Raw genomic sequence first — 72,089 nt, forward strand, 5'->3', positions numbered from 1 at the left:
ATCCAAATTTTGAATTTCCCATCAATTTATATGTCTGAGGGTTAGGAGGGGGATATCTAGCAACAGTGCATAACGTCATAGGGGGGAGTGGGGAAAATTGGCAACAATGCAGAGCATGCATGAACTGCCACTGTCTACCTACTAGTTCTTACCTTGATATATTGCAGTTGTGATTGTTTCCACAACTGACTGCTGATTCCGAGAGTTTCATCTTCCAACTAGATGGAGCACATCCTCACTAGAGCATCAATGTTCATCATTAAGTAAACTGCATACTTCAACATTGCTGGATTGTGCATAGTGGTGAATTAGCGTTCACTAAGGTCAGTACTTACTTACCCCCTGCTAAGAGCACTGGAACAGCTCAGAGAATGCATCAGTGCTGCAGTGATGGACATACAATGTATGTAGCTAACTTGACTACCATTTGGGCATGTTTCGTGTGACCAGCAATGTTAACGATCGAATAATTATGTTAAAGCAGAACTTTTAGCTTTGAAACCAAATAATATCTTATTTGCCTCTTTGTTCATCTTACGTTTTTGCAAAAAATGAAATATGGTAAGCCTTCTTGTTGCTACCTTTCGTATCCAGACCACTACGCTGTAGTGTTGTATGTCTTTCATTACTTGTAACTTGATTTGAATAATAAGAATAACCAAGCTTAACTATGTCTTCATTTAATAATACAGTTGTTAATTCCATCTACTAATAATATTTAAAGTTTGTATCTATGTTTCAGCTAGGTAAATAAGTTGGAAGTGGTTGGTTTTGTGCCACAACGATCGCACGCCATCAGTTCACTTTTACAAGACAAGCCTGCAATCAAAGTCCGATTATCATCGTTATTATCATCAAATTATTTGTTTTATTGTAACTTAACATTATCACTGTTCAGTGTAACCAAGCTTCCCCACTTTGAAACAATGACTTTTGTCAGTCATGAAAATCATATATAGTTACAGATGTATTTATTGATCTACAGACAGTTCGACGAAGCAGGAGAAGTTTGATTACATCAGTTAATTTCAAAGCCTATGATCTTTTCCTCGATTATATTGTTCTCTTGCTGTTGTCAATGTGATGCGGCCTTCTTTTCGCAAACATTCTACTTTCTCTTCTCAACATTTATAAAATCCTCATATGTACAAGTATAAGGTAGCATTACGATTTGCAGAGTGAAAATGTAAGCTTAGTGAGTTAATGATGAGGTATCCATCATGTACATAATATAACACTAAGAAAATTATAGAGATTTTAAAACGATTGAATCATTTATTGTAGCTCTGCACAATACGCTACGTGATGAGCAAAGTTGTGAGGGATGAAAAAGACCTGGTGTGGTTCTACTACAGTGTTAGAAAGCTGCTAGCAAAAGAAAGAAAGCTTCATCTCCAATTTAAACGCAACCAAAGCCTCGCAGATAAACAAACCTAAACGAAGCCAAAATTGGCGTAAGCAGGAACATCCGTGAAGGGTTCAACGAATTCAAGAGTAAAATTCTGTCTGCCGACTTGACAGAAAATCCTAACGAGTTTTGGTCCTATGTTAAGTCAGTAACGAATTGAAGCCATCTGTACAGGCACTCGACGAGCATAATGATACTGTAACGGAACTGAAAAAATCGAAATGCTAAACGTCTTTTTCCAAAACTGTTTCACTGAGGAGATTGCATTGTAGAACCTTCTTTAAAGCGTGATACTAACAACAAAATCACTGAGATCGAAATAAGTGATGTGATGCAACGGAAATTAGGGGCAGTTACACAAGTATTCTTACTGCTTTAGTGTGTGCAGGTGAGAAGACATGTTAATGGTAGAATAACTATTAAGTTACTGGATTCCGAATATGTTTTCTCATTTAAATATGTTGGTCTGATAATTTTTCTACATCAATCTTTGTTTCTGTCATTTCACTCCGCGAGGAAGAGTGTCGCAATGCACCAATGGCAGCATCTTCTTCGCTGCCATCAGATATAATAAGCTCACCACTGCCACGCAACAACCGGTGGCCAGCACAGGAGCAAATCCTACCGGCGACTGTTGATGATTCTGCCATCAATAACATTACTTATGGAAAATATCGTAATTCAAAAATAAGGAAATATCATTGTGTGAACTGGCTAACATGTAATGAGGTTACGGATCAGTATGCTGGGTAAGGTCTTACTGTCAGGAACTGTTACGCATTCGTGTGTAATAATGCCCTCAAGATGTGAAAGTTTGTTGTTCGACTTATCAGTCAAGAAGCATACAGTGGTTAATCACTTACAGTATCAGGTATAAGTTGTTTTAACCGTTATTTTATCCATGTTTGATTGTGTTAACGATAATTGATGAATGACATAACAAGACATACACTTTTTAAATGTTTTGTTTTAGAACCATAACTGGCCTCTGGCTACCATTCACTTCTTCAGTTGGCTAATATTTTCAGTTAAATGGATCTTTTGATCAGCAGTATGTCATCTGCTCCCACACTGCACAAGAATATTTTGAGTATTTAGTGCCACTTTATAAGTTGTTTCATTAACAAAAATACGCGTAAGTGCTTGCATTTCTCTAGGTATGATGTGAAATAGTTGTGTTCTCTTAGATATGTTCCAATAGATATCGACTTGTTTTCTTGTGGGCCAAGTGGTTTTCCAAGTCGATACATGTGTTGTTAAATTTAACAAAGCACGAATATTGTAAATAAATTACTGTGGCACACTTCTTAACATTCTTAACATCTGGGTTGAGCATCACACGTGTGCTAGGCAGATGATATTTTTGTTTACAAATCACAGATATCACTAAGCAAAGATATAAAGATATTATTCATTTTCTATTGATCAAGGATGTAAACAGTGCAAACCTGATGTGTGGGATGTGCAAAATGCAGCATGTTAATAATAGAAATATTTTGAATTCCAGGAGTAAATTTATTTTCTAAAAACAATCGGACAAATTGCTTTAGTGTGTTTTTTAATGGAACTGTCAGTGCAAATTGTGATGAAATACTTCAGAGCCAATTGATTACATACAATAAATTAGCCATATATGAAACACATTTATGTATACAAACATTTAATTATAACTACAGTTTATAAGTTAGTTGAAAGAAACCCAAAATTAAAAAGTAGGAGGGTGGGATGAGAGCAACGCATTTGTTCATACTGATAGTTAATTTTATACTGATATCTTAAACAGAATTTTTTTCAGTGGTGTGGCCGGTGGGGGATACAGCTTGTGTTTCATTTCTGTAAACAGCCCAATAAAATTGTTTATTGGCTCCTTCCAACTGCTCTTTTAGAGTTTATTGGGGTGAACTGAGAGTGTGGATATATATTCCTAGTTCCTCCAAGAGGTCCATTTGTTGCTTTTGTTAGTGCTATGTGATGTCAGTAACATGTCTTTAATGTTAGAAACAGAGCGACCATATTGAGTCAGAGTATAGATTTATTTAATTCAGATTTTTTACTGATTTATTTATTTATTTTAGTCTAGAGCTACTGCAGGTGGTTTATTATCTTTATTTTATTGTAGAGACAGTCAATTATTTGATAATATTCATTTCTTTCCCCTTGGGAGATGAAATGAGGGGAAATTTACGTATACAGTTTAACATTTATCTGAAATAACCCGTTTTGTTCTGTGTAGGATGCCATGAAGAATTATTTATAATTACATCTTTTTTGTTCTAATTGTAAGATGAAGAAAATTGGTACCCTCTTCTGTCTGATGTTCAACAATGAATTTGATATTGGGATGCATGTTGCTCATGACATTTGCAAATGATTCTATTTAATCCACTGTACTACTGAACAAGATGATTGTGTCATCAACATACGATTTGTAATAAATCAGTTTATCTTTTAAATGGATACTGACCCTGAAAAATTTATTTTACAAACAGGCAATGTAACTATCAGCTAAAAGACCTGTGAGGCTGCTTCCCATTGCTAACATGTAAACCATCTAGCTGCATTTAGATTTTCAAATGAGAAGTAGTTACGTGCTAGACTTAATTCCAACATCTGCATGAGTTTGTATATCTCTGCTTTGCAAAGTTGTACATAATTAATTCAATACTTTCATGGACATGCATATTTCTGTATGGGTTCACAATGTCCAGGAATGCAAATATGGCACTGTCTGCCATGTAAACATCACTTACATCATTAATAAATTGTGGGGGATTTCTGATAGAGAAGTTGTCTTCAAATGCATAAAAGGTGCCAAGGAAATCATTAAGCTTTTCAGCTTCTTAGAAATGACATTTAAAAAGTATTTGTGGCTGGTTTCATCATTCACCAACCATTTTGTAACATTGTTGACTGCTAATACTACGGGACAGGACAGATGGTATAAATTGTGGAAAGAATCCAAAATAAGGCTGTCAGCTACATTTTACATACAACTTGATTTTTTGATCAAACATTGCAGAATCACAAAAAAATTTTAAAAACACAGCTTTAATTCTTGGGACTTAATTACCAGCTGCAAGCCACTTTAATTTTAAAATGGCTGAAGGCCAATAACTTAAAACGCAAGCATAATCAGAAATTTAACAGGCTAACCTTATGTTAAAACTTCTTTAGTTGGGCTGAAGTAAACAAGTAAAATTCAAATCGGTTGAAGGTCTAATACTAAAAACTCCATAACATTATTTTTTTTAAATACCAAAGGCCTTATGTGAAACAGTTCTTTATTTAGGCTGAAAGCCTTAAGAGCAAAAGAAATGAAACTTAAAATCGGCTGAAGGCCCAAGACTAAAAACTCAACAACATTAAAAGTTTTAAAATGCCAAAGGGCTTACACGAAACAGTACTTTAAACTAGGCTAAAGGTCGTAAAAGCACAGCAACTCAAACTCAAAATCGGCTGAAGGCCCAAGACTTAAAAAATTCAAGAACATTAAAATTTTTTAAATGCCACTGGAGGGTGGCTAGAATTTTTCAACTTAAAACCATGTTATTGCTAGCGGGAATATTCCAACTGCAGACAATGAACTCCAAATGACACAATGTCAACAGTCTTGACTTGCTGGTAAGTTAAATCAAAACTAAGCTTTCGTGTCCAGGGTCGGTAAGCCACCGGTCCTCGTAGCAATGGGAACAGCGCCACACACTCCTACACTGCGTAGAGACTGCCAGCGGGCCCAGTCAAACTATGCCCTGCCGAGAATTCCTCGCTGCTCCACACCAACCGACCGACTGCTTGCACACCGCCCAGTTGGAAACTATAAGCGCCAGGTCAAAGATAGTCCAAGGTGCACATAGCAATACACACCGCTGCTTCCACCCGTGGAAGGAGAGGATAAGAGCATAATGACGATAACTGGGAGACTAAACGCAGAATCACAACGAAGGTTTAATCCAGCGCATAGCATGAGCTAGCTACGGCACATTACTTATTGAATGCCTCTCGTATTGATGGCGCTGTCCGTTCCAGAAAAAGCATTATCGTTTGCAATTTTCAGTGAAATTAATATTTTTCACAATGACAGTTGAAAGTGCTTTTGCTAAAGACAGAGTCTTTTGAAGTTTGGGTCTGGTGATTGATGATCAGAAAACTTAAAAAATTTAGTTCTGTCTTACACCCTGGAGTAACAGAAATGCCAACACGGTCAAGCGATATTAAATCAAATGTTTAGTTGAGGGCAAGGCTGATCAGCTGAAAATCGAACTTCTCCTATACTTATACATCAGAACCAGAAGCAGAAACATCGCAGTGGACTTGGCAAATAAAAGCAACTGAAATCACTCAACATAGGAAAGGGATATGAATACAGTTCTATATAGAGCATGTGCAAGCACTTGCCCCTCTTATAGCAGCAGCGTGTCGTAGGCCTCTGGAGGACGGAAGTGTTCATGTTCCTTATGATAGGAAAAAAGTTCAGATTGCTCCCGTTTCCAGGAAGGGTCATCGAAGAGACGCATAAAACTATGTACCCATTTCACTGACTTCAGTCTGTTGTAGAATTTTGGAACATGTTTTGTGCTAGCTTTTTTATGACCTTCTGCAGACCGAAAACCTCCACTGTAGGAATCAACTTAGGTTCCGAAAACAGAAGCAGTAGACACAGGCTCACAGGTAGCTGCCATATTTCTTGACTTCAGAAGGTGTCCGGTACAGTTCCGCACTGCTGCATAGTGAAAAAAAAAAATGAGAATGCGGAATATTGGACAAACATTGTGATTTTATCGAAGAGTTTGTAGCAAACAGAACACAGGATGTCATACCGAAGGATGAGAAATCTGCAGACGTACACGTAACTTCGGACGTGCTATAGAACGATTAGTTTTCTCAATATATATAAACGACCTAGCAGATAACGTTTGAAGTTCCATGAGACTTTTTGCGGATTATGCTGTTGTATACAGAGAAGTCGCGAAGCTAGGAAATTGTAGCGAAATGCCCGATGATCTGCAGAGAGTCGACACTTGGTGCAGGGAGTGTGAATTGATCCTCAACACATAAAATGTAACGTATTGTGAAAGCATAGGCAGAAAGACCCATTATTGTATGATTACACGATTACAGAACATCACCGGAAGCAGTTTCTTCCATAAAATATGTAGGAGTATGTGTATGGAGTGCTTTGAAGTGGAACGACCATATAAAACTAGTTGCTGTAAAGGCTAGTGCCAGATAGATTCATCGGAAGTATGTGTTCTGTCAACAAATAAGTTAGCCTAAAAAAACTCTCGTTCGACCAATACTTGAGATTACTCGGCAGTATGGGATCTGTACCAGATTGGATTGGGACTGATGACCTCAGAAGTTAAGTCCCATAGTGCTCAGAGCCATTTGAACCAGGCAGGATTGATAGAGGAAATAGAGAAGATCCAAAGGAGAGCTGACTGGTTTATTTAGGAAGCATGGAAGCGTCACAGAGATGGTCAACCAACTACAGTGGCAGACGCTGCAAGAGAGCCATTCTGAATCACGACATGGTCTAGTGTTACAATTCACAAAGCGTAATTTCCTAGAAGAGTCAACGAATACATTGCTTGCTCCAACGTATATCTCGTGTAGAGACTGAGAAGATAAACATAAAAAGATTCAAGCCCACATGGAAGCTTACTGGAACAGGAAAAGGGAGAAATGTCAATGGTACACAGAATACCCTTCCCCATACAACATGTCTTGCAGAGTATGGATACAAATGTAAATATAGTGTGTGGCCAAATGTCTGAGATTTTACAACATACATTTATTGATCGGATAACAGTGATTTAATATAAGTACTTAAAATAGTTAGCGGAAGGTTGGAATCTATTGACTCGTTGACGATGTGGTCGTAACACATGGTGCACTAGTTCAATGTTGGCTAGGATGGAATGAGGAAGCTGTCAGGGACAATACATATCGTTACCAAGGAAAATTTGTACTAGACAGGGACTCGAAAACGGATTTCTTGCTTATCACATGAGGATGCCTTAACCATTATGTTAACCGAGCACACCTCAGGCCTGACTCAAATTTTCGTTATCAGTGACGTTTCCACTTGTGACTTGCAGACACTACTGCTAACTACGAGATGAGTGGTGCCGCGTTATGGCGCCTGTTTCCGATGTGTAACTACAAGAAAAGCTCGATTCTCAGTTGACCATACTTGCACTCAACTAAATATTTGATTTAATCTTTTTTGACCGAGTTGGGTTTTCTGTTACCCCAGGGTGTAAGACACAGCTCAGTTTTCGGAGCTTCCTGATAAACAATTCACCAGATTCGAACTTCGAAAGACTATCTTGAGAAAAAGCACTTTCAACTGTCCTGGTGAAAAAATGTTAACTTCGCCGAAAATTGTCAATGATAAAGCCTATCTCTGGAATCTCAGTGCCGGCCGGAGTGGCCGTGCGGTTCTAGGCGCTACAGTCTGGAACCGAGCTACCGCTACGGTCGCAGGTTCAAATCCTGCCTTGGGCATAGATGTGTGTGATGTCCTTAGGTCAGTTGGGTTTAATTAGTTCTAAGTTCTAGGCGACTGATGACCTCAGAAGTTAAGTCGCATAGTGCTCAGAGCCATTTGAACCATTTTTGAATTTGAATTTCAGTGCTGTAAATAATCTCTGGCTGAACTGTCATATTTACGTAAATATAAACCTCAACCTATTTTCAGTTTTTCGTAGTTCTTCTGAATCAGTATAGTTAAGACAACTTTCTGTCTAATATTATAAGTGATTAACCGCTGTACTCTTCTTGGATGATAAGTCGAGCAACTAATGTTCACGTCTTGAGGGACTTTATTTACACACAAATTCATAACAGTTCTTGACAGCAAGACCTCAGTCAGCTTACTGATACATAGTCTCATTACACGTTGGTCAGTTAACGCAACGACATTCGTTTATTTTTCAGTTACAGTTATTTTTCGTAAGTAGTTCAACTGAGGGCAGAGATCGGCAACAGTCGATTTTCTTCTCCGTGCTGGCTGTCGGTTATTGTGTGGCAGTGGTCGGTGTATTATTATCTCTGGCGCCAGCCACGAAGATGCCGCATTGAGACACTCGTCCTCACGGCATGAAACAAACAGAAACACACATTTATGTATAAAAACTATCAAAACAACATATTTACATAAGAAAACAAATTGAGCTTAAAGTACACCATAGTGGTTTGGTTAGTTGTGGGTGAGCATATTTTCACTGTAGTATTACAGTGACTTTGCAGCTGACGCGAAAGAACAACGTGTCTGTACAGTATAAAATTTTGTTTTAAACTTGGGAAAACCGCTGCGGAAACGTATCTCATGTTGAAGCAAGCTTTCAGAGCAGACTTAACGACTACTGTAAGCGTTCCAAAAACAGGCGAATATCGATCGATAATGCCGATCGTTCCTGTCGGCACTCGGCTGGGATCACACAAGCAAATGTTCAGAAACTGATAGATCTGATTCTGCACACGCCTAGAAATCCACCCAAGGCCTATGAAACACCTTATTAATGAGTAATGGTACAGTGAACGTATTCTGTCAGCACAATTGAAGATAAAAAGGAATGTAGCGAAATTTCCCACGACTGCTTCAAGGCGATTGGGAGCAATATCGCTTGGAAGTCTGCAGAGGACGATCCAAAATCCGGTGAGAAAAGTTAGTTTTATAGTACGACTCACAACCCGTCCTCATAGCTTTTCTTTTCTGTTAGCATTTGTAACAGATTCAACATAACAGGTATAATTTACTGACATTTATCACCTCCAATTTTGATTTTCCGGCAAACAAATGGTAATTTTATCAAGGAATTCTTGGAGTTCTAAGAATGACCTTACTAACTACAGACGTTGATTCTTCGTGGCAACTGGGTAAGGCTTTCTGTGACGTCGGATCTGTCGAAGAGACCGAATGCGAAACATAATACTTTAAATAAATCCAAATGTTATCTTCCTGGTAAAGGATATACTATTTGACTGGAGTATGTATTATTCAGTAAATGATGTTGGTATACTAGATGACACTCTTATGTCATGACATTGTCATGCCCACGTGTGATTAAAACATTATCGGTGTCCAAAGATATAGCTGCTTTATTTGCTTTTTCCACGGAGGTCAACTGATACTTCCTACCGCATATATTCGGTGATGTACTGTTCAATTTGGAGACACTTACCTCCTGGGGTGTATTATTCATGTTATGAACGTATGATGGGACTGTATATGTCCGTGCCAAGTTAACACTTTCAAATTGGCCGTTAGGGTTTCAGCTTTGACAGGCAGTAATGTGGCATGTCGGAAGGAACGAAATTAAATCATGGTCAAGAAGTATAGGGAGATTTTTGGTGGAGGAGTACACCTCTTGCTGTACACTCCGCTAGATCTTATACAACAGAAGCAGTTCAGATGTGAATAACGCGGGACATTAGCTATATGGGAATCGTATGGCATCAGAAAGAGGAGGGCAAGCAAAAATAAGAATTAGGAAGAGGAACGGGGAGATTGACAAGTAGAAGAACGGAAACAAGAGCGAGAAGAAGACTGAGAAACTTTCTTAATAAACTGTATTCATAAGAGGAGAGAATATCCACGTATCACGATTGGAGGATGAAGATCACACGAAGACTGTGAGAAACCAGTGGAAACTTTGAGAAGTAGTACACTGACGGAAGAAAAACGCAACACCAAGAAGGAGTTGTGCGACATAAACGAAGGTTGGTAGGCGTGTTTCTACATCTGAGATATGATGTCTATTCAAATTTCAGGCCAGTCGCACAGACATGATCGCTGGCAGCGGTGGCCACGCGAATTTGCGGTCACCACAGTGGCCACATGGCACTACGGAAAGGGAAGACCATCGTGTTTGGCGTATGTCTCTGGCGCATCGTTCTGCATCTGCGGTAGCAATTTGAGGAGCATTTGGCCCACAGAACCCAATGAAATGTTAAAAATCGGTTAGATAAGAGTTCTGAGCGGCCATACTGCGTCCCAGATTTGTGCCGTATTTCACAGTTTGTGCACTACCACGACTTGGTAATACATTTTGCTGTTCCCAAGCACTCATTAACTAGAAATACCCACGAACCTGCGTGTTTTAGGTCGTAATGTGTGGTCTTGGCATGTTTCGAAACTAAGAACTCACCCGTTTTACCTTCTACGTGAACAGCACGAACAGTTAGCAAATTTCAAAAGTTATAAGACTTAAACAGTGTTACGCAGCAAATAACATATAAAAACACCACAGATGTATTGCATAGAATTAACAAACGACAGTTGTTACTGAAGAGACTCGATCCAAAATTAACACGAAAACATGAATGTGACACTAGCACGCTGCCAACAGCACCACATCCATCAAGCGGCTTTACAGACCTGGAATAGTACCGTCAGGACATTTTAGACAATTATGGTGTTGGAAATGCATTATGACTACGAAAACGGAAACGACAGTTTTTTGCGCTGTACTCACCACGTCGTCCCAGTCCTACCCAGGTGACCAATAAGAAGCCAGTACTGGAAGGCAAGTTGGCAAGCGCAATGTTCCACCCGCGGGCAGGTTTATTTTCGTTTTCTTATAAAATTTGTTTTTACCGCATAGAAGATTTATCACAGACATCTCACCCAATTATCAATTAACGATGCATCGACGGAAAAATAACTTTGTTTATCGTATTCAACGTTTGCTTTGGTTGTATGGTTTGAGGCATCGTATTGCCGTGACAAAGGTCTCAGGTTCGCTGCTTGTTCTATGGAAAGATTTTTTTTTTTTTTTCTTCGCGTTTGTGTTGAATTCTGAGATCAGCAATGATATTTGCATTCTTACTTGTCAGACATATTTGGCTGTTTTTTTTCGACTACGTTGCTATTTCCATGAACGTCGTTAGGCAGAAAACTAAGACTGCAGCTTAATCTGTCGTGAGTAAACGAGCAACAATGATATTTAGACAGGAAAATCCCTAAAAGCTGACCCCATTTAGTTTATTTTAAAAAAACTGTAAATAGTAACAATAGTTTTAAAAGGATGTAATATAACTTTATAATGTTATGCACCATTTACATTTTAATAAACGAAAAGTTATTATGAAAAAAATATTGTTAAAAGCTTTAAATTTAGCGAGTCTCAAAAATAGCTATCAAAATCGGACTCCCCATACAAATAATCAAAATAAGACTAAACAACATTAGTAGGTATTAAACCGGAGAAAAAAACCTAGTTTCAAAGCAAGAACAACCATAATATGTTCTAGAAAGCTATAGAATTTATGTGTGTTTTCCTGACTTAACCCAGGAGCCCTATTATAGGATGTTCCTATAGGATTTGTTTCTGACAATTTGGCTTTGTCTCGTTTAAAAACTACCCCACATTTTCCCGGCAATTTCGTCTATGAATGAGTGTTCAGTGTTATTTCTCTTTGCCAGTTGTGTGGCAGTTCTTCACAAGTCATTGCGAGTAAGCATGGAGAAAGAAGTTTCCATGGCAAGACAACACTAAACCAGTTTTCTTTATTATCTTTATGCAAAAGTGTTGGTTTGCCTCTTTTCGTTTTTGCTGCTTCGTCAGGTATACTGTACTTCTTGTTAGGCATCCCATTAAAAGTTTTTTTTGCAACATTAAACGGTTCACTGGTCTTCTTCCTGTTCACCTGTTTCTGAACTATATCAGCAGCTTTAGTCATGTGAGACAGACTCCACTTTCTTTGATCAATCCTCCCTATTTCCCTGTTGGAATAAGTAAGAGAATTCCAAGAGAGTAAGAGGATGTTCTAATACCTGAAGACCTTAAACGTAAAATGTAAGGGATCCAGTTGAAACAACATCAGGAGATCTAGTTTTCGTAACTAAAGCCTACATTTTGTAACAGAATAATTTTTTTTACCAAATATCTACATCAAAATGTAAAAGTATTTGATACAACAAATGTGTCAAATTACAATATATATGCTGTTCTAGGCACTTCAGTCTGGAACCGCGCGACCGCTACGGTCGCAGGTTCGAATCCTGCCCTCGGGCATGGATGTGTGTGATGTCCTTAGGTTAGTTATGTTTAAGTAGTTCTAAGTTCTAGGGGACTGATGACCTCAGATGTTAAGTCCCATAGTGCTCAGAGCCATTTGAACCATTTGATTTATATGCTGTGTTGAATACAGTATCAGACATTATTATGAGAAATACCAGTTTTCTATATAATGCTATGCGTTTACACACTGTGTAAATGACTGCATTTCAAATAATTTATATGGCGCCCATTTGATAGCATTCACGATACAGTGCTTGTTTTTACCACTGCGCTAACAAACATTCAGCTGTAAAGTACACCAAACATTTGTGGTAGAAACTATTCTAAAAAGTGCAGATTTCACTTCATACACAAATAGTTCATCTGATTTCATTGCGTAAAACAGTAATACGAAAAAAACACTAAACATAATTTTCACAAGTAAGTACAGTTATCGCAAATAAATAAAGTTTCCAGGGGAAACATTTTTCTCACAGAAATATGCAAATTTTCAAAGAAGCGGCGGTGCTTTAGATGGACAACAACAATTACTGTTTCCAATCACGAAGTTATCTCAGTTTAAATGCACGCGCATGAAACACAGCGCTTTCCCATTGGCCTTCCAGTTCTGGTTTTTTGTAGGTCGCTTGATTAGAGCTGGGACGACGTGATGGCAAAACCCTGTGCCAGGAAATTGGCTTAGGATGAAGTTGTGCGTTTAATTAGTTTATTCAAGGAAAGGCAGCGTTATGGAATGTGCAGTTACTGGACTACAGAAACTGAGATGAGAAGCGAAGTTTGCTGGCTGAAATAGCTACCGCTTTTAACATCTCCACGGAAGGAATTTATCAGAATACCCATAATTCAAGGAATCAGGTAAAGTTAATTCAATCAGTTGTTTCAGTTGTTCTAATGATTTAATTAACATTAATCATCATTATATCAAACAATTATCCATGCTTGTTATTACAGCTTTAGATTTCCTGTGGGACTGCCGCTGGATAGCAATAACAAAGAGATGCATTTGGCCAGTAGAAATTGTCAATGCTGTTAGTGCAAATTTCACAGCCAAGGTATCTGAGAGCCACGTCTTCTCAAACCTTAGTTTGTGGATTACAAAGTCCGATGCCTTCAAATTATTCTGTCATTGTATCAGTTTCAAATAACATGGTCATGGCATCCCTTTGTTAAACAAGCAATGGCACAACAGCTAATATTTTCGCTATAAGATTATAGGTTTTCCATTCAGTACCATGCACTTAAGCCATTGCATTAGTAAGGTGCTTCTTTGTATTTGATCCTCCCATTTGAGCTAAATTTTATTACAATCACTAATTCAGAAATCCAATATCCAACTACTACACCTTTCATGGGATCGTCTGGTAAAAATCATTGGCCTCTTTTCATAACATCCCTTCTTAGAAAAAGAACAGATGTAAACTGAAGAAATACGCGACGAGGAAGAAACAGATACATATAGATCAATTAAGATAGGGAAACAAGTGAAGTTCTACTTGAAAGTAATATTTTTGGAACTCACAAAATTCCCATTTAACTTCAAGTTATGCTATTGTATCTATAATTTTATATGTTGTGGTATTTATTAATTATATTACTATATTGTGTGTTGAAACACAGACTTTCAGGACTGGGAATTTATGAGTGGTTCCTTAAGTTAATATCAGTAGGAAAGTTCAAATAATGTATGTCCACAAATGGTTCAAGCCATCTGTCATAAATGGCCTTTGAACGTATTTGGGTGCCATGATAAAATAAATGTAATGTTATTTCATAGTAATTACTGTAACTTTATCAAATATTAAATAGAATAAACTTAGCTGGTGTTGGAAATGTTAGTGCCATGGGCAGTCTGTCTTTAAGAGTACCTAGATTGGCAGTTTTTGGCCCAGTTATAAAGACTATTTCTGCTATCTTCATCGCTGTCATTCTCGTAAAATTTGATACTGTTGTTGATTTTCCACCACAAGCTCTGCATGAGATTCTTGCACGCCTACACCGCGTGGCTCCTAGTAAGAATTTCCATTCACGCACCCTTAAAAAAATGTGGTCTGAAAAGGTATAGTGATGATAACCTGGCCCATACCGTAATATGGAATGTGTTCCAACTCTTGCACATAATGGGGATTTTCCCTCAAGCAGAAAACCACATTCCTCCTGTGTCAACTGTGATACGCCATTCATTCATCAGAAAATATCAATCTTAAGCGAGTTAAAGCATTTGCAAATTATGCCAATAAAAATCACAACACGTTGCTCCATACCGTTGTCAGATAATTTATACATAGTCTCCTACCAAATTCCTTTCATTTTGCAATCTTTTTTTAATGTGGTCAAGCTCCATTGACCTCAGTACACAAAGTTCAGCTGCTGTTATGCGAATGGATATCATTAGAGAGATATCACTGGAAGTGACTGAGTTGATTGAATGCCAGTGGCACAGGTCTCCTCTCACATTTTTGTAAATCCAATATGCGGCTTGCCTCGACACTGCTTGAAACGATAGTACTTTTCTCTCAATCAAGTAAAGTTGCTTTATGAGGTGGTGCCAATTTGAAAAGCATTTGTCCGAAAATTTGAGAAGTACAGGGAGTCCAAGAAGTCCCCACATTCCTATTGAATTTGTACTATCGGGGAAATAGATCGTTATCTGTTGGTATCAATGCTCTGAAGCTGACAGACAATCTTGTTATTCTTGTATTCTTTTGTTTAAGTTGTGAAGCCATGGCTACTGTTGCGCTGTTAAGGGGCGATTAGTGGTGCTCATATCCGTGTGTGTGTGTGTGTGTGTGTGTGTGTGTGTGTGTCCACGAGCGTCTATGGGCAGGGAAAGCAAAAGCAATGACCGAGATAATGAGTGTGTTTAGATATGTAGATTTGGCAATCTATATATCTAAACACACTCATTATCTCGGTCATTGCTTTTGCTTTCCCTGCCCATAGACGCTCGTGGACACACACACACACACACACACACACACACACACACACACACACACACGGATATGATCACCACTAATCGCCCCTTAACAGTGCAACAGCAGCCATGGCTTCACAACTTAAACAAAAGAATACAAGAATAACAAGATTTTCTGTCAGCTTCAGAGCATTGATACCAACAGATAACGATCTATTTCCACGACAGTGCAAATTCAAGAGGAATGTGGGGACTTCTTGGGCTCCCTGTACTTCTCAAATTTTCGGACAAATGCTTTTCAAATTATATATATCTGTGGACTGTAATTTTTTGGAAGTTATGATAAACTGAAGTACTAAGCACTGCTGTAACCAATTTATCGTTATACTATGAAGTTATGTTATGTCTTCTTCTTCTATCTTCTTCAACACATACGTAATAATAGTCCCCTTGCCAAAGTTTCAGTCTTTATGTTCAGACTAGTCTTGGGAACTACTGTAGGAGTTTTGATACGGTTTTCACTAATAGATAGACTGATCTGAAGTTTGTGTGTATATGGCCTCTGCCATTCTGAAAATGATGTCATTCCCTCTAGTGGTGAATGGCAGAACTCATTCTCCCATCGTATTTTTCTGCCTGTATGTGAAGACTAATCTCAGAAACTACTGTAGGGCTTTTGGTACAGTTTTCACTTATAGATAGACCGATACACAAGGAAGGTTTTTTGGGCACGGGAGACAGACATAAGGCCACCTCACTGCAACCTAAACGAACTGCAGTGCCGGATATATCGGATATTAAGCTGATAAGAACAGATATTTTAACACAGATTTAATGTTTCAGTTTGTTGTTGTTGTGGTCTTCAGTCCTATCTATGCTACTCTATCCTGTGCAAGCTTCTTCATCTCCCAGTACTTACTGCAACCTACATCCTTCTGAATCTGCTTAGTGTGTTCATCTCTTGGTCTCCTTCTACGCTGCCCTCCAATGCTAAATTAGTGATCCCTTGATGCCTCAAAACATGTCCTACCAACCGATCACTTCTTTTTGTCAAGTTGTGCCACAAACTTCTCTTCTCCCCAATTCTATTCAATACCTCCTCATTAGTTATGTGATCTACCCATCTAATCTTCAGCATTCTTCTGTAGCACCACATTTCGAAAACTTCTATTCTCTTCTTGTCCAAACTATTTATCGTCCATGTTTCACTTCCATACATGGCTACACTCCATACAAATACTTTCAGAAACGACTTCCTGACACTTAAATCTATACTCGATGTTAACAAATATCTCTTCTTCAGAAATGATTTCCTTGCCATTGCCAGTCTACATTTTATATCCTCTCTACTTCGACCATCATCAGTTATTTTACTCCCTAAATAGCAAAACTCCTGTACTACTTTAAGTGTGTCATTTCCTAATCTAATTCCCTCAGCGTCGCCCGATTTAATTTGACTACATTCCATCATCCTCGTTTTGCTTTTGTTGATGTTCATCTTATATCCTCCTTTCAAGACACTATCCATTCCGTTCAACTCCTCTTCCAAGTCCTTTGCTGTCTCTGACAGAATTACAATGTCATCGGCGAACCTCAAAGTTTTTATTTCTTCTCCATGGATTTTAATACCTACTCCGAATTTTTCTTTTGTTTCCATCACTGCTTGCTCAATATACAGATTGAATAACATCAGGGAGAGGCTGCAACCCTGTCTCACTCCGTTCCCAACCACTGCTTCCCTTTCGTGTCCCTCGACTCTTATAACTGCCATCTGGTTTCTGTACAAATTGTAAATAGCCTTTCGCTCCCTGTATTTTACCCCACCCTCCTTCAGAATTTGAAAGAGAGTATTCCAGTCAACATTGTCAAAAGCTTTCTCTCAGTCTACAAATGCTAGAAACGTAGGTTTGCCTTTTCTTAATCTTTCTTCTAAGATAAGTCGTAATGTTAGTATTGCCCCACGTTTTCCAACATTTCTATGCTGATCTTTCCCGAGGTCCGCTTCTACCAGTTTTTCCACTCTTCTGTACAGAATTCACGTTAGTATTTTGCAGCTGTGCCTTATTAAACTGATAGTTCAGGTATTTTCACATCTGTCAACACCTGCTTTCTTTGGGATTGAAATTATCATATTCTTCTTCAAGTCTGAGGGTATTTCGCCTGTCTCATATATCTTGCTCATCAGATGGTAGAGTTTTGTCGTGACTGGCTCTCCCAAGGCCGTCAGTAGTTCTAATGGAATGTTGTCTACTCCCGGGGCCTTGTTTTGACTCAGGTCTTTCAGTGCTCTGTCAAACTCTTCACGCAGTATCATATCTCCCATTTCATCTTCATCTACATCCTCTTCCATTTCCATAATATTGTCCTCAAGTACATCGCCCTTGTATAAACCCTCTATATACTCCTTCCACCTTTCTGCCTTCCATTCTTTGCTTAGAACTGGGTTTCCATCTGAGCTCTTGATATTCATACAAGTGGTTCTCTTTTCTCCAAAGGTCTCTTAATTTTCCTGTAGGCAGTATCTATCTTACCCCTAATGAGATAAGCCTTTACATCCTTACATTTGTCCTTTAGCCATCCCTGCTTAGTCATTTTGAACTTGCTGCCGATCTCATTTTTGAGACGTTTGTGTTCCTTTTTGCCTGCTTCATTTACTGCGTTTTTATATATTCTCCTTTCATCAATTAAATTCAATATTTCTTCTGTTACCCAAGGATTTCTATTAGACCTCGTCTTTTTATCTACTTGATCTTCTGCTGCCTTCACTACTGCATCCCTCAGAGCTACCCATTCTTCTTCTACTGTATTTTTTCCCCCATTACTGTCAATTGTTCCCTTATGCTCTTCCTGAAACTCGCTACAACCTCTGATTTAGTCAGTTTATCCTGGTCCCATCTCCTTAAATTAGCACCTTTTTGTAGTTTCTTCAGTTTTAATCTACAGTTCATAACCAATAGATTGTGGTCAGAGTCCATATCTGCCCCTGGAAATGTCTTACAATTTAAAACCTGCTTCCTAAACCCCTATCTTACTATTATATAATCTATCTGATACCTTTCAGTATCTCCAGGATTCTTCCATGTATACAACCTTCTTTTATGACTCTTGAACGGAGTGTTAGCTATGATTAAGTTATGCTCTGTGCAAAATTCTACCAGACGGCTTCCTCTTTCATTTCTTCCCCCCCCCCCCCCCCCAGTCCATATTCACCTACTATGTTTCCTTCTCTCCCTTTTCCTACTGACGAATTCCAGTCACCCATGACTATTAAATTTTCGTCTCCCTTGAAACACGTATGTAACATAGCAGCGATGGTGAGGCATGATAAAATCTTTGACCAGAGAGCCTTTTATCGTGGTTAGTCTGCGCTTGACTGCGCAAGAGTTGCGAGCAGCACTCTGTCGGTAGCAGTAGCTCAGTTCAGTTGCGTCCAGTAGTCGGTCGGTAGTAGTCGTGCAGTACAGTTGCGAGCAGTCTGTCAGTGGGCAGTCTGTGAGCAGTGCAGTATGTCGGTAGTAGCAGTCGAGTGCAGTTGTGTGTGAGGAGTCGGCGGGCGTTGACACGGCATTCTGGTCAAGATACAGGACGAGGTATATTATTTTTAAATGCGCTCAGCTAATAATCTAAATTAACTGTAACTAATTTGTGCAATAATCGCCCCAATAATAATTTTGATTTCAAAGCAATTTTTTTACAAAAAAACCATTTAATTGAACCAATGATTTCCTTCCATTTCCCTTAAAGTAAAGTTTCAGTTAAATTTCAAAAAAAAAAATATTATTTGCAATGCATTTCCTCCAAGCCGTGGCCAACAATAAGAGCAGAAACTTGACATGCAGTTATACTGAGGTAAGAAATTAATTCTGATTTTTGCACAGGGCCAAAGACCGATATTTCGGTTTAATTGTGTTATCATTATCACTGAAGTTTCATTAGCATTAAATTGTCTCTCATTATTTTCGTGAGAGTTTACACCTTGAGTCAGATTGCGATTCTCATTTTTTTTTTGTCATTAAATTTAATTTCTAGGGAGGCTATGTTTGGCTCCCATTTCTATTAAAATAATATCTTTTATTATGTTTTTTGTGGGAGCTTACACCAGAGTCAGATTGCGAATTTCACATTTTTATTGCCTTTGTCAGTACTTTTAATTGCTAGGGAGGTTACACTTGGCTCTCATTTCTATTAAATATTGTCTTATAGAATTTTTGTGGAGAGGTTACACTTGGCTCCCATTTATTATTTCTGTCATGTAAAATTACGGTGGGGAGGTTACACTTGGCGACACCCAGTCCCGGATCGAATTTCGTTGAGAGTCTTTTGAAAAACAGTCAGATATCTGCTCTTATTGCTTAGATATAATTAGGATTTGGCGCAACGCTTTTACTAATATTGTGACTTGCTTTCTACAGGTCAACAGCAATTCGTTGCTCTGTTGTATTTGTGTGTTGCTTTTGCATTTGTGATTATTTGTTTTGTGAATAATTGTGACTTTAGTAAAAATGCCGCGAAAGACTGTGAATAGTGTATCGCGAGGTATTATGAATGAAACTACCGACTCAAACAACTTTACCGATAGGACATGTGACACGCAGTGTAATGATGACAATCCTGCGTTCACTAACAATCAGTGCATTCCAACCACTAATGATGACTTTTATCTTAATGATGAACAAACGAACTCAATTGTCTCCTCTGTTAATTTGACGACAATTGATGACGCGGGGCGCACTATTGTAATGAGCGCTACCGAGCTTAACACACCCGATTTAGAAAATTCAAGTAACGTACAGACAAATTTTTCGAATGAAAATGGTCAGTGTACTGAAAATACGACGGATTCATTTGATTCCGAAGTAGTGACTGACAATGTACGTTCGAGTGACAGATCTTTTTGTAAATTACAGAATGACCAAATGGTCGCACAAAACGCGACAATTGCAGGTACGCAATCAAACAGCACAGATAACAGAGTAGATAATTTTGGCCGGGATCACATTATAGCAATTTTACGACTAATGAATGAAAGACTGGAAAACGGTTTCAAACGAAGTGAATTAATTAATGAAAGGTATAAACAATCGAATGAAGAACAAGACAACATTAATAAAAAAGTCAAACAACTTAGTGAACGGAATGAACAGCTTAATGAACAGATTGAAGCCATTGCCGCGCATTATTATAATAATAGAGGACAATTACGTGTGGATACTAAGACTTGTGCTAATAACAGTAATGAAGAAGTTGGCACTGTTGCACAAGAATTAAGTAGCACACGTGTAGGCACAACAGAATCACATAAAGACGAAATTAATGCAGTCACTGAACAATGCCTTAAAAACGCAGTACAGATACGCGACGAGTTTAATTTAAAGTCACTGGAAGTTTCACACACTCTGTATACGGAAATTGTTAATAAAAGTGAACGACACAACAACCAAATTGACGAAAGTATTAAAGTAACAGAATTAACAATTATTTCAGTCACCAATACGTCACAGAACCCACCACGTTGCGAGCATTTGTCAGAATCACGCAGCGTGTATAATGTGAACAATTTACAGAGACTACGCGAATTAAAATCCGAAAAGCTACGCGACTTAAAATCTGAAAAGCTACGCAACTTGAAGTACGAAATGACACAAACAGATTCACATACAAACCCGAACGTGTTTACAAATTCGATGACGAGAACGTAGATTATGAGCAATTTTTATCCGCAAGAAAATGTAAAGAATTTAATAATGACAGAACACAGATACACGCTTTGAGCTGTATACGACAATTTGTTTTTATGCTTTCACCGCTATTGCCTGTAATGCAGAAGCTAGCTTTGAACCAGATGCGACAATTTATTTTTGCATTTTCATCAGCATTGCCTGTAATGAGGAAACTTGAATTAACATGGTTACAACAATTTGGTTTTGGAATTTTACCGCCATTGCCTGTAACGCAAAAGCTAAAATTTATTTGCAGTGCGTAATAGACCTCAGGGGATTCATTACGCTTTAATGAATATGTGCCGTAGCGAGCATAGGGCCCCGAGCTGTAGTAGTGCTGTTTCATCTTTAGTTTTCTGCACTGCTGCCTTCTCTTCTACTATCCTTTATATCTATCAAAACTGCTCTTTAACTATTGCCCTATCTAGGATTAAGAATATGTAATGAAAACCGGATATGACAAATCTTTACCGAATGTGACAATTTTATTAAGCACTCCCGTAGTGACAACTACCGCCGTAATTTTGATAACAGATAAAATCATAATCATCAGTATGTATAAAATTTTGAGCAATCGGAACCACATTTTTAGTAACAACAGACGTTTTTCACCACAACAGCATGAAAGTCAGCCGCTTAGCATACCTAACCAACAATGCAGTCTACAAGGTCAACCAAACTTTAATGTTTCGCCGCGTGCACGTATAGTCTAAGCTACAACAAATAGTAACGCACAGCAGCAAGGAAATAACTACGTATAGAAAACACAGTATTTGAATTCCTACCGCGATACACCATATAGAAGTGACTATCATGACCAACGTAAAAATAATGAGCACAATTTTCAGCGTACATTTAATAACGGTCGATCTTTTCAGCAGCGAGAACATCAGCAACAACACATTATCATGAATGAACCAGACAATAGGTGTTATACATAGCGTAATACGTCAGGAAGAGTTAACAGAACAGTTCAAATAGTCGAAATGCCACAGCATCCTCCCGTAAATAATAGCACGTACGACAGAATTTGACCAGACGCAGTACAGATTGCATCTTCCAATAACACAAGCACTACCTTTGACACGCAAAATGTTGTTCACGAAAATGTAATTACTTTTGACGACATACGAGACACTCTTTTACAGGAAAGACCAATTGTTCAGAAAACCGTTTCACATCCTGTCATCGAAATTAAAATTGATTCATCGAAATTCTCAGCAGTAATTGATTCCGGATCACCGATATCAGTAATAAATGAAGAAACTTTTAACGAGTGTAACAAAGAGAATACTTATCCGACATTACCTTTAGGCAAAACCAAAGTGAAGGGAGCAGTATCGAGTAAAGGAGTAGACGTTAAATTACAGACGCATTTATCATTTTGTATCGCTGGTCACACATTTCACTCAAATTTTTGGATTGTTCCTTTATTGACAACAGACGTTATTTTAGGTACAAATTTTTTGGTACAACACGACGCGGTTATTGATTTTCAAAATTCTTATTTAATGCTAAAGGATGAAAATGTACAACTTGCTTTAGAATTTCAGCACTCACTATCTGCGGAAGAACAAACAATTAACCGCACAGAGGTCATTTCCGCAACACGCAACATAGACTGTAATTCTGCATTGTTCACGGATACGTACGTACACAACTATAATACTCCTGACGAAGCTGACTACGACGTAATGCAAATGATTTCTGATAAGGTTAATGAGAGCAGTGCAAATACAGACGACGAACGCACGCAGCTACACGAAATTCTTTTACAGCAAGCTCCAGTTTTTGACAACATTCCTGGTACTATGTCCGGTTTTATGTATGAATTTCAAGTGAAACAGCACGACACATTTAAAGCAAAGCATTATCCCATTCCATACATTCACAGAGAACAAGTTAAAAAAGAGTTGCAGGATATGCTTGACCAAGGAATTATTGAACCGGCAGTTAATCCGTACATACACATACTCTCATTCCAAGATGTAATTAATTCCATTCCAAATGAATCCACTATGCTATCTCCGTCTGTTATACTGAAAAACGTTGAACCACCAAACAAAATTAAAGAATTAGTAAACTTCCCTACCTGTCGTCGACTAAGACACCGCGAAATAATTGACATTGCGCTGAACAACATCAAACGTGCCGCAGAGCGCCGGAGAAGACAGCAAAAACAGGTTTGTACACGTCGCGACTTTCACGTTGGACAGAAGATATTAGTGCGTACACACTATTTATCCAGCAAATTAAAAGGTAAGTGCAGTAAATTTGAACTTCTATACGCAGGTCCATATCGGATTCGCAGCATTCCTCATCCCAATGTTGTACACGTCGAAACTTTGAGAACCAGAAAATCGAAAGGCAACCACCATTGGTCAAATATTAAACCCTTTATTGAATGAAGACACTTTATGATTCGACACACTATGATGCCATTTACTAATTTTTTATGACCACTTATGCAATTATATTCACATGACTAATTACTGATGATTATCGTATTTTTTCTTGGCAAGTGCCCGACAAGGTAAGGTTAGCAGGTCGCTTTTCTTGTCGTTACACATCAGACCGTGCACATTTTCCATTTTTTTGTGTGTATGATTGTATTCCAGTTTTGTTTGTATGCACTGTGAAATACACTCCTGGAAATTGAAATAAGAACACCGTGAATTCATTGTCCCAGGAAGGGGAAACTTTATTGACACATTCCTGGGGTCAGATACATCACATGATCACACTGACAGAACCACAGGCACATAGACACAGGCAACAGAGCATGCACAATGTCGGCATTAGTACAGTGTATATCCACCTTTCGCAGCAATGCAGGCTGCTATTCTCCCATGGAGACGATCGTAGAGATGCTGGATGTAGTCCTGTGGAACGGCTTGCCATGCCATTTCCACCTGGCGCCTCAGTTGGACCAGCGTTCGTGCTGGACGTGCAGACCGCGTGAGACGACGCTTCATCCAGTCCCAAACATGCTCAATGGGGTACAGATCCGGAGATCTTGCTGGCCAGGGTAGTTGTCTTACACCTTCTAGAGCACGTTGGGTGGTACGGGATACATGCGGACGTGCATTGTCCTGTTGGAACAGCAAGTTCCCTTGCCGGTCTAGGATTGGTAGAACGATGGGTTCGATGACGGTTTGGATGTACCATGCACTATTCAGTGTCCCCTCGACGATCACCAGTGGTATACGGCCAGTGTAGGAGATCGCTCCCCACACCATGATGCCGGGTGTTGGCCCTGTGTGCCTCGGTCGTATGCAGTCCTGATTGTGGCGCTCACCTGCACGGCGCCAAACACGCATACGACCATCATTGGCACCAAGGCAGAAGCGACTCTCATCACTGAAGACGACACGTCTCCATTCGTCCCTCCATTCACGCCTGTCGCGACACCACTGGAGGCGGGCTGCACGATGTTGGGGCGTGAGCGGAAGACGGCCTAACGGTGTGCGGGACCGTAGCCCAGCTTCATGGAGACGGTTGCGAATGGTCCTCGCCGATACCCCAGGAGCAACAGTGTCCCTAATTTGCTGGGAAGTGGCGGTGCGGTCCCCTACGGCACTGCGTAGGATCCTACGGTCTTGGCGTGCATCCGTGCGTCGCTGCGGTTCGGTCCCAGGTCGACGGGCACGTGCACCTTCCGCCGACCACTGGCGACAACATCGATGTACTGTGGAGACCTCACGCCCCACGTGTTGAGCAATTCGGCGGTGCGTCCACCCGGCCTCCCGCATGCCCACTATACGCCCTCACTCAAAGTCCGTCAACTGCACATACGGTTCACGTCCACGCTGTCCCGGCATGCTACCAGTGTTAAAGACTGCGATGGAGCACCGTATGCCACGGCAAACTGGCTGACACTGACGGCGGCGGTGCACAAATGCTGCGCAGCTAGCGCCATTCGACGGCCAACACCGCGGTTCCTGGCGTGTCCGCTGTGCCGTGCGTGTGATCATTGCTTGTACAGCCCTCTCGCAGTGTCCGGAGCAAGTATGGTGGGTCTGACACACCGGTGTCAATGTGTTCTTTTTTCCATTTCCAGGAGTGTAGTTAAGGTATAACACACCAGTTGTTTTTGACATTTTTTTTTTTTTGCCCTATGATATCTCAACATCGTGACTGTTTTATATTTTTTTTTGCTGCTGCATTGTATTATTCTGTGTACATTTTTGCATCTGAACACTGTCAATGTCTTTGACACATTACGTTTTCTGTCATGTTATGCTGTATGGTTAATTATGTCACCATAAACCAGTCATTATGTAGTGGGTATATGATTTAAATGCAAGGCATTAATCTCTCTTCATCAATTTCAGAAAGAAATGATGCGTGTAAGAAATAAATTCAACAGAAATGGGAATTTCACCTACGGAATAAACGAAAGAAGATGCATTAACTTTATGAGGAAGAGTAAATGGATCAGGATTAACAAGCATTAACAAGAATATACTATACTCATCGTAGAATAGCAGTCTTAACTAATTTTTTCTTTCAGAATACAAGGTGATTGATACAGGCTGTCAGACAGAGCTACACATCTTAGTTTTAGTGATGAAATATGCTAGAGATAAGGAATAGTTGTATAATGAGTAATGAAGTGATTTTTTTTTGCAGATGATAATGAATGCTGATGAATAATGATGAAGGATATGCTACTATGAATAATGAAGTTTTTCTTTACAGGTGATGATAATAATGAAGTTATGATAATATGGATAATGAAGTGATTGATAATGAAGTTTTTTCTTTACAGATGAGGATAATGTTGAAGTTATGTATTTATGCTATGTAGTTATTTAAGTATTTGTTGCAGTTTGCTTTGACAGCAGGTGTTATATTGCATAGTAGGATGACGGAAAGTTTTCGAAAGGACAGCTATGGAACACATTTTTATACACATTTCACTACCTGTTAATTCTAAGTTCACTACTTTTCAGCATAGTATGCGTTTCTTCTTTCAGGTCAATAATCCATTTTGTATTTTTTTTCCAGGAGAAGCTTTTCATGATACTTACTAAACCTGTTACTTATTATACCTGTTCTAGTACTTGCATTTTTATTTTTTACCCATTTGTGTCTATCATTTATAAATGTAATCACATATACTGCCTTGTTACATAACCTTGCTACAGCTGACTCATGACGAATGACATTACCTATCTTCATTTGCAGCAATAGGTCAAAAGCAAATATTGTTATGCCTCAGCAATTAATTATCGATCCCAACGCAATGCATTGCTAACAAAAAAAAATGTATTACCAGTCCCACATAATGTCACTAGTTTATGATAATTCTGAATAATACTGATTAGCTCTGAATAGTATGTCACTTGAGTAATGACTTCTTAATGAGACAAAAAAAAACAAATAAACAAATATATATATATATATATATATATATATATATATATATATATATAATACTGAATGATGAACAATGTTTTATTCTATTCAATACTTGCTGGCCACTGAGTGCCAATAATTAATGTCACTAAATGAATTACATTATTAATTATGCCATTAATTAGCTCCTGTTTTCAATGATGATTTTTCATGTTCTATTACTGGCCACTGAGTGCCAATAATTAATGTCATTAAATGAATTATGTTATTAGTTATGCCATTAGTTAGCTCTTGTTTTCAATGTTGACTCTTTATGTTTTGGTAAATGGCCAATGAGTGCCAATAATTTGTATCATTCAATGTATTATGTTAATGTTAGGCCAATAATTGACTCTCCTTTTCAATTAAGACTTCTGATGAACATTACTCTGTCATACTAAATATGCTTTGTAACTGGCCAAGGACTGCCACTGTTTATGGTAATACGATTACCCATGATGCCAATAATTTAATTTTATGAACATTATTCTGTAATACTAAATACATGGTAAAGAAATGTTCAATAACTAGGCTATGAATGCCGCAAACTACTACTGTAATTCTCAATATTATGTGACTTAATGTCCTTCACCTTATGAGCTAACTACCCTGGATTACTGCAATGTCCATTTGTCCTGTCCATCCTCATGATCATGGAGCACTATATTTGGTTTTTGCACTAATTCTACGTTGGTGTGCCTTGTAAGAGCGTGGTGTTGACACGACATGCTGTCCACCACCGTGAGCGATGAAGACGTTATTATGGTCCCACTGTTTGGTGTACCTAGTGTACTGCCAAAATGAAAACATGGAACATTACTACGACAGTTCAGTGTCTTGGCTACGCTGATAAATTCTGATGGGAAAAGAACTTCAAATTGTGTCACTTGGTGTTGTACTTCTGTGGAAAGATATGGACTTTCCGAACAGCTGTGTGCTATCTAAAGTGCTACAACCATGATGCAATCCTTCCCTTTCCTATCCTAATAGTGAAAATCATTTTTGCTAACATCATTTATGTTCATGGGTTATACATTTTTTTTCGATTCGCTGAACTCCAGTGCGAGTACACTTATGTCACTTGTTGACATGATTTTTTTTGCCATTATGTTTATTTGTTGTGAAAATGCTAAAGACATTTTTTTCGATTTGTTCTGAAGTACAGTATATGTGCACTCTTGTCTTTTATATTCTATATACATTTTTATTTTGATGATATGTTCTGAACTACAGTGCATGTGCACTTATGTTATGTGTTAATATGTTTTCTACTGAACTTCATGCCTGTGCACTTTTCTCATTTTTAATATGATTTGTACTCATTCTGTATACCTTTTATGATTTCCTGATATGTTCATTAAGTACACTCATGTCACTTGTCAACATGATTTTTTGCCATTCTGTTTATTTGTTCTGAAAATGCTACAGAATTTTTTCAGTGTGTATGCACTCTGTTATCTGTCAAATAATTTGTATATACAGTTTTCTGATTTGCTACTATGTTTTGTACTCATATTTTGTCTTTGTCTGAAATGTTTTGTACTCGGTGTGTGTGCACCACTTTTAATTCATGTATCTAAATATTCTGTAAATTGTAAAAGTTCATTAATTAAAGAAAAAATTTTGCCGCACTTGGCAAGTCCAAATGACTCACCATCGCTGCCAAATTTTTGCCCCCCCCCCCAGTGGAGGGTTATGAAACACGTATGTAACGTAGCAGCGATGGTGAGGCATGATAAAATCTTTGACCAGAGAGCCTTTTATCGTGGTTAGTCTGCGCTTGACCGTGCGAGAGTTGCGAGCAGCACTCTGTCGGTAGCAGTAGCTCAGTTCAGTTGCGTCCAGTAGTCGGTCGGTAGTAGTCGTGCAGTACAGTTGCGAGCAGTCTGTCAGTGGGCAGTCTGTGAGCAGTGGAGTATGTCGGTAGTAGCAGTCGAGTGCAGTTGTGTGTGAGGAGTCGGCGGGCGTCGACACGGCATTCTGGTCAAGATACAGGACGAGGTATATTATTTTTAAATGCGCTCAGCTAATAATGTAAATTAACTGTAACTAATTTGTGCAATAATCGCCCCAATAATAGTTTTGATTTCAAAGCAATTTTTTTACAAAAAAAAAACCATTTAATTGAACCAATGATTTCCTTCCATTTCCCTTAAAGTAAAGTTTCAGTTAAATTAAAAAAAAAAAATATTAGCAATGCATTTCCTCCAAGCCGTGGCCAACAATAAGAGCAGAAACTTGACATGCAGTTATACTGAGGTAAGAAATTAATTCTGATTTTTGCACAGGGCCAAAGACCGATATTTCGGTTTAATTGTGTTATCATTATCACTGAAGTTTCATTAGCATTAAATTGTCTCTCATTATTTTCGTGAGAGTTTACACCTTGAGTCAGATTGCGATTCTCATTTTTTTTTTTTGTCATTAAATTTAATTTCTAGGGAGGTTATGTTTGGCTCCCATTTCTATTAAAATAATATCTTTTATTATATTTTTTGTGGGAGCTTACACCAGAGTCAGATTGCGAATTTCACATTTTTATTGCCTTTGTCAGTACTTTTAATTGCTAGGGAGGTTACACTTGGCTCTCATTTCTATTAAATATTGTCTTATAGAATTTTTGTGGAGAGGTTACACCCTTCACTACCTGAATAATTTCTTTTATCTCATCATACATTTCATCAATTTCTTCATCATTTGCAGAGCTAGTTGGCATATAAACTTGTACTACTGTAGTAGGCGTGGGCTTTGTGTCTAGCTTGGCCACAATAATGCGTTCACTATGCTGTTTGTAGTATCTTACTTGCACTCCTATTTTTTTATTCATTATTAAACCTACTCCTGCATTACCCCTATTTGATTTTGTATTTATAACCCTGTAATCACCTAACCAAAAGTCTTGTTCCTCCTGCCACCGAACTACACTAATTCCCACTATATCTAACCTTAACCTATCCATTTCCCTTTTTAAATTTTCTAACCTACCTGCCCAATTAAGGGATCTGACATTCCATGCTCCGATCCATAGAACGCCAGTTTTCTTTTTCCTGATAACGACGTCCTCTTGAGTAGTCCCCACCCGGAGATCCGAATGGGGTACTATTTTACCTCCGGAATATTTTACCCAGGAGGACACCATCATCATTTAACCATACAGTAAAGCTGCATGCCCTCGGGAAAAATTAGGGCTGTAGTTTCCCCTCACTTTCAGCCGTTCACAGTACCAGCACAGCAAGGCCGTTTTGGTTAATGTTACAAGGCCAGATCAGTTAATCATCCAGACTGTTGCCCCTGCAACTACTGAAAAGGCTGCTGCCCCTCTTCAGGAACCACACGTTTGTCTGGCCTCTCAACAGATACCCCTCCGTTGTGGTTGCACCTACGGTACGGGGCCATTTGTATCGCTGAGGCACGCAAGCCTCCCCACCAACGGCAAGGTCCATGGTTCATGGGGGTGGGGGGTTATGTGAAGAGAAATGTGGTCATGCAGAAAATGTACCTCATGCCAGACAGGCGCTTCAATTGTACAGCTGGAAAATGGCTGTAGCTTGCACTGAACTCCGTTATGGTTGCGCTGTACTGGCACTGCACTCGGGAGACCGGCAAAAAGCCATACCTTGCACTGAATTCTGGCGGACCGCATTTTCCATCATTATATAAGATGCCACTCCAAACGCCAATTAAGTGTGGAACACATAACATTCGTGACTCCTGAGAACTTTCCTGGTGTGCACTGCTTTAACTGTATTTCCTCTTTTTTTTTTTTTAGTTGAATGAAAATTGTACTACTCAGTTACGTAACGCTTCCTGAATTTTAATCGCAACTCCACACAGTGGCCTTAAACCAGATTGCTGCTATGTCAGACAAGTCATTCACCTGTGCTATCTGCGCGAAACTGGAGCAGGTCACTGGTCTTATATAATTTATTGTTATTATTATTAAAATCCTGCCACACACCGTTGGGTGGCTTGTGGAGTATAAATGTAGATGTGTAGTATATGTGGCACTTTAGAAGTGAGAGTAACTGCAAGTTGCATTTGGCATAAGGGAGGTGTAATAGACAGTAATAAACTGTGACTTCACCCCACCCCATGAGAACTCAAGCATCAATCTGCATTTGGGATAAACCTTACGTAACGAGTCTTATGCCGTCCATGTTGGACTGTGGTTTAAAAACTGTGACTGTTTATGACATAAAAGATAAATGAAAACAATTACCTGCGCGAGTCACTTTTATTTTCTCCTATGCCACATTTCGAGTGTTTAACACACACATTCAAGTGAATCAATGGAGTACGTTATATTTTTCTTTGATGGATGTAGCCAGTAGTCTCTGACACTCAAAACAGACAAATGGCTATAACCTGCAAACAAAAATATGTTGATTCGCCTGAAGATGAGAGATGGGAGAAGGTAAAAGCGACTGACACTTATAATTGTTTTACTTTATCTTTTAAATCCTACAAAACAATGTACAACTACAATACCAATGTGGTAAATCTACAAGATGAGCAAAGTCGAAAACTTTCCTCATGGAGAAGATGCAGCACCCTATCTGCACAGCTAGGAATCGCATAACAGAGAGCATTTCTTGTCATTTTTAAGTCTGCCACTTGTGTATGTTAAATTTTTCACTATATTCTATTTCCCACAATTTTAAACTTATTTTATCTTTTCAAAAAATTTGAATCTGGCTACAGTGGATACCATTTGGTTGTCAGAATTCACAATATTTATTCAGTTTCCAGACATATCTAAGTTATCATCGAAATCGGAAAATGTCTGTGCTGCATTTACTTCTCAAATATCTGTAATTTTGTAATAAATAACAAAAATTAAAATATTAGTTGGTTGGGTCTCCTACATATTGAGAAACTGTTCAATGCTATGTGTTCTAAATTATTAGATCTATGAATATTATTTATCTGTAAAATAGTAGTTCAAAGCGGAGACTTGCTTTAATAGATGATGAGGAGTGTTGTCAATTATTTGGAATTAAAAGAAGCGGAAAGACTTGCATGGCTATTCACTTCTTCTTCTTGCAGTGTTCAAAATGATCTTTTAATTTCTGGACTGGATTTGTGTCTGCACTGCAGCTGCAGTAAAGGTGTTAAAATCTAGAGTGGAATGATACAAAACTCCTCTTTGAACAACAAAGCTACAAAGTCAGGATGGCAATTTGTGTCTTGCTTACAAGCCCTACTGTTCTGCTCAGGTCTATATGACCTTGTACAAGTATCTCTTTGTTGAAATCATTTTTTATATACAATGAGAAATTTGGAAGACCTACAGACTTACAAAGAACTGTTGGTAATTCTTTTCTGATGGTAAAAAAGTTTTACCCCAAATGGTAATATTAATGCACATTGTGTTCATATCAGTGTGACACAACAATAAATCTTTTCAATTGACTGTCAGACGTTAGGGTCTTTTTGCAGGACAGAGTTTTGTACTTTGGTATACTTTTCAGACTTCTGCCTCCATCAAACCAGAAACAGGCATTATTTCCATAGGAACATACATTCAAAAGCCCTGTACCAAAATAGTGTGATGTATCTACCCAAAATAATGTTCAAAACCTCACCAAAAAAGACACAAAACTCACATATATTTAAAATAGAATTAAAGAGGCTACTATTAAGTCAGAGTTTCTATAATGTTGATGATTTCTTTGCTATCCAAACAGATAGTGTTCATATTTTGATTTTTTGTGTAAACCTCCATTTTTGATCTTGCATGTAAAAAGAAGACAAAATATGTAAAGAGTAATTATGAAAATGTTAAAGTGTAATTAAGAAAATGTTATTTCCCATAAAGGATTTTTTAATAAACCTTTGTGTAAACCTAGATTTTTTCATATTTCATGTGAAAAGAAGACAAAATATGTAACGTGTAATTAAGAAAATGTTAAAGTGTAGTTACGAAAATGTTATTTCCCTTTATTGTTAAAAATGTAAATTGTGCTCTCTCTCTCTCTCTCTCTCTCTCTCTCTCTCTCTCTCTCTCTCTCTCTCTCTTTCTGAAATTACAAAAATTACTCCAGATAATTAAGATTTTTCCAAATGTGAAAACATGTTCCAAGGTACAACTTGGTTGTGTACCTAGAAACAAGTATTCAATTGAAATTTAAAAGCCTTGCAGTCGAGCAAATTTTGTCAGTATTGTATGTAATAGTCAACCTTTTGCACTATTAGTCTACTTCACATCATTAATCAGTAAGTGAACTCAAATTAAACAGAAGTATTATCAAAAACTAGTAACTAGTTAACAATATTTTGAAGTAGAAGCTATTGGAAACTAACATAAATTTCCATTTTCAGGATAGGTAAAATTGTTAATACATTAAAGAAATTAGGTTCGTTTGCAAGTATCACATGTTTCATAGTAAAACATCTTCTTCTGTTTCAAGGTACAATATGGTTTATGACAGATGAAGTATGACTTAGCTATCCTCTTGTTACATAAATAGTTTTAAAAATATATAACGTTTTACTCAACATAAAATTCTGTACCTAGAGAGTTAGCAACATATTCCTAATAGCTTTAATATATTATACAAGATTTACATGTGTAGAATGGAAAATCGTTTACAAATGTGCACAAAACACATTATCATGTCTAACAACAACAAAAACTGTAGAAAACGGCAGAAACTGTGTATGGCAGACTCTAGTGCGGATTCCTTTATGTGATTCTAAAATCAGACACTAAGCTTAAGTAGCACTCAAACACATCATGTGTTCCTAGGTATACTATCTTCTAGGTCCAACTCCCTCCAATATTGTTATTTTGCCAAAGATTTTATTACATACAGTAATGTAAGTATTATGAACAATGACTTGTATTGAGGACTCCACAGACAGGGGCTTCTATAACTTACTTGAATGCTATACTGTTAACACACAGTTTGTGATTAATCACCATCACAAACAGCTATTTAAGTTCTTGCGAGACAGAAGAGATTGTAAAGGCTTCTGATAGTCGAAATGCAGTCTCTCAATATTAAAATCATGTAAGTAATGGTTCTAAGAGTGAGGATTCTGATGAACCCTATAGCCAATGCAACACAAACTTGTCATTTGCGAAATCATGATTTTGAATTATATGTCCATTTCTACAGCTCAGACAGCTTTATAGGCTCAACATCATGAAGACCACACTTTGAATTAAATTGCCTGCAACTACCAAAATAACTGAAATATTATTTAGATTCAATATCCTATACTGCACTTTAAAATGAATTTATTGATGTGACAAACATCGAGTACAAGCATTGTTATGGCCAACACTGGATGACTCTTCTCAGTTTTCTCTACTAAGTATATCTCAGGTTGTTGTTCATTGCTGTTGCATATCGATTTCATAGCCAGTCTACAAAACACTTGTGGGATTAGGAAATGCACTTGAATATATTTCTGACAACAATATCACTGGAAATATTTTGTAAAATACCACATTTTGTGTATTGATAAAAAAAGTTACCACAGAAAAAAGCAGCACTCTAACAATCTTTGGGCATTTTTCAGTATTTGAGTAAAATGGTCAAACGTTATTCCCAAATTGTTCAGACAGTATATTCGAAGTAAGTCAGTAAAATACAGGATAAAAGCATGAGCACTCTGTGACGATTCCTCTCCCCAGTTCGATATAAAAGTGTATCTAGCAAAACCAAGTCCTGCCAATATGTTTAGTAGAAATATGTATTAAGAAACGAGGTTCTGGCAACGTTATAACTGCGTGCAGTGTGGTCAAGAACAGGTAGCATAAACTGTACATTGTGCCAGAGCTGTCCCATTAGCGCCGGCCGGCACGGTAGCTCAGCCCGTGTTCGGTCAGAAGGTTAGCTGCCCTCTGTAATAAAAAACAAACTAAGTGAATGGATCAATGATGAACTTGAACAAGCATCATGGGACGTCCATCCTGAACAGATACGACGACCAATACAAAAATTTTAAAAACTCAGTGATATGAGGCAATCAATGTCGCGGGAACGATATGTAGACTCGCTGATGTTCGACTGGTGTGTGCGACAAACATCCTTTTTTCAGTTAAAGCATCAATTTGTATTCAATTTACATTTCCACGATGTTGTGTCTTTGAATTTCCTTCTGTTGCTGTTACCTTTATTTAAACATTAAGACATAGCACGAACATCTTAAATACGTAAACTACCACTTCATTTTGTTCAAACAATCGAAAATCCAGGATGGAATGTAACAATATTATGAAAAGGAAAGTTGCTACTCACCGTATAGCGGAGATGCTGAGTCGCAGATAGGCACAACAAAAAGACTGTCACAAATAAAGCTTTTGCCCGATAAGGCCTTCGTCAAAAATAGACACACACACTGACGACTGCAATCTCAGGCAAGTGAAGGCTGGCTTCAGTTACCTGAGATTTTGTTTTGTTCATGGCACAAATAAAGCCAGCAGAAATTAGCTGTGGGTACAGTAACATCGTCTGTAACCTACGAGGTACAAAAAACACAATAGGTAGGCTACACTAGACTGCACATTATGCTACATACAAATAATTCCATTCTGTATGTTTGAGTTCAGGATTATCTTCACAGAGCCGGTATGTAAACGCATGAGCAATGTTCACTTTGGAGATGATGTTCAAAGCAACCACCTTGCATTTGCAAACACTTCACCACTCGTTGGATCATACTTTGCTGGACCTTACACAACACACCTGCATCCCCATTGCTGAACTGGCTGGTACATCCATGGCTGGGTACTATAAAATTGTTCCTTTAAGTGTTCCCAAAAATAAAGTTCTAGTGAATTAAAGTCCTGAGAACGAGAAGACCAGAGCTTTGGACGTCCGCGACCAGTACATTTCCCTGGAAATTGTTCATTTAAATATTTGTCACGCACATTCATTCCGAAGTGTGGCAATGCACCATCATGCTAAAACTATAGATGTCACTGAACACCCAGTGGAGCACTTTCTAATGTGTCGAAGTATTGCAAAAAAATGTAGGATATGGAGGCGCATTCAACTTGTCTGGCAATAGGTAAGGGCCCAAAATCACTCCACCCACAATTACAGCCCACAGGTTTATGCCAAAGCGTGCCTGAAAGCCACGTTTATGGACGACATGTGGGCGGTGTTCCGACCAATAATGTCTGTTGTGGAGGTCGAAAATACCTTCACGAGTGAAGTTAGATTCGTCAGTCCACATTATGTTTTACATAAAATGTTCGTTAGCTTCCACTTGGTGCAAAAGCCATTCACGAAACTGTACTCGTCGAGTGCAGTCTTCTGGCCACTGTTGTTGAGTTCATGTGTAATGATATAGATGCTGTTCTTCATCGTGTAACACTTCAGCAACTTGGTTTTTTTTTTTTTTTTTTTTTTTTTTTTTAATTTGTGGTAAGGCTTATCGAACCAAACTGCTAAGGTCATTGGTCCCTAAGGTTACACACTATTTTAATCTAACTTAAGCTATTTATGCTAAGGACGACACACACACCCAAGCCAGAGGAAGGACTCGAACCTCCGCCGGGGGCAGCCGGGCGGACCGTGCAAGACGCCCTAGACCGCGCGGCTCAGCAACCGATCTTTGAAGTATCTGGAACTATCTTGGACTATCACAGGTTTTCGCCGAGGTGACTGGTGAACTGTTTCAATACGTGCGTCCTTTGTTTGTGGATTATGTCTAGCTCTTGGACGATCTCTGTCTGTTACTTGTGGGCGAAGATTACCGATATCCCGAAGGCATTGCTCCAGGCGTCGAAAACCAATCTTATCGCGATTTTTCAGGGTATCGTGCAGCGTACGCACGAGTAGTAGCAGTAGCTTTGTTATCGGATGCATCCAGCACCAAAAGCCTATCAACATACTTATCGTGTACTCTATCGTGAAGCTGCCCTGCATGAACGTCACAGGAGCAGTTATGGTTGTGCACTTCACAGCTGGTAGACATATGCATGCAGTTTGATGGATCGCACTGTCGTGTGTAGGCTACTGTCATGTGACAAAATGATTTTCCTACTTACAAACGACGAGAACTAAGGAATGGACATCTAAAAATAAAAAGGAACCTGAAGAGGATTCGAACAATGATCGTTGATGTCCCAGCAGTTTACTCTGTGAGCTACGACTGCTAGTACAGTAAAATAGGGTGATACACATTCCACTATACATTCGGATGTGCTGCACAGTGTGACAGTGTTGCCAGCTCCTCGTTTTCATACATCTGTTTTCGAAATTCACCCAATCTGATTTTGCTAGACTGAGCGAGGTGGAGCAGTGGTTAGCACACTGGACCCGTATTCGGGAGGACGGCGGTTCAAACCCATGTCCGGCCATCCAGATTTAGGTTTCCTGTGATTTCCCTAAATCGCTCCAGGCAAATGCTGGGATCCTTTCTCTGAAAGGACACGGCCGATTTCCTTCCCCATCCTTGAAACAATCCGAGCTAGTGCTCCATCTCTAATGACTTCGACGTCGACAGGACGTTCATCCAAGTCTTACAGCCTTTATTTTTTCCTTTTGATTTTGCTAGATAAAATTTTACCTTGAATATGTAAGACGAATCGCATGCCACTCTCCAACTGCGGAATTTTTATTGACCCTGTATACTGGAAAAGTAAATACATCCAGACGCCCCCCCCCCCCCCCCCCCAAAAACCCACCCAAAAAACTATCAAGATATCATGATTGCGTTTAATTTCATCACTGAACTAACAAATCAGAACGTGACTTTTTATTTCCTACAAACTGGAACAGTGGCTGCTGCAAACGAAAGACAATTTGGTGGCAAAAGATTTCTTTCTACAGCAGTCTTGATGTTTCTGTTTGCAACACTTGACATTCTGTGGACTTCTGTACACAATAGTTGGAATGTAACTGACAGACAAGAAAGGGATATTCTTGTAATAACTTGGGAAATCGCTCATATTATAATATTGTGTCAAGAAGAAATCTTGCAAGATCAGACGAAAAGTGAGGACCGTTAAGAATATCCAACAACCTGAAAAAAATTATTTCAATGTCAGAGACAACAACAACAGGAATAACAGTATAACTGCAAGTTATACCCATGTAACGATGTCAATAAGAATAAAACGAACTTGTGTAGAATAAGCAAAAGAAATATTTGTCAAGCTCAAATCACCTATTTGTGTACAAACTTAAAGCGCTGATGATAAAATAACGTGTTGCAAGTTTGCATTGCATACATATGTTAATTAGATTCTCTAGCTAGAATACGAATGAAGTGACATTGGTATTATGATTATTACTGAAAAAAGTTTTACTGTATGGTACGCAATGTACAGAGATATTACTAACCTCCCATTTAGAACAACTGAGTTTTCAGTCCAAGTAGGTGTTCCTTTCTTAGTTTATATGCAATTTTAACAGATCCGGTAATATTGGACTGAACCAATGTATTGGTACCAGCAGTGTATTCGAGGAGAGCAGAAATGATTATCTGACGCGAGCTGCAAGTATTAGTTACAGATAAATAAAGAATAAAAGTTCTGCAAGTGATGCTTCAACTTTTCCACGAATTGTTTTTGCCGACTTTATATGCCCCTTCTTCTCAACTGCCTTCTTCTCTCTTCCGTCTTCTCAGCGCAAAGGTAAGCCTCATCATTTGACGATGTTGGGTCTGTGCTCTGTAACAATGAGCTCGCTGCTCTGCAGTTATCGAGCAGCTTCGGGTGATTCCGTGCAAGTTCGGTAATGTGTGGCCGAACATGGAGGGGGCCGAAGCTACAAAGCAAGTCAGCGTCGACACAACATATCGATAAGGAGTGAGATCGACGTAAATATCCTTGAAACAGTGAGTGTCAGCCAGTAGCACTACAGGAGCGGAGTGAAGTGGTTGGTGTGTGGTTGTGTACAGTAAATGTTTATGAATGACCATGGCTTACTGATGAGGACGTACTTGAAATCCCAAATCGTATAATATTAGCTTCCACAATCTACTGCAGTGTCAGTAATTGTGGATTTAAGGTGAATGTAAATAAAAATTAGTGATAGTGTGTCTGGTGCTTAGTTGTGATTACATCGCCTGGAAGTGTGACCTACTTCGTTTAGAGCAGCTTTCGAAAGTAAAACCGCTGTATATACTACATTAAAAGATAGTACAAAATGAGGGGAGACAACTGCATCCGTGTCGGATCAAGGAAGAGTGAGGTGAGTTTTTAATGGCGTTTTAAATATTAACATACGTGAAGTATGAAAAATACGGAGGGTGTCCAAAACTTAACTGTTACCAAACTAAAGTGTGTATTCTAGTAGCCATTAGCAATTATATTAATACTCATTACTAACAAGCGTCCCGTCGTAGCAACTGATTTGCTTTTTTGGGCTAGGTTCGCTGTGAACGAATGACCACGATTTTTTAGCAACCACCCCACCCCCACCCTCAGATGACAGTAGTGATGTCCATTAGACTAAAAAGGGAGGAAAGTCTTCACGTGGAATGTCAACCGTTATAACTGATTTTCTCGCAGGACGAGTTTCTTGTGTCATGATCTGGTGAGAGAGAAAATCTGGAACTGAGATCCTTAATTAGGGCCTAATCAAGTATCAGAGCAAGGCCAACGAGTGGAACATTAGTTTCGTTTAATACCGGACGATAATGTAGCGTCAATTCAAAATTCTAAGGGAATCGAATCACGGTGAGAGGTTGCCTCGACCTGGTTATAATTTGATACACGTCTGTTCTATTTCCTCGTTTATTCTACCATGCGTAAGTAGAAATACTTCGACAACGCCAATGTCACCTTAAATTGAAACTGCAGTGTGCTATTTCATAACAGGAAAAAAAATCACCTCAGGTGAAAGTGCGAAGTCCCTCTACATCACTGATATATGAATTTGTTTCCATGGAGTCACTGATAATTTCACTAGTTACACCTATCGCATTGTAAGATCGCAGTAAATTCTTTGTCTAACACCTTTCGCAACTCGTGTCATTTGTAGCAGAATTGCCTATCCTAATGTCAAAGTAAGCATCACTCACAGAAAGCATTTTCTGTGCGGTATTTTAGCTTACTATAAAGTTACTATGTAAGTGTGGATATATATTCAGAAAATACCATGAACAGCCCAGCAAACATGTTTTAATACATTTCTTTTCTTTTCCTCCAGCTGGCCCTCATTCAGACAAGATATGTTGTATCGTGCCTAAAGGAGAGGTACCCAGAAAAGAAGTTCGAAATCGGTAAGATACTATTTTTTTGTGTTGATATGTTATCGACAATAAGTTTCAAATCAATATTTGCAGTTGGTTTTATAAGATATGTTTAGCAGTTGCATCATTATGAAGGCATTCAAAATGTACATTATTATTTCCAGTCACTATGAGCACAACTGGCGATAAAATATTAGACAAACCTTTAACAAAAATAGGAGAAAAAAGTTTATTTACGAAAGAGTTGGAAACAGCTTTAGCGGATGAATTGGTAGATTTTGTTGTTCACTCTTTGAAAGATCTTCCAACAACTCTGCCATATGGAATGTGTATAGGTGCGGTCTTAAGGTATGTCTCAATGCATCTTATAAGATCATCATTCTAATAATTATGCCAAGATTACATTTTTTAATACTTCCAATTTTTTTTTTTCCAGTCGAGAAGATCCGAGGGATGCAGTAGTTATGCACGAAAAGCACAGTAATAAGACGTTATCAACATTGCCAGAAGGAAGCGTTATAGGTAAGAGCCTATAAAGTTTTAAATGATCTTTAAAGGAACAATGGAAGTGAGGCAGATTATGTAGAGAGATTTTGGCATGATTTCTGTTGAATTTCTCAATATCGGAGTGAGATAGGAAACAGTGTTGGAAATCTGGATTCGTCGTGATGTCACTATTTTACTTTCAATTATGTTTATTTTCCTCTCTTTGTGTCATCAGAATGTCCTCTTGATTTTCAATAGTTATTTGATTTGGTGAATTATTTGACCCTTTATTTACATCTTTGGTGTGATATCAGTGACAGACAATTTTATTATTATTAGTTTATATGTTGATTGTTACAGGATCTTGCGATTAGATTCATTTCTTTATGAATCTGTGTGTAGTCTCTCTCTTGGTTATTGTATGTTCTCTTGCAGGCACTAGGATATAGATAAGAGTTTCTTATGTTCTGTTGTATTGATTAATGAGTACATAACAATATATTATGTGTACACATACTGGTACACCTATTATTTATTTTATTTTATTTTTATAGGGACTAGCTCACTGAGGCGGAAGGCTCAGTTAAACAGGAAGTATCCACACTTGAAAGTCATAGATATAAGGGGAAACCTAAATACAAGACTGGCAAAACTTGACAAAGGTGACACATTTGATGCCATAGTGCTTGCTGCTGCTGGTATAAAAAGGATGGAGTGGGAGAAGAGGATCAGTGAGGTAAGGAAGATATAACAAGTATTTTTGGGTCTAGTGCAGCAGGGGATACAACCCGTCGGCTTTGGACAAGGACGTCACAAGCCTCCAGAGAGCAGTTTACCATTTTCGCTTTTGCTGTTATGTTTCAGTTTAGTTTTTTTACTGATTGCTTAATAAAGTGGATCTGTTTATTCTATCTCGTGAGATTTTTTTTTTTTTAAAGTCAAAAAACACTTATCAGCCACTGAAGGGAGCTACAACACTAAGAAGAATCGCTTCTCGATTGGCCACTTGTGACGTCATTGTCCAAAGCCGACGGGTTGTATCCCCTGCTGCACTAGTCCCGTATTTTTAGTAGACTAATATTAAATTATTTGCGTTACCAACAGAACCATAAGTGATAAATGGATGTAAATATATGCAATTGTCATTTCATGACCATGGTCACAGCTACTCTTGGATGTAATGAAGAGAAACAGTCAGGTTCAGGCATGTCCCCTGGTGAGCTTTACAAACTGTGCGTTAGTAAACTGCACACAAATAAATTGAAGCAGTGGAGAACGTGATACAATCTGCCAGCTTCGATCACTGGCACTTGCCAAATTTGCCAAATTTCGAGCTTGCATCATCAGCTGAGGATGACGAGGAGGTGCCCAGTTGAAGTATCATGTAGTGTAGTTGATGACAACCAGCGGCAAGGAGGCTGTGGGAAGAAAAGAGGTGGCTTGCACAAAATTTCTAGGTTGTATGTTGAATAGCAGGTAGCTCTAAATGTAGAAAAATTTAATTTAATGCAGATGATTGGGAAAAACAAATGCCTAATGTTACAAAAATTGTGAGAGCAGTGACATCACTAATCTGTTCAGAACGGCAGTATTGTGACCATCACAACACCATAAATAAGGCAATCTTGTCGTTCCCCCATCTTGTAGCTTGGACTTGGAAATGTGCCTCTTAACAGATATGACTTTATTGTGTTAGTTAACCTCTGAATTTATTTTAAAAAAGCCAGTAATGTTTATTTGCCCATGGTGTAAACTGGAAACATTATTTGTGATCATGTGTACTCGTTGGTCATTTTAAAGGGGAAGGTATAAGGGAGGCTGCCTTACATGACCGAAAATATATATTCCTTTAAACTGTGAGGCAGAATTTCTTCCCAGTATGTACCTTCAGGAGCCAAAACATTCAGTACACCCAATAGACATACACAAATTAAAAGTCCACAACACCATGATGGAATGTAAGTTGTGCTGAAAAACTGATCTTTGGCATAGTCTGGGGTATAGGTTAGGTTGGAAGCTGACAATTTGGTTGTGAGTGAGTGAAGCCTACGAATGTGCATACGAAAACTTGGCTGTGGTGAAATATCAATCTGCAGTGTAGCTCGAGGACTAGATGAGGTTGAAAGATGACAGTTTGGTAAAGCGTTTAGTTAATCCAAAAACCTAAATGGTATACCTTCATTTAGCTTTTAGTTTCACTTTGATGGTGTATAATTCACACATTTCAAGTGTGTTTTGATATATTGTTGGAACCTTAAACTTGTAGAGTGAAAACTTTTTACTTTTGAAATAATAATTAAATATAGTGAGGTAAAATATTGTTTCAGGGATCTGCTAAGTACTCTCTCTCTCTCTCTCTCTCTCTCTCTCTCTCTCTCTCTGTCTGTGTGTGTGTGTGTGTGTGTGTGTGTGTGTGTGTAGTTCCCACATATACTTACTTAGCTTTGCCTCCCACAGATGCTAGATGCAAATGAACTCATGTACGCTGTGGGCCAAGGTGCCCTAGCAGTGGAGTGCCGTGAGGATGACCTTGAGGTACTTTCATTATTGGAACCATTGCATCATGGTGCCACAGCCCTGAGGGCACTCTCAGAGCGAGCATTCCTGCGTACATTAGAAGGTGGTTGCTCCGCTCCTGTAGCTGTAGTATCTTCTTACACAGATGGCACACCAAGAGCCACACTGTCATTAACTGGCGCCGTCTGGAGCCTGGATGGTTCACAAACTTTGAAGAGAGGAGCCGTATGCCACGTACGGTATCATGAAGAAGATGATGATGGTGAGCCTCCCAGGTGGGTACTTGCACCTGCACAGGTAATAATTAGAGGTATCAAATGAATAGCTGTGGAATATAAAGTTTTCAGCACTAATAATGAACTTTCAAGGAAAATGGACAAAAGAAAATATGGAAAATTTCATTGGTTGTAGTTTTTTTTTCCTTTTATGTATGGCAGTATTACTGTATTTGAATGGTATAAATGCGGGTTTTGTTGTGTGTCATTAGCTGAGTTTTGTGATCGAAGATAAGTGTAGCTCTTGTAAAACATACCACAGCAATACACCAGCTAATGGAAGAATTTTATATTCCAGCAAATGCCCATACCGAATGCCAAAACTGTTTTGTAGCATGGCACCAGCATCTCTCTCATATATGGACCTTGAAGAAGCAGAGAAGCTTGGAGAAGATCTGGCAATGAGCATGATTAAAGGTGGAGCCCTCACCATTATGGCTGAGGCTAAGAAGAAAAATGAAACAACACCAAGTTGATACTATTTATATAAGTAGTCAGCTGTTGTTAAATTATTTTTCTGCTGTAAAGTTGTGTATGTGCACAATGCCCTCTCATTTGTGGAACATCAGTTGTTTCACTGAAACACAAAACTACGGAGTGATTGTTGTGTTAACTGCAGTTAAGTGCATTTATGCTTGAGGAAAGCGTTCTTTGACCCTGGATGGATGTAATGCAGTGTTCATTTGTTGCAGTTGAACACAGTATTGAGTACAAGTATTTTGTTTCAAGATCCAACATTATTGCATTGGTGTGTATAGTGTAAGCTTGTTCATACCATGTGGCACTTTCACATCCTGTATTCAGTGTCGTGCTCAGTCAAAATCAAGAGATGTAAAAACCATAGTTAAATCGTAATGACAATGGTGCTGCTGTTCTGCGATTTGAAAATTTGTGATTTATACTAGTTCTGATGACAGACCAGCTGCTGCTTGATATTCATAGCTGCTACAGAAATTATCAATTTGTAATTTTAAAATTGGAGGGATGTGACAGAAGGTGCTGAACTCTGATACCAGGATCAAGTGCTACATACTATCATTGGACAGAGAGTAGGATTGGAAAGGGAGAGCGCATGTATTTTCTTCTGACATAAGCTGTCCTTGAAATATGCCTTTTAAGAAGAGAGCCTGCTCAAGCTGTGAACATTTGTAACTGTCAAAACTAAATGTTAATAAGGCATGTTTTTTTTCTGTATTAGCTGTAAACACAGATATGCATTCCATTGTATCCATCTACAGCTGTCTTCAATTTGAAACATATTTAAGAGTCCCTAATGTCAGTATTTATAATGAATTGTAATTCAAAGCTGCCTTGTTGTAATGAGTGAAATGCAGAATGGTTTTTTGTGATTTTGGAGAGCAGACAAAAACTCTGGGCTGTACTTAATGTCCAATACCTGTTGCAGTTAAAGTCTCACACCATGGAGCGGGCATCATAGAGATCATTCTTTACTTATTTTTTGCATGGTAAAGTTATCATTATTAAGTGATGCATTGTGGCCAGTCAGGAAATAATGCTGTTATTTGAGACAGGGGTAGACACCTAGAGAAAAAACTCCTTGCTGCAAGACCTAAGTGTTAACTTCAGGAGCAGGTTTAAATTTGCACTTATGTTGGTAATGTCTGTTTGTTAAATAAATGTGATGTGGACAACAGATACATACTCAGGTGTAAAAAAGCAGCTCTGCAGCAGAGAGATGCTTAACTTCTCAACATTGTTCCTTATTAGACTGAATGGTTTTGTAGTTGCTTGGTTCTAAGTATTTAATTTCAGTGTTGTAATATAGTTGTGATGTGCATTTGCGTCTGGATGATCTCGTGTGCACAAAACAAATGCTTAACGTGTGTGTGTGTGTGTGTGTGTGTGTGTGTGTGTGTGTGTGTGTGTGTTCCTTTGTTGTATGTTAAGACATTTATTTTTATAAAACTGTAAATAAACTTTTATATTTATGGAGTTATAAATTGTGTGATGTTTCATTTTCATTCTGAGAAGTGTGCCTCCAGTAATAATGAATGAAATAGAAAATGAATGACTTGCTATTTGTGTAAAGCCTGACCCTGTCAAAAGATTTGTAAATGGTTGAAATTATGTATATTTGTATTTACCCTCTGTGGAAGTTTTCTTTGAGAAAAAGCAATGTATTTGCCACCAAGTTCAGTGCTTGGGCTCAATTTTCTGCAGTTACATTAAACTGTTGCCTATGAACAGCACTGATTCTACAAGATTGGTTGGAAAGGATGTACCATTCCACTTAAAAGGGCTGTTTGATAAAATCAAATAGTCATGAGTCATCTCTTTGTCTTTTGATATGTTGACTACCAGCAAAGCATAGTGACTTCCATTTCACTGGCAGGTCGGGCCATAGCATCAGATGTGGAGCTCTGCTGTGGCCGTGCGTTGGCCTTGTTGCAGTCAATGCATTAACAAGAAGCCGTCTCGTATTTTCAGTGTAAATACCTTCCATGAATCATCTGAAGATTTACGACCCTAGGCTCAGAATGCAGTGGTTACAGATTACTAAAATAAATCTATCGTATTGTTCGTTAAACTAGAAAGCAATTGAAGTTACTTGCTGAGAAGTCCACATTTTATTGAACACACAAATAAAATGAGCTCAACCCATGTTGTATGTTGTAAATATATTAAGACAACTATTGCACATACAGTGTCCATGATTGATTTTATACTATATGGTGCTTTGAAAGGTATGAGAGACAAGTATGTCTTAAACTGCTTTCTTGGTGTCAAGAGTAACATCTGCAAGTAATTTTGCAGATTGGGTCATTTCTTACAGAGAGAGTTTACTGTTCTTGCTCCGTACTGCACATTACTATAGAGAGTTAAGAGGGTTATCATCTCGGGGATGTTCATTGCACATAACGACAAGAAATGGCACTTGTGAAATTGGTCCCAACCAAATCTTGCAATGTAAACAACAAAAACATCACGAGTACACCAGTGAAGATAGCTACTATAATATGGGAAACAGAATCATCATTGCAGAAGATTGATTCTCGAGGAGGCAATGACTAGTTTCAGAAGGACATCTAAATACCTTGAAAATTGTTGCTCAATGTCCAACATAAGTACATATTGGTTTGATGTAATGTCATGACATCCATGTTTTTTTCATTGATTGTAAATTCACAGAGTTCAAATGAAATATGCACCCAGAGAAATATATGTAGGGACAGTGAAAAGTTCTTTGCCAGGCATTTTGTGCACTATTTTGCTACATAATCCCCTTTTGTCGCAATGCACGATGTCCAACACACTTTTGTAGCTAAATTTCTTCTGTGGAGTATTATTTTGAAAGTTCTGCAAAATACTTATCTACAGTAGTCAGAGGGTGAAAAATGAATATGGGTGTTGTTCCAAATAATTTTTATTTCAAATTTTCCCATTGCCAAAATAACTTAGTGTGCATGCATATTGGGTTATGGTGAACATTCATCTAATGTGACACATTCTTTGCTTTCTTCTGTTTAATTATTCAAGTAAAGTGTACTATACTGTTTCATTTTGTATGCCTGTATTTTCAACTGTTTCACACATTTTTATTCAACCTGCTGTTAAGTATCTTATTTTGTACTGATGGAACTTCAAGCAAAGTGTAGCCACATTCAGTCTCTGCTCTCTGCCATCTATTTTTCTGGAAATGCAGCAGCAGACTTCTTATAAACATCCACCAACTTCGAATGAATTTCCATTCATGATACTTTCTTTTAAAAGCCATTTTGCGCTTGACTTCCATATTGAGTATCATATACCATCAAACTAAATTCAAGATTCCATTGGTGTCAGTACTGTCTGTTTCAGACAGAGATCTTTGACCCTTGCTCACATTTACTCTGGTTGGACAACATTTACATTGCGAAACTAGAGAAGGCAATGAGATTATTCAGGCGACTTTATTTTTGCAGGAGAAAAGTTAAGCACATCATCATCGAAGCCAACCAACTTAACACTCACATAAGCTACTTTCATGTAATGTGGCTCCATAGCTGAAAGCAATACAACATTTTGCTAAAAATATCCTCATAAGCGATTACCTCAACAACAGGCTCGAAATGAGACCTGAGCACCTGTGACCATGTCACTCCAATTCATGGCACTTGCTCATGTCAGATACTGTTTCTGGGACTTCCAGGACCAACAACTTACATGTACTAATTAAATTTTCTTATGTTAGTGTCCAGAATTGGAACTACTAAACCACAGTAAATCATTGTTGAATGACACATTAATTGCCACCATTACTAACTGTTATTGCTTTTTAACCAATAAGTCAGTGTCACAGTTCAGTGTCTCTATCTGCTACAATGTTACCAATTTCCCTCACCATTTTTCAAAGTTGAACCAGTACTAAAGGATGTCTGTTTCATAATGTGAGAGTGGGGAACACACAAAATTTAACAATACAGAAGGCACACATTTACTGATAAATAAGAGTGGGATTTTACTGTAAGAAGGATGAGAGGCTAAAAACATTGAAATTTCATTTGTGGTTCGTAAGTTGGGAGCAAGACACGAGGGAGAGGGAAGGTCACTATGAACATTGAGTTATAAAGTACATAATAGGACTCTGAGTAGACAATACACGAATGGTAGAGGACAAAGAAACGAAAGAAGTAAATCCTTAATACAAACTACTATGCAATTCAGCATATAAGTAAAAGAAAGATAAAATGCACCTTCCTTGAATACCTGAACAGCTAACATTCAGTAGAGAAGTATTTTCACACTTTTGTACTTAGTTTTGTGGCTTCCACTAGGGTTATGAAACTTATTCTGTTTATCTCCATGTGATCTACCTCCCCTTTTCTAATCACATGGAACCTAGCAAGAACCGACTCTTTAATAATCCTAGAGTGCCAAATTGAACACACTCAAACAATGGTCTGACCTGAATGAACTTTTATCCATGCATTATACAGGTAGAACCCTATACACAACTGTAAATGCAGGTCATACACCTAAAGGAAGACTATCTTAAACAACAATTTCAGTGTCTTATCTAATCATATGAAGTCCACATCATCTGTAGAAATGCTGATAGATATGACAAGTCTCATATTGAAAGGTATTGTTCCTTCATATTTTCACTTTGTACAAATAGTCAATGGATGCAGCCAATTATGCAGACTGGGCCAGATACCATCTGATCTAGTGCCACACACATTCAATGTAGAAGATATCTGGGAGCTCATAACAACCTGGGCTGTTTGAGTAGTTTGTGCAGCAGACCCAGAGCTTTCCTCCACCATCATACAAACAGAAAAAAAAATGGATGGGACGATGATATGCTGGTCTTCTTCGACAAACGACCGAGTTGCACAATAGTTGCGTGACATGAGAAATAATCCAGCGATGCCTGGAGGTGGTGCTGTATGTTGTCACCAGATACACACTGGCAGTTGCTGCTCACGTGGTCAATGTGTCACTCAATAAACACCATCTTTCACTTCAAGACTGTCATCACTAACCGCAGCTTTACAACAGTCGCCCCTCAATTTGCAGATTTTGCTACATCATTTGAGGCAGGTTGCACAATGATGAATTGAAAGGTGAAGCGTGGTTGCTTGTACCTCAGAGTCCAGCAAACAGTTCCTGACGGTCCTAGCTGACACTACTGAGTGCAGTGTTATTTATAATTTGTGTTGTGCACACAATACCACACGTTCTGTGTAGCTCTGAGAAAGGACTCATCTGAAAGCTACCGAAGTTCCGTCTTGTTTTTGTAGCTTTTGACAAACGTGATTTGTAATTCTACAATTGTGATTTTCCTCTTTGTAATTGAGTAAACTGCTGGTGAGTGCAACTTGTATAATGTAAAATTGCTGAATTTCTTAAGTTTGCAATGTTCTCAAAACATCATGTAAGCTGAATATCTACTGCCCAGTTGGTTATCATCATTTTTAATCTAACCAAATTAGTATCTAATCCATGATCTGATTTGTGTTTTATACCAGCAAGAAAATATGAAGTTATAAAGATTTTCACACATAATTAAGGTACATCTACATATGTTCCGTAAGCCAATGTATGGTTTTCGCAGTGGATAGTACTCTGTACTGCTGCTAGTCATTTCCTTTCCTGTTCCACTTGCAAATAGAGCGAGGGAAAAATGACTGCCTATATGCCTCTATATGAGCCATAGTTTCTCTTACCTTTTCTACATGCTCCTTACGTGAAATGTACATTGGCAACATAGAATCATTCTGCAGTCAACTTCAAATGTTCATTCTCTAAATTTTCTCAGTGGTGTTCCTCGAAAAGATGCCATCTCTCCAGGGATTCCCATTTCAGTTCCCAAAGTACCTTCATGATATTTGCATGTTGTTCAAACCTACCAGCCTCTGAACTGTTTTTATGTCTTCCTTTAGTCAGCCTGGTGCAAATCCCAAACACGTGAGCAGTACTCAAGAATGGCTTGTCCTAGTGCCTTACCGATGGTAGACAATGAAATCCTCATAACTTCATCTGACTGTAAAAACCTCATGACTCCATATCAAAGAGAGATTTGAAAGTGCATGAATTTCTCTACTTTGTCAATAACGAGGCCTCTACTATATAGTTAAGTACATAGCAACATTATCTGTGTCACTTTTTTTAAGAAACTGTTTTTGCTTTTCCTGTAAAGTTTAACATAATGGAATTCTACAATTGTGATTTTCCTCTTTGTAAATGAGTAAACTGCTGGTGAGTGCAACTTGTATGGTATAAAATTACTGAATTTCTTAAGTTTGCAATGTTCTCAAAACATTTTCATTGCCTACCATCGTGCTATGTTCTTAAAATTCTCCCAATAAACCAGAGTTGACCATTCGCCTTCTCTACTACAATTCTTATATGCTTGTTCCACTTCATATCACTTTGCAATATTATGCCTAGATACTTAATAAACGTAACTCTCTCAAGCAGCACACCGATAATGCTGTATTCGAACATCATGGGTTTGTTTCTCCTACTCATCTGCATTAACTTACATTTTTCTACATTTAGAACAAGCTGCCGTTCATTGCACCTACTAGAAATTTTGTCTAAATCACCTTGTACCCTCCTAGGCAAGCTGAGTTTCACATGAGTCACATTTTCTAAAACTGTGCTGTTTCATGGACAGAAGCTTTTCTGTCTCAAGGAAATTAGATGGTGAAGTGCATCTCTTCAGGTATACTCTTCATAAGTATCAGCATGTTCATAACTGCTGACTGCTGTAAGCGAGCCATGAACATACCTAAAAATAGTGAGTTTGAGTTCAAAGATAATGAACAGGAGGAAGATTGCTGGAATCAAAAGAATGAAGGAATTTGGCATATTCATGATGGTATGAAAGCAGCATTTTGCATTAACAATAAAGGTATAGACTCACTGGTAATTTTAAGTGGAGTCCCTCCATGCCTGCATGGTGACCAGCACAGGAAGCTCTTCTGACATCTATGTGAAAATTGTTAGTGTGCCAATCGAGGAGTCACAAGATGTGGGACTGTGACGTTTGTGCATGTGGGTGTGATCACACTAGCAGTTCTGGCGCTGCAGTCCGGAACCGCGGGACTACTGCAGTCGCAGGTTCGAATCCTGCCTCAGGCATGGGTGTGTGTGATGTCCTTAGGTTAGTTAGGTTTAAGTAGTTCTAAGTTCTAGGGGACTTATGACCTAAAATGTTGAGTCCCATAGTGCTCAGAGCCATTTTATCAGGGCACTGGTGATATCTCGCAGGCAAGCTGTAGCATCAGTGTATCTGTAACATGCTAAAAACGTCAGCAGAGAGGTCAGTCTTATTATAAAATCGGGTTCTCATTGTGTAGTTTAGGGAGCGGGTTTGCATTTCATGTGTTAAGCTTCCTTGTTTTTGTTGGTTTGTAGATTACCCAAGTACAGGTGGCAAAGCCAGTCATATTTACTGTGATAAAGTGGTTTGTTGATTTTGTGTGCTTAGTTTAAGCCTACCTTAGTTGGTCAATTATCCCTAAGGAAAAGAGTTTTTGGATTATTATGCTTCCACCTGTGGTCATGATCATAGTTCAGATTCAAGATGAAAGGTCTGTTCGAGTTCTTGTACAGTCATATGCTAGTTCTTTTTTTTTTTTTTTTTTTTTTTTTAATAGCTCCATGAGAGCCTCGAGGTGAAATTCATTATTTAAGTCCACACTGCATGTTTATCTTGCAGCATTGTTTGGAATTCATAATACTTTGTGTATTACCTGCATGGTGCACAGATGTGTTGGAGCTGCAGAACCTTAGACTGGAGCTGCAGGTGTTATCAGTGTCTTAATAAGTGTCACGAAGGGCCTCACATGTGCTTTGTTGGTGACGTGCTGTACGTGGTCAGATTTCATGACAAGTTGCCTGGTCTACAAGTTGTGTAACATCCTGGTCTCTTTCTATTATGAAAGATTAAGTGTGAAAGATACTGCTAGTGTTCTGGCCATTAGTTCTGCCTTCTTCTCTGCTGAGTAGACAGGTCCATCGGGCCCTCTTAGTGTTGGTATACAGTCGCTCGAAGCATCGAGCTTGATTCCAGACACTTGGTCGTGTGATATCCAGCTCAGTAAGTTTCTCGTCCTACTGAGTTTCAAAATGTTTATATCCCCTCCCATGTAATTCCCTTCGGTCTGTTTACTTGCAGTTTATACAACGGGTGCCTGATTCACTGCCAGTGTCTTCTAACATGATTTCTCATGTTGATAAGGCCCAGAACTTCCTGGTACCAGGCCGTTGGATAGTGGTGTCATGTGAGGGCTGGAATGGTGTCAACCATTGTACCCTGAGCGTGGTAACAAGTGCTTCGACAGCTTCATCAATTTGTGTTGTGTGAGTAAGTTTTAGTGTTTCTGGGATATGGCTAGCAAGGATCACTAGTACTTGAGTAGCACTTTTAGTGGTGTGTATTTGCTCTAGAATTTTATTGTAGATGCCCATATGAGAGGGCCCAAGAAATGTAGTTATCATCATTCTCAGAGATTTTGTTGTTTCTAATGTAAGTCTGTCTTTTTTTTTTTTTTTTTTTTTTTTTCACCCATCCACAAAGTTTTAATTACTGAAAACTGTCTTTATATATATACATTAAAACCTCGGACAGCTAGTGCATATTCAACCAAGCTTCTAATGTTTTAAACACACTCACTCCTGAAAACAAAAATTCCCTGCTGTTTTTCACTGATGCTAAAAATCACAAGCATTGGTGTGATAAACAGGTAATTCATGTTTACATAAATTATAGTAAAACAAAAAACTGTTCACACATTGGACATTTTTTTAAAAAATTAGTCTTGTCTTTCTCCATCGTTTATTTAGGCCCCCAGCACACCGTAATTTCTCATTTCATAAGCAAACAAAGATTTCTTATGACATTTATTGAATATAAAAAAAAAGGTGGGTTGTCTCAATCTCACATCAATCAACTTTTTTTAGATATGGAGTCAAATAAATAAGTAACTAAAGAATCAACAACCATTAGCACTTAACAGTTTACTGAGTATCATGAGTAAGCTGAGAATTAAAGAAACTGGATACTTAAAGTCATAGCTGTGGAAGGTTAATAAGAAGTTCATTGTGCTTCTCCTTCTGCTGAACAGTATGTATCATCTGTAACAGACTAACTTCTTACAAAATTCCATCTCTGAGGCTGGTGCATACTGCATGACATCTTTATATTTTCATGACATCTTTATATTTCGTTGCGATAATGATGCATGAACCACGGACCTTGCTGTTGGTGGGGAGGCTTGCGTGTCTCAGCGATACAGATAGCCGTACCGTAGGTGCAACCACAACGTAGGGGTATCTGTTGAGAGGCTAGACGAACGTGTGGTTCCTGAAGAGGGGCAGCAGCCTTTTCAGTAGTTGCAGGGGCAACAGTCTGGATGATTGACTGATCTGGCATTGTAACATAACCAAAACACGGCCTTGCTGTGCTGGTACTGCGAACGGCTGAAAGCAAGGGGAAACTACGGCCGTAATTTTTCCCGAGGGCATGCAGCTTTACTGTATGGTTAAATGATGATGGCGTCCTCTTGGGTAAAATATTCCGGAGGTAAAATAGTCCCCCATTCGGATCTCCGGGCGGGGACTACTCAAGAGAACGTCGTTATCAAGAGAAAGAAAACTGGCGTTCTACGGATCGGGGCGTGGAATGTCAGATCCCTTAATCGGGCAGGTAGGTTAGAAAATTTAAAAAGGGAAATGGATAGGTTAAAGTTAGATATAGTGGGAATTAGTGAAGTTCGGTGGCAGGAGAAACACGACTTTTGGTCAGGCGAATATGGGGTTATAAATACAAAATCAAATAGGGGTAATGCAGGAGTAGGTTTAATAATGAATAAAAAAAATAGGAGTGCAGGTAAGCTACTACAAACAGCATAGTGAACGCATTATTGTGGCCAAGATAGACACGAAGCCCACGCTTACTACAATAGTACAAGTTTATATGCAAACTAGCTCTGCAGATGACGAAGAAATTGAAGAAATGTATGATGAAATAAAAGAAATTATTCAGATAGTGAAGGGAGACGAAAATTTAATAGTCATGGGTGACTGGAATTCGGTAGTAGGAAAAGGGAGAGAAGGAGACGTAGTAGGTGAATATGGATTGGGGGGAAGAAATGAAACAGGAAGCCGCCTGGTAGAATTTTGCACAGGGCACAACTTAATCATAGCTAACACTTGGTTCAAGAATCATAAAAGAAGGTTGTATACCTGGAAGAACCCTGGAGATACTAAAAGGTATCAGATAGATTATATAATGGTAATACAGAGATTTAGGAACCATGTTTTAAATTGTAAGACATTTCCAGGGGCAGATGTGGACTCTGACCACAATCTATTGGTTATGAACTGTAGATTAAAACTGAAGAAACTGCAAAAAGGTGAGAATTTAAGGAGATGGGACCTGGATAAATTGAAACAACCAGAGGTTGTACAGAGTTTCAAGGAGAGCATAAGGGAACAATTGACACGAATGGGGGGAAGAAATACAATACAAGAAGAATGGGTAGCTTTGAGGGATGAAGTAGTGAAGGCAGCAGAGGATAAAGTAGGTAAAAAGACGAGGGCTGCTAGAAATCCTTGGGTAACAGAAGAAATACTGAACTTAATTGGTGAAAGGAGAAAATATAAAAATTCAGTAAATGAAGCAGGCAAAAAGGAATACAAACGTCTCAAAAATGAGATCGACAGGAAGTGCAAAATGGCTAAGCAGGGATGGCTAGAGGATAAATGTAAGGATGTAGAGGCTTATCTCAAGAGGGGTAAGATAGATACTGCCTACAGGAAAATTAAAGAGACCTTTGGAGAAAAGAGAACCACTTGCATGAATATCAAGAGCTCAGATGGAAACCCAGTTCTAAGCAAAGAAGGGAAAGCAGAAAGATGGAAGGAGTATGTAGAGGGTCTATACAAGGGCGATGTACTTGAGGACAATATTATGGAAATGGAAGAGGATGTAGATGAAGATGAAATGGGAGATATGATACTGCGTAGAGAGTTTGACAGAGCACTGAAAGACCTGAGTCGAAACAAGGCCCCGGGAGTAGACAACATTCCATTAGAACTACTGACAGCCTTGGGAGAGCCAGTCCTGACAAAATTCTACCATCTGGTGAGCAAGATGTATGAGACAGGCGAAATACCCTCAGACTTCAAGAAGAATATAATAATTCCGATCCCAAAGAAAGCAGGTGTCGACAGATGTGAAAATTACCGAACTATCAGTTTAATAAGTCACGGCTGCAAAATACTAACACGAATTCTTTACAGACGAATGGAAAAACTAGTAGAAGCCGACCTTGGGGAAGATCATTTTGGATTCCGTAGAAATATTGGAACACGTGAGGCAATACTGACCCTGCGACTTATCTTAGAAGCTAGATTAAGGAAAAGCAAACCTACGTTTCTAGCATTTGTAGACTTAGAGAAAGCTTTTGACAATGTTGACTGGAATACTCTCTTTCAAATTCTGAAGGTGGCAGGGGTAAAATACAGGGAGAGAAAGGCTATTTACAATTTGTACAGAAACCAGATGGCAATTTTAAGAGTTGAGGGACATGAAAAGGAAGCAGTGGTTGGGAAGGGAGTGAGACAGGGTTGTAGCCTCTCCCCGATGCTATTCAATCTGTATATTGAGCAAGCAATAGAGGAAACAAAAGAAAAATTCGGAGTAGGTATTAAAATACATGGAGAAGAAATAAAAACTTTGAGGTTTGCCGATGACTTTGTAATTCTGTCAGAGACAGCAAAGGACTTGGAAGAGCAGTTGAACGGAATGGACAGTGTCTTGAAAGGAGGGTATAAGATGAACATCAACAAAAGCAAAATGAGGATAATGGAATGTAGTCGAATTAAGTCGGGTGATGCTGAGGGAATTAGATTAGGAAATGAGACACTTAAAGTAGTAAAGGAGTTTTGCTATTTGGGGAGCAAAATAACTGATGATGGTCGAAGTAGAGAGGATATAAAATGTAGACTGGCAATGGCAAGGAAAGCGTTTCAGAAGAAGAGAAATTTGTTAACATCAAGTATAGATTTAAGTGTCAGGAAGTCGTTTCTGAAAGTATTTGTATGGAGTGTGGCCATGTAGGGAAGTGAAACATGGACAAGAAGAGAATAGAAGCTTTTGAAATGTGGTGCTACAGAAGAATGCTGAAGATTAGATGGGTAGATCACATAACTAATGAGGAGGTATTGAATAGGATTGGGGAGAAGAGAAATTTGTGGCACAACTTGACTAGAAGAAGGGATCGGTTGGTGGGACATGTTCTGAGGCATCAAGGGATCACCAATTTAGTATTGGAGGGCAGCGTGGAGGGTAAAAATCATAGAGGGAGACCAAGAGATGAATACAGTAAGCAGATTCATAAGGATGTATGTTGCAGTAGTTACTGGGAGATGAAGAAGCTTGCACAGGATAGAGTAGCATGGAGAGCTGCATGAAACCAGTCTCAGGACTGAAGACCACAACAACAATGATGCACTACATGTTTGTGTTCAGTGGAGTACCCAAAGAACCTGTACTTGAAAATGGTAAATTTCTTACTGTCAGCACTTTAAATGTTACACCAAAATGGCCTTTGTAGCTGGGACAAGAAGTCTAAAAATTTATCTTGTGTAACATCAGTCACAGTGGACTTCTTGTGTGTATTTCACGTGCCAGGTCAGCAAGTACACTCTTTGTTATTCTGAAATGGTCAGATGGACAGGTCTCATTCTAGCACCAAAAGATCTGGAAATTTTCAAACCACACAATGGTAGTAAAATCTTATTTTCAGCCAAAAGTGGACATATCATGTTACTTCACCGATGCCTTTCATTGATTTGATATTACAGTCCAGCAGTTTACCATCACAGTATTTATTTATACAACAGCACTCATCAAAATGTTGTCCCTCATCCACGATGAAGTATAAGGCAGGTGGGAGTGAGTGAATGAGTGTCATTTTATAGATTTCCTCCTCACTGTGTGCAACAGTTTTACCAATTTTATTCACATTCTTTTGCTTTAATGAGGGTAAGGGCACTGATAGACTCACTGTTCCCAGGTGCCCACAAGTTCCAGATGTGTGTGCAAGGCACTAGATTTTGCAAAACTGTACATTTCTAGAACGTGAATCCCTGGATGGTTTATTTGGTACAATCCATTTCTTTGACTAAAGTGCTTCCAGAAGGGTTCTCACCATTAAGAAAAAAATTCTGTGTAGGTATCATAGAAAGCTGTAGTGATACAGTTTAACTAATCATCTGTCACTAGCCCTTCACTTTCCAACTTATGTAACTGCTATTTTACTGCAGATGTCAAAAATCTTTAAGATATTCTTGTTTCTAATTTGTGGAGCATAGTATTTATTTTGTTTGCAGCCTCATTGTTCCAATCCATAGAATCTACTGGACAAAATACTTACTCATAATTGTCCTGAAAGAAACTGAAGGATGGAGAGCTGTTTTTCAAAAAAAAAAAAAATTCTTTAGGGTGATGGGACACTTCTCAAGGGATAGGAAGTAGGATTTTAATGCTTGGAAAACATCAATGAATCTTTCAGCAGCTGGTGCAAGAGAGAAACTACTTGTTTTATTTAAACCTAAAAGTATCTTGTACTCTACTGCAGTGCACTCATAGAATAATTTTAGGTTTTCAACATGTGCAGCATAAATATGGATAGCAATCAGCTTGAAATCTGCACAGCTGGAAGAATTTATCATCACTGAAATAAACTGTGACTCCTTCACTTTCATTATTTGTTCCATAGGAAATGGTGCAATTATGTTCATGATAGTGGATTTGATTTTGTTTGCAATCATGAGAACTTCCTTAATAAAATATTCTCAGTTTTCAAGCCATGTCAATTGAATAAAATTCTCGAGTCAGTAGTACTCCTGACAACAAAGGCAGAGCTAGCCATCGAAAGCTCAAGAATTTTATTCAAATTGGTGTGGCTTGAAAACCGAAAAGATTTTATTCACTGCTGCCACCACAAAAGGCTCCAAGGACACATGAGAACTTCTTGTTGGAAGTGATATTAAGTCCGTGATGCAGTCCGTGGACTTGGAACATTGGTTGTGAATTACTGTGTGATATGCTGCCTCGCAGTGATCAACAACAGTATTTGCCTGCACAGGGTTGATAGCTTCATGGCCAAGTCTTGAACCTCAGATTACCAGGGTAGACAACCAGCAGTAATCAGAGGTAGCCCGTTGGGCAGAAGTCAGTAGCAACTAGATTTGCGCAGGTGCCAGGCCCACAGCTATGGAGACAGAGTATCACAGTGGCTGCTGGTGGTCCAATGTTGACTTGTTGACTGTTGTGGACATCCCCTCGTAGCTGGTGGCTGGTGAACTGATCACTGTCTAAAATGTATAGTATTTATATGAGTGTAGCTCATCTCTTTTGCCACAGCAAAGATGTGGCTCAGTCACGTGGCAAACAGGTCACCAATGCCACGGCAGCTTTCAACTTTCTGCTGTGTCAATGACGTAAGGGCTCTGAGTCTGTTGTTTGGGACTGGATATGTGGTAACTGCTCCGCCATCTCGGTAGCAGTACCAGCGAATGGTCCCTGCTGTAGCCACACCTGGTTGGCCCCTGTCTGATCCCCTTTCACATTTTTGTGCCCAGTAAAATAACTGTTGCATGGCATGACATGCCTCCCCGTTTCGGAAGATCCAGTTCATAGTAATACTGTAAAGACTTGGTTGCAATGGTTGTTTAATGGATTATGTGTAAATTCATAGGAGTTTCATTGCTGTGATTATGTGTAGAGGAAACATAGTATTCTTAGGAATCCTTGCTAACAATTGTATCTTGTTCATGTAAGCTTTAGTTAGTGGGGAGCATGGGGTGGAATTTTATTGTAGTAATTTATTGTCTCAGACAAGCGTATGGCAACATATCACGAGTTAACTCACCATACCCAGCTTATTTGAAAAGTGTGTACAATAAATTCAGGATTTTTTAAAATACTAATTCAGCTTAAATCATTGCAGCATGGATCCCTCACATACTCCTCTCATACTTCCTATGACACTACCATTTTCTCTGCCTCATGATGTAGCTTTGGGAGTGCCTCATCCAGCCTCCATACTTCACAGGCATTGTATGTTAATTTCAGCATCCAGTGGTGATTGGAGAGGGTGACACATCTTGCCCAGAGAACAGTACCCCTCCTTCCAACAGTTGATTATGTAATGTTCCTGCCCCTTTGTCCAGAAGAGGTGCAGCACTGGCAGTATTATGATGCACCTCATCGTCATCCTTGGTAGCAACACTACCTCGGAAAAGGAGGCTGCAATCACTGTACCTTCCCCTTTAGAAATATCCAATGCTCATGATCTATGCCCATAGTTAACTCATGATATGTTGCCATACGCTTGTCTGAGACAATAAATTACTACAATAAAATTCCACCCCATGCTCCCCACTAACTAAAGCTTACATGAACAAGATACAATTGTTAGCAAGGATTCCTAAGAATACTATGTTTCCTCTACACATAATCACAGCAATGAAACTCCTATGAATTTACACATAATCCATTAAACAACCATTGCAGAATATGTTCCTACTATTAATAATGATAAATGTTCATGCACAATATAGCAAAAAATTCTCTAATTACCATTATCCACAAAAATTCACTCCTGAAAATAAAAAGTAAACAAAGAATGCATTTAAAATAAGATGTGTTAGTCTACGCCTCTACTTTTGCAATCTTAATGCTTGTGGCACTTTGCGTGTGGCTAGTGCCAGTATCTCCAGCTTGCTATCCTTCCTTTTACATCCTACTCCATTCTCAGGAATTGGTGGTGAGGCTTCTTGAACTATTGAATCCTGTGCACCTTTAAAAGTGCAACCAAAGTGTGACAATCATATTCAATGGTTACTATGATGGACAGAAGACTACCAAGTCTATGAAGTACTGCAAGTGATTGACCAAAAAATAGTCTATGGAGATGTAATTTAGCAGCAACTTGACACGAACAGCTTTTCTGTCAAACGCGAAAAACAGCGATAGACTAATCACCAAGCTGATGAAAAAATGCAATGATAGTGGCATCGACTCTAAGCAGGCAGATGATGATGCAGACACACTGATAGAACAGATGGCAGAATCCCTGGCTTCAGTTCACAAGTGTGTTGCAATTGAGGGGGAAGATGTTGAAGTTCTGCTCATAATGATGGGTCTCCAGAAACCACCCAATGTAATTTTCGGAAGTCAGAGAGAGGTACAGCCCTTCAGCTCCTCCACCATCTGCGAAATGCAGTGGAGAAGCGTGTTGCCAACCACACACGCTTCTCTGTGAAATAGAAGTCCACATGTGCATGATTCAACTAACACAAAGTTAAATTTCTCAAGACCACCGCCAAAAGTCTACATCTCAAATTATAAATAACTAACCAAGGAAATAACAGCTGCTGGTCGAGAAATTTCTGACGAGGTTATCCATCCACAAAATTCAACAAACTGAGCTATGAGCAGCAAGGAACTCGGGGAAGAACAGTAAAGTGGGTCACAACAGTATTGTACTGTTTTCTAATCAGGAGAGTGCCGCAGTCTATCGTAATGACATGTAACTGTGTAGCTGAATGGAAGCGGGCGTGTGACAGGCATTTTTGCTTGGTGTGGAGTGTGATTTGTAAGTGAACCATTGTCCTTCACATTTCCAGTTGTGTTTTTATAACTTTTGGTGAATTTCAACGCAAGATAGGCTGTTAATTGTATGCCATTAAATGATATGTAATCTTAAAATGTGCGCCATTCGCTATATGTTAGTTACATAACACGTTTAAATAAGTTAGTTGTTATGCTGCGTAAAAATTGTTAACCTGAAATGCACTCTTGGAGCAGAATGGGATAGTGCCTATTTTGTCTCATCATTTTCTTTAAGCAAGTACATTTCAAAGTAAATATTTCTTTTTTCCTTGCTTTTCCAGGTGGTGTAAACATGTCCTACAAAAACCAATAGACTACAATGGGATATTAAATCAAAGGAAATGGCAGTTTCAACCATTTTATCTTCTGAAATGGGATCATTAAAGGTATCTAAAGAGACAGACATGCACAAATAAATGTTGCTCAGATACCACATTAAAGCTAAGAATAATCCCAATACACAGTTGACAAATCAGATGGAAAGTTTAAAAAATATGTTCCTGAAGATGAGTTTTTAAGATAGGTTGGTTGGTTATTTTGGGGAAGGAGACCAGACAGCGAGGTCATCGGTCTCATCGGATTAGGGAAGGACGGGGAAGGAAGTCGGCCGTGCCCTTTGAAAGGAACCATCCCGGCATTTGCCTGGAGCGATTTAGGGAAATCACGGAAAACCTCAGGATGGCCGGATGCGGGACTGAACCGTCATCCTCCCGAATGCGAGTCCAGTGTCTAACCACTGCGCCACCTCGCTCGGTAGTTTGTAAGATACCTGTAGTCAATGGCGAACAGACAATGCTCAACCATCACACTGTGAGATAATTAGACTGTCAACAAGAAGAAAAAAATAGCTTACCACACAGATTCAATAAAGAAACTTCTCTAGCTGGGGTTATAGGATTTATTTCTAAGCAGTTCTACATTGTCTACTCACAAGTCAGAAAATACATCTGGTGCACGACAGTGGGAAACAAAGTAACAGTAAGTTAGTATTAAGCATTAAAAATGAAGCACAATTTTCAAAGTGACATTACAATATTTTCTTAGTGTTAACAATTTTTTAAAAAAAATTCCATATTCCTTAGTCTAAGCTCTTCACTAAACAAGTTTATGTCTTGGTTTTAAGATGACATTCCTAATAATTACAATGTTTATCAAACAATTTCACAAAAAGATTTCCTTGTCATTCTGCCCCATGGGTGGAGTAGAACGGGAAATAGGCAAGCATTTCTTTGAAAAAAGTGTAAAAAGTGCCTAATACATAGTTTTAAGTGATTTTCAAGTAAGGCACATTAGGTTATGCTATAAGGTAATTTTTTATACCTTTAAGAAGTGTTGTCTTGTGGTCATTTATTTTACAAGCATTCTTAAATATTACATATCTCGATTCACCCCGAGTTCTGATACTTGACATCACTCTATAAGAAAACAGAAAACATAGCTTCCTACCTCACACTGAAACTGCATCTCAACAATCTTCCTTCAGCGTTTTCCATCAGGTGCAGCAGTGGGTCGGGAACTACAGTGTTCCAATGCAGTGAGGGTGGAAGTTAACAAAAATTAGGTTGGCTTCCCTTACCACACTGAAGCCACTGGCTCCCATGAGAATTCTACATCTTCTCTCATCCAAATGCAAGACGGATTGCCAAGATCAGTGTGGCTATAGGCAAGCAGGACTATTCTGCATGAAACAGTGCCAGTGATGTAATGGGTCACACTCAATTACAATTTTGATATTGAAGACGTAGGTTAACTCGAAGGCCTCCTCACAATACCACTGCCTGAAGTAGCTGAGGCGACAGTAGATATTAACTTATGTAATATTTTGGAGCATTGTGCATCTTAACCATTCAGTTAAGGCACAGATTTTTCAGTTGAAGAACAGCAACAAGTCATTTGCCAGTCTGAACTTTCTACAGCCACTCACACTTTGCCCGGATCTTCCAGTGCCCAAGACCTTTCAAGAAACATTGACGTTGACAAAACAACCAAATGGAGACAAGTAAAAAAAATTTGTTGTCATGGCATTAGTAGAGATATTTTGTTATGCACAGATATACACCTTATCTCTCTTTTATACACATATTTTGTTAATAAATGCCTCCTTTCTTCTCCAGATGGAGAACCCACTCAAATTGATGATCTAATCCTGGGCTCAATGTTCACTCACTCCGTGACACATGCACTACCACAGACAGATGACACATTCATGTTTTTATTCAGTGTCATGTACTTAATACGTTGTAAATATAATTTGCTCAAGTTGTCGTTGAACATGTTTTCCCATCAGTTCATTCAAAGCAGCTTGTTAAGTGTGGTATGCTGAAAATTAGTGCTGATGATTATACGTGGGGGGGTCTTTTATGCGAAAGGCGCAGAAGGCATTTTACATAATTTTCATTTTGCTCCCTCCCCCTCATGAGAAAATTGGATGTTGCAGAAATTTAATGTCTTTTCATGTGGTATATAGATTTTTGTTAAGATGTATGTTTTTTGAGTTGTAGGGGATGGTAGTTGGCGTTTTTTGTTTTCAAAGAATGGCCAATAAATGGATGCTTTTCAGCATGCTCTAGCACCGATACCACTCATCATAAAACCAAACCCGACTAGTGCATTCTGTAGGAAACTTTGTCTACTTTAATGTAATTAAGATTGTCCATTGTCTAAAAATACACAGTTTTTAAGAAGTAGGTGAAAACTGAAAAAAATGTGAAAAAATTGAGTTTTTTTGCGTTTTTTGTTGTGAACCTGACCTCCTACAAGGCAGCAGGTATAGAATTCAGATTCAGCACCCCCCAAGGAACAGACAGAACTGCTGAGAAAATAAAACTTTTACAATTTTGTTAGGGGAAAATGATCATTTGACTTGACTAAACAGTTGTCTATTTGACATCCATCAATGATACCATTCCAGCTACTTGTTATAGTCCCTGGTACTGTGTTATAAACTACTTTGTCGCACCGTTCAGGGTTTATGACCTTAACATAAAACATTGACCTACCTAGACGATGGTATTTTTGCCTCATTGCTGTCCTATTGTTTCCTGATGTTCAGTAGCCTTGGTGTTTGGTTTTTGCATCCACTACCACAAACTCTTCAAAAAGAAAGAAGGAAGATTCGAGTGAGGTCTTTGCAGACGGAGCACAAGCTCAGATTGTGAAAGGCTGGGGATGGGAATACGCTGTGCTGTTTTCAAAGGAAACCTCCTTGAATTTGCGTTGAGAAATTTAGGAAAATCACAGAAAACCTATACCTAAATGGATGGATGGATGGGGATTTGAACCATTGTCCCCTCAAATGTGAACCCAGTGTGCTAAACTCTGCACTATCTTGCTCAGTCTCATCCTTCAGTGTGCTAGCAAAATTCCATACTGGTTCCCCATTCCTTCTGATTTTCCAGTATTATCACGGGTTTGCAATTTACATTCTGAGGAGAAAAAAAAACACCATATCATTAAAATTTTAGAAAAATTGGATGATTTATTCGAGAGAAAGAACTTCATTGAGCAAGTCAATAATGCATTGGCCCCCTCTGGTCCTTACACAAGCAATTATTTTGCTTGACATTTATCGACAGAGTTGTTGGTTGTCCTCTTGAGGGATACTGTGTGGCATTCTGTCCAAAGGGTGCATTAGGTCATCAAAATCCTGGACTGGTTGGAGGGCTCTGTCCATAAAGCTCGAAATGTTCTCAACTGAGGAGAGATCCGGTGATCTTGCTGGTCAAGGTATAGTTTGGTAAGCACGAGAGAGAAAAAAGTAGTAAGAAATTTGGATGTATGCAGGCTGGCTTTATCCTTCTGAAATATAAGCCCAGGATGGCTTACCATGAAGGGCAACAAAATGGGGCATAGAATATTGTCAACATATTGCTGCGCCCTAGGGGTGCCGTAGATGATAACCAAAAGGATCCTGCTATGAAATGAAATGGCACCCCAGACGAGGGTTGTCAAGCAATATGGTGGGCAAAAGTGAGGTTGGTATTCCAGCACTGTCTGGAGTGTCTCCAGACAATTCTTTGCTGGTTATCGGGGCTCAGTTTGAAGTGGGACTCATCACTGAAGACAATTCTACTCGAGTCAATGAGATTCCAGGCAAATGTGCCCACCATGCGGCAAACAGGTTTTTGGAGTGCACAGGTCAATGGTATTCATCACTAGGGATGCCGTGAGCTCAGTGCCCTTCCTGTGAGCTGCCTATTAATGGTCCTTGTGGTCACTGAAGCACCAGTTGCATGTCAGATCAATGATAATGATAAATCTGGGCCCCTCTGATGATTGCTCAGTACTCTTATTCTGTCATCGCTCTAGGTTGATCGCTTCCTTCTTGATGCTGTGTTCAGCCACGGTTCACTCATTCCTGTCACCGTCATCAAATAGTAGCATCACTCCTATTCCAATGTCGATCAATTCACCAATTACTCTAATGGATTCCTTGAACCCAACTTCACGTCCTTTCCCAAATCCTGATTTCTGGGTATCTTGAGTTACTGTCCAACAGTACAGAATGAAATTTGCAAAAGCCTTTATGCCATGGTATCGACTTGCCCCCATTTATGATCCTTGCCATCTGCATAATGAAATCGCACTGCAACATCACACATTCATTCACTGGCCACCAAGATTTACAATTCTGCATAACTCCTTCATTTGATAAATAAACATCCCAGTCATTATGGTGGCTAATGACATAATACCACAGCATCAGTATGATCATTTAAGTAACATTTCTGTTCTGCAGTTAGCTTTGGATATAATAGACCAGTTCTTAGTTTATGAATATGTAATGAGTGACAACTGTTTCATGTGCTCTGACATGAAATTGGTGCATTGGTCACGATTGTCTCAGGGACACCAAACTTCAGCAACCAGTTATTTACCATCACATGTGTTACTGTGCTCACCTGTCAACTGGAGATGGTAACCATTGCAATATATCATGAGAAATTATCTATGATAGAGTGTAGTGGTTTAGTATCACTGTCTGGTTAAGTGGTCCTAAAATACAAATTCCAGTCAACTCTAAGAGTTTGGGTCCTCTGCAGATCTTTGCAGCAGCACTTGCTGTTGATATAAGTTTGCATGTTATGCACGTGGTACACAGTTTCTTGCAAACTCATCCACATATTGCTTCCATCTTCTCTACAACTGACGCTCAGCTACTCATCTGTCTGTCATCCTATGTCCTCCACACCAACTAAAAGGAACTTCATGTGCTTTTACCACCTTTTCCCATTGCACAGCAGACCTTATGATGTGCTGTTTCGTTAACCTACACAAGAAACTGTGTGAACAGAGAACTGCAGCTATGTTTTGAATAGTTTGCAATCTGCATCGATGGCTTGTGTCACCTGCCACTCAGCAAGGGTATGCCCCAGTGTCCAATCTTTCTGCTCAGCCCGTTCATGTTGCTATGATTCTTACCTGTTTCATGAACTGCTTCAAAGTCAAACTCACTTAACTTCAATGCTCACCACATACGCCAAATCAATGGACCTTTTAACCCTGACAACCATTTTAAGGTTGAGTGATCTGCCAACAATTAATTTTTTTTTTTTTTTGCTATATGGATAACATATAGCAATGGTTCCTTCTCAGTGCTCCAGTAATTCTTCTCTACCTTGTTCAATTGCAGTGAGGTGTAAGCAACAGGATGTTATTTATCCTCTTCTTCTCGATTCATAACACAACCCACCACCTGTTTCCTACCATCACCACACAGTATAATAAATATAGGAAGATTAACGCAATGCTAGTTGTTAGTGCCCAAGTGCCTGCTTCAGTTTTCCAAATATGGCTAAACATTTTGCTGACCGTTGGAACTTCATAACCTACAACAAATGCGTAAGTGGTCACGCAGTATCCGAAATCGCATCACAGATTTTCTATAATAATTAGCTAATCCTAAAAAGACTTAACTCTTAACATATGTGTGGTGCCAAGAAACTTTGCACTACCTATATCAATTGGGATCAATTTTCACACCATCATGGGTAACCGCATTTCCCAAGTAGTTTACTTTCTTTAATGCAAAATGGCATTTCTCAGCCTGTATGGCAAGGTGTGTGGAATACTGTCTCCTAAGAACTTCTCTTAATGGCTGCACATGCTCCTCAATATCCTTTGCGAATACAATAATGTCATAGAGGTAGACAATGCATTATCACGACTTTCAGCCCCTTAACACTCTAACCAAACAGTATTTCCCAATACTAGTAATGGCCCCAAGGGATCTGTGGTCTGTCTACTGGCACTACTTTCAATTAATGGTATACATTCTAGGTCTATTGCATAGAAGTATTTACTAACCAGTCTCTCCATAATATTCAGTATTGAATAAGCATTTGTAATTGTTGTTTGTTCAAACAGTGATAACTGCAACAGAATCTATATTTCTTTGTACTGTCAATGACTTTTGGGTACATTAATCACCAGTGCTCCAAGAAACTATTACTTTCTTCTATTATGCCGGTGTTCAACTGCTGGCTAATAAACTTTTCTATTATCAGTTCTAATTGATGGGGTACCCCCATTGGTTTCCAACACACAGATGACTCACATCCTATTGGAATCCTGTGCAGTGTTGCAGCTTTTGCCATGGGCCATGAGGATGAAATTGGTACTAGAAATCTACCAGCTGCTTGTCCATGGATACCTTCTCTTCTCCTCTCAAATGGCCTTCTTTCACATATAATCCACCTACACTGATGGTTTGTTTATGGCTAAGGTCCACATTCTATCTACCTGTATCAGCTTCAGCTAGAATGTTAAATCAGCTGCTAACAATCCTTTTGCCACACTTACTTCACCAGTGCCAAAATTATCGTCACTGATGGGAACCACATGCTCACTACTCTTGTAGGTATATGTTCCTGCATATGAAACATTGTGACATACCTAATTCATCATTCTCCTTTATTGGGTCCACCCCACAAAATATGCTGACAGGTAGTACACCCAAGTAATTTCCCTACGACTTGCAGCACTTTATGACACGAATCGAGTCTTTATGACTTTGTATGCAGTTTAATTGTTTAGTTCTTCATGATTGCTGAACCTGTGGTTGGCAACAGCTTCCTTGTCCCCTCCCCCAGTCAAAACAATGTTTTACTAACCACTATGTGTTGTGAAGGTCAATTTTGCATTATACATTTTCAAGAAATCCAGCCCTTGTACCACACAGCATTTCTTTTTTCCGTCGAACCTGAAAACTTAATACTATTGAATCTAGTGACTCCACATCATCATTTGCTAATCAATGTAGCCTATAACAAGGGGTGTTCAATCGCCTCTTACCCAAGATGTGCAGACGCACTGTCGGCATGTGAGTATTTATGTCTAGTAACTTGTGTTGTCAACCATTCACTATTCAGATTAAGCAACATTCTGCATCTGCATACACTCTGTAGCACTGAAACTTACTGGGAGTGCTGCCCAACAGATTTGGGGTTCCCATTGGTGTTTAACAGCCAATTACATTGGGTCCACCTTTGGCGTGGATAACAGTATTGACACATTGTGGCATGGAAACAATGAGGCCTTGGCAGGTTGCCGGAGGGAGAAGGCACCAAACCTACATGCACATGCGCACACACATCACCTAATTCCCATAAATTCCAGAGGAGGCAATGAGAACTGACACCATGTTCAATCACTTCCCAGATGTGTTTAATCGAGTTCAGATCTTGTGAGCTGTGGTGCCAGCACGTCAATTGGAACTCACCAGTGTGTTCCTTGAAACACTCAATCACATCCGTAGCGGTGTAACATGGTGCATTATCTTGTTGGAAACAGGATGACAGGACATCTGTTAAGACATCAGGGAATAACATCCATGGTACTAGAGGGAGCTGTAGAGGGTAAAAACCGTAGAGGAAGGTAGAGATTGCATGTGAACTACAACCAGTTTATGATACTCCTTGGCCATCATGGTGCCTTGCATGAGCTCCAATGGACCGATGGATGCTCACGTGTATGTTCCCCACAGCATAATGGAGCACCCACCAGCTTGTCTCCATCCCACAGCACAGGTGTCAAGGAGTTGTTCCCATGAAAGAAGATGGATTCATGCCCTCACTGTGGGATGATGAAGATATCAGGCTTCATCAGACCATGCAACACTCTGCAATGGCGCCAGTGTCCAGTGCCGATGATCGTATGCGCACTTCAGTCACAGTTGCCGACGTTGTGGTATTAACATTGGCACATGCATGGGTCATCGGCTACAGAGGCCCATTATTAAGAGTGTCCAGTGCATTGTGAGCTCAGACACACTTGTACTCCACCCAACATTAAAGTCTGATGTTAGTTCTGCCACAGTCAGCCGCCTGTCCTGTTTTACCAGTCTGCCCAGCCTGTGGTGTCTGACCATCTGTAGTGATGGGTGGCCACCAACCTCATGATGTCTACATGTGGTTTCACCTTGGTTTTGCCATATGTTGAAGACACTCACCACACCACTCCTCAAACATGTGACAAGTCATGCAGTTTTCTGAAACGCTTGTGCTAAGCCTCTGGGCCATCACAATCTGCCCCTGGACAAACTCAGATAGATAGATAGATGGTGCACCTTCCCCATTCTACACACGGACAACACACTCATCTGATACTACATGCCCTGTGCATGTGTCTGACTAGCAGTCATTTCTCGCCAGGTCAGGCTGCTATCCCCTGGACAGGTCTGTATCAATAGTAGGTCGGTGGTCATCATGTTCTGGCTGATCAGTGTACTCTTTCCTTGGCCATTTTACTTCTCTCTCTCTCATCAATCTTAGGACTGATTTGATGCAGTCCACCACATATTCCTCTCTTGTGCCAACCTTTTCATCTCAGAGTAGTAACTGCAGCCTATATCCTCAATTATTTGCAGGATGTATCGGGTGATCAAAAAGTCAGTATAAATTTGAAAATTTAATAAGCCACAGAATAATGTAGATAGAGATGTAAAAATTGACACACATGCTTGGAATGACATGGGGTTTTATTAGAACAAGAAAACAAAGTATTGCTAGATGCGTGAAAGATCTCTTGCGCTCACCATTTAGTGATGATTGTGTGCTCAGCTGCCACTTTCATCATGCCTGGCCTCCCAGGTCCCCAGACCTCAGTCCATGCGATTATTCGCTTTGGGGTTACCTGAAGTCGCAAGTGTATCGTGATCGACCGACATCTCTAGGGATGCTGAAAGACAACATCCGACGCCAATGCCTCACCATAACCCCGGACATGCTTTACAGTGCTGTTCACAACATTATTCCTCAACTACAGCTATCATTGAGGAATGATGGTGGACATACTGAGCATTTCCTGTAAAGAACATCATCTTAGCTTTGTCTTACTTTGTTATGCTAATTATTGCTATTCTGATCAGATGAAGCGCCATCTGTCGGACATTTTTTGAACAATTGTATTTTTTGGTTCTAATGAAACCCCATGTCATTCCAAGTATGTGTGTCAATTCGTACCTATCTATCTACATTATTCTGCGATTTATTCAGTTTTCAAAGTTATACTGACTTTTTGATCACCCGGTATTTCAATCTCTACCTTCCTCTACAGTTTTTACCCTCTACAGCTCCCTCTAGTACCATGGATGTTATTCCCTGATGTCTTAACAGATGTCCTGTCATCCTGTCCCTTTCCATACCTTATTAGTCCACCTGATTTTCAACATTCCTCTGCTTCAATTCTCTTCCCTTCTGGATTTCCCCCAGTCCATGTTCCACTACCGTACAATGCTGTGCATAAAATATACATTTCTTCCTCAAATTAAGGCCTATGTTTGATACTAGTAGTCTTTTCTTCACCAGGGATGCCTTTTTTTTTTTTTTTTGCCAATGCCAGTCTGCGTTTTATGTCCTCTTTGCCCTATCCATCATGGGTTATTTTGTTGTCCAGGTAGCAGAATTCCTTAACTTCATGAACCCCTTTCTAATGTTAAGTTTTTTTTTGTTGTTCCCATTTCTGCCACTTCTCATTAATTTCGTCTTCCTTTTGTTTTTCTCTCAACCCATATTCTGCACTCATTAGATTGTTCAATCTGTTCAGCAGCTCCTGTAAGTCTTTTCACTTTCACCTAGGATAACAAAGTAATCATCAAATTTTGTCATGTATATTCTTTCACCCTGAATTTTAATCCCACTCATGAACCTTTCTTCTATTTCTGTCATTGCTTCTTCGATGTATAGACTGAACAGTAGGGGCGAAAGGCTACATCCCTACCCTACAGCCTTTTCAATGTGAGTCATACTGTTCCTCTTGGTCCTTGTACATAATGTACATTATCCATCTTTTCCTATAGTTAATTACTTTTTTTTCAGACTTTTGAACACCATGCAACATTTTACATTGTTGTTCTCCAGGTTGACAAATCCTATGAATGTGTATTGATTTTTCTTCAGTCTTGCTTCCATTATCTACTGTAACATTAGAACTGCCCCTCTAGTATTTTTATCTTACCAAAAACCCGACTGTTCATCACCTAACAGATCCTCAGTTATCTTTTCCATTCTTCTGTACATTATTGTTATCAGTAATTTGGATGCATGAGCTATTAAACTGATCATGCAATAATTCTCACATCTGTCACCTCTTCAGAATGAAGTGGTTAGTTAGTTGGTTGATTTAATAATTAAAGGGGCCAAGCTATCAACCCATCAGTCCCTCCCACCTGGAACAGGCAAGTCAACTTCTGCCCGCTCCTGTCCTCTAATGAGATTGTTGGCAGAATGAGGATGGCTCCTTACGCCATAAGTCTTCGGCTGCCATTACTGATGATTTTTTGTCAAAATTTAAGCAGTGGCAAGGTTCAAACCTGAGCCCCAGGACATTTTGATTAATAGTTGAAGACACTACCCCCAGACCATAGCTGGTATAATACTTACTCCTATAATCCTATTACCGGTGCCCAATCACTCCACATTTGTCACACTGTGCTTGGTGACACTTTCTGAATGTGGCTCAAATGTCAGCAGCCATAACATCTCAGTCTGCTGAGAAGACTTTCCTTTTATCCTGTACTCTCATCACTACGTCTACCTCCATAGCCACCCTAATGGTGGCAGCTACGTCCTTCAGGGTTCCTGCATGCAACCCCTCCCCTCCACCCTATTGACAAATGGGTAGCAACCCCCTTAGGAAAACATCAAATGCTCAATGTTCTGCTTCCTAGAGAATTCATTCTCAAACTTAGAGATTAGCATTTAATTTCTTTATGCTACCAATAAATTTTGTACAAATACAGTTTGCCTCTGTCACACCCCTCTCAGGCGTTAATGAAGAATCTAGTGTTATTTTGCTTTTTATAGCACTATACAAGACCTTCCTTCAGCTGTTCGAACATATGCGCATTCTACAGGTCTTGGCAGTATATCACATAAGTTTTTGCTTCACCCGTTAGTGCAATTTGGTCACCTGTAACAGCTGCTCATCCATCCAGGAGCCCAATCTTACAGCTGCTACTAGCTCATCTAAGAAAGCCAACACATCTCTGTTGACTTGCCTGAGAAAGGTTAACCAAACAATCTAATACAGGAATGGTTCAACTGGACAAAGTTTTCCCTTCTCTCATAGCTACCAGCTGCCTATGCTGCTCTGTGTTGCCCGCTTTCAGCTGAGCTGCTTGATTCGCCGAAGACTGAATAGCTTCTTGCAAGGAAACACCTTGTTTCAGACACTCGACATTGTGGAACCTCTATCAGCAAAACAAAACAGAAAAACGAATGAAAAAGACACACCAAAAACAACAACAGGAAACCATTCTACTTTTTACTCATTGTGATCCATCTTGACTTAGTGCACTGTTTACCAAAATGGCAATACCGCCCACTTACACACACTGCCTATACTAACCAGGTGCAAAATAACACATTTTTACACACTCTGATAACCATTGTTTGAGTTTACTTTCCACAATTCTCATACAAAAACGAACTTGAAAACCTGATGAAGACCCACTGCCTCAACATGACACTTGCAGGAAAAAAAAAAAAAAAAAAGCCAACACCACACACTGTGTTCTCGACGCTGGAGCTGGTGACATTGCTCCT

General features: G+C 39.0%; 1 protein-coding gene across 1 annotated transcript; it reads left to right on the forward strand.

Moving 5' to 3' along the window:
* The first annotated feature begins 38,260 nt into the window (after positions 1 to 38,260).
* Positions 38,261 to 44,866, forward strand: LOC126458084 (porphobilinogen deaminase). Its single transcript, XM_050094900.1, has 7 exons — positions 38,261 to 38,624; positions 39,585 to 39,657; positions 39,792 to 39,975; positions 40,064 to 40,149; positions 40,668 to 40,849; positions 42,571 to 42,905; positions 43,204 to 44,866. Exons 1-7 carry the CDS (start codon positions 38,580 to 38,582, stop codon positions 43,379 to 43,381), a joined length of 1,083 nt encoding a protein of 360 aa, XP_049950857.1. The 5' UTR covers positions 38,261 to 38,579; the 3' UTR covers positions 43,382 to 44,866.
* The last annotated feature ends 27,223 nt before the right edge of the window (positions 44,867 to 72,089 follow it).

Source organism: Schistocerca serialis, chromosome 2 (genome assembly GCF_023864345.2).
Source record: "Schistocerca serialis cubense isolate TAMUIC-IGC-003099 chromosome 2, iqSchSeri2.2, whole genome shotgun sequence".
In the NCBI taxonomy this organism is placed as follows: Eukaryota; Metazoa; Arthropoda; class Insecta; order Orthoptera; family Acrididae; genus Schistocerca; species Schistocerca serialis.

Excerpts from the sequence above, each read along its gene's own strand:
- LOC126458084 (XM_050094900.1), top strand. The coding sequence starts at position 38,580 with ATGAGGGGAGACAACTGCATCCGTGTCGGATCAAGGAAGAGTGAG. Across the intron at positions 40,150-40,667 it reads GCCAGAAGGAAGCGTTATAG|GGACTAGCTCACTGAGGCGG; the intron begins GTAAGAGCCTAT and ends TTATTTTTATAG. Across the intron at positions 42,906-43,203 it reads GATGATGGTGAGCCTCCCAG|CAAATGCCCATACCGAATGC; the intron begins GTGGGTACTTGC and ends TTTATATTCCAG.